The 71,608-nt window shown below is 41.6% G+C and overlaps 5 protein-coding genes and 1 pseudogene across 5 annotated transcripts; 3 read left to right on the top strand and 3 right to left on the bottom strand.

The window, feature by feature from the left end:
• Nucleotides 1-7,693: 7,693 nt before the first annotated feature.
• LOC146618141 (inositol polyphosphate-4-phosphatase type I A-like) lies at nucleotides 7,694-8,093 on the bottom strand. The gene is made up of 2 exons (XM_085373098.1): nucleotides 7,881-8,093; nucleotides 7,694-7,815 (listed from the first exon to the last, which is right to left on the bottom strand). Exons 1-2 carry the CDS (start codon nucleotides 8,091-8,093, stop codon nucleotides 7,762-7,764), a joined length of 267 nt encoding a protein of 88 aa, XP_085229224.1. The 3' UTR covers nucleotides 7,694-7,761.
• Nucleotides 8,094-30,063: 21,970 nt separating this feature from the next.
• Nucleotides 30,064-32,445, top strand: LOC146618140 (uncharacterized). The gene has a single exon (XM_085373564.1). The coding sequence runs from the start codon at nucleotides 30,064-30,066 to the stop codon at nucleotides 32,443-32,445; it is 2,382 nt and encodes a 793-aa protein (XP_085229690.1).
• A 9,367-nt stretch (nucleotides 32,446-41,812) lies between these two features.
• Nucleotides 41,813-44,462, bottom strand: LOC146618139 (uncharacterized). The gene is made up of 5 exons (XM_085373179.1): nucleotides 44,359-44,462; nucleotides 43,410-43,534; nucleotides 43,168-43,229; nucleotides 42,405-42,743; nucleotides 41,813-42,306 (listed from the first exon to the last, which is right to left on the bottom strand). The coding sequence occupies exons 2-5, from the start codon at nucleotides 43,466-43,468 to the stop codon at nucleotides 42,110-42,112; spliced, it is 657 nt and encodes a 218-aa protein (XP_085229305.1). The 5' UTR covers nucleotides 43,469-43,534; nucleotides 44,359-44,462; the 3' UTR covers nucleotides 41,813-42,109.
• A 6,867-nt stretch (nucleotides 44,463-51,329) lies between these two features.
• On the bottom strand, nucleotides 51,330-52,998 carry LOC146618138 (uncharacterized). Its single transcript, XM_085373235.1, has 2 exons — nucleotides 51,960-52,998; nucleotides 51,330-51,367 (listed from the first exon to the last, which is right to left on the bottom strand). The coding sequence occupies exons 1-2, from the start codon at nucleotides 52,996-52,998 to the stop codon at nucleotides 51,330-51,332; spliced, it is 1,077 nt and encodes a 358-aa protein (XP_085229361.1).
• Nucleotides 52,999-62,092: 9,094 nt separating this feature from the next.
• LOC146618137 (uncharacterized) lies at nucleotides 62,093-64,474 on the top strand. Its single transcript, XM_085373563.1, has one exon. The coding sequence runs from the start codon at nucleotides 62,093-62,095 to the stop codon at nucleotides 64,472-64,474; it is 2,382 nt and encodes a 793-aa protein (XP_085229689.1).
• A 1,983-nt stretch (nucleotides 64,475-66,457) lies between these two features.
• On the top strand, nucleotides 66,458-70,809 carry LOC146618136 (uncharacterized; annotated as a pseudogene).
• Nucleotides 70,810-71,608: the final 799 nt, after the last annotated feature.

Here is a 71,608-nt window from a genome sequence, read left to right as displayed (position 1 = left end):
AGGCTATCCGGATTGCTTCACCGCTAAGCGGCTTGTAGGTTTTGTAGAGGAGGTAATGGACCTGTGTGCACAGTCAGTAGCAGTATCACCACTGAGGTCTTCCCAGAACTCCCCTGTACATGAAAACTGTTCTGTCCACACCACTACTGGCAAAACGGTTTTGTCACGTGTGAAATTTTTGGACGATTCTGCTGAGCAGGAGTTTGATACAGCACAGAATATAGATGCTAACAGCCAAGAAACAGCTAACACAGAAGAAAGCTGTCAAAATGCTGACCAACACAGTGCTGCAAAAGCAGAAAACAATCCAATTCCAGATCCCCAGCAGCAGAAATCCTGTGTTGAACATGAAGCCAGCATCCCACCGTTAACAAACGTAAGTCAAACGGAGTCATATAAAAAGATACAGCATCACAGATCTTCTGTAGACTGTGAGCCACCTGAAAAAACCTTAGACTTTGAAAGATGGTTAGAGACATTAATTCAGGCTGTGCTTTCAAAGCTTGGTAAACTTTTAAAGTGCCCTCATTCTCACCAAAAACGTTTGTTGGATCTACTCTTGGACAAATTCAAGGGGATGGATTTGCATTTAGACCGAAAAGTGCAGAATTATTTTGACTGCATTGCTAATGCGATTTTCACTGATATTTGTGACAAATTACATAAATTGTCACTAATATCATTGAAAATGGGGAGGAGTGGGGAGGAGGATTCAATGAATTTAATGGAACAACCAATATTTAATATCATAACTACTTCAGTATTCCAAGAACACCTGTTGGCAGTAACAGTTACTGATAGACTGGAATCATATGAAAAGAAAGAAAGATGCAGATTTTCAGTGGAAATCTTTGTGGAAGGACTGATTTCCCAGGTTTCAAAAAAATCAGGCACAGTCTTCAGCATTGAAAGTGCTGAAGCTATCTCCAACCGGCTTACCATGAAAATCTGGACTGAAATCAGGGCCAGATACGACAAAATCCCACCAGAGAAGTTCAAGAAACTCAGCGAGAGGGTTTTCAAATCCCTCTGTAAAAGATGGAAGCATGCATCTTTGGTGACATTCTGGCAATTAAACTTCCAAGATCTTGATGAAGATATTGTTAAAACTTTCAAAAGAAAGATATTCACAGAACCAAGTTGCATATCTAAGTGCTTCTCATCGGTGCGTGCATTTTTTGGGAGGTGTAAGGGAAGAAACAAAGTTTCCACTTTATAGTGACATCGTGATATCAACAGCAAAATATTTTCTAAAACTCACTGGACACTTTAAATGAGCTAGTTTTACATTTAGATCAGATCAAGTCATTTTTGAAATCCCCAGGAATGGTCGCGGCAGATGGCCACCCCGCCCTGAGCCTGGTTCTGTCGAAGGTTTCTTCCTCTTAAAAGGGAGTTTTTCCTTCCCACTGTCGCCTCGTGCTTGCTCAGAGGGGTTTGTTCTTTTGGGGTTTTCTTTTTAATACTGTAAGTTGTTACCTTACAGTGTGAAGCACCTTGAAAACACCATTGTTTCCTTTGGTGCTATACAGATTGAAGTGACTTGCACTGATAACATAACTAAGCTGGGACTTTAATTTAACATCAATAAAATTATAAAAATATTACATCTTGATTTCTGCTTGTTTTCATTGTCTGTGACTTAATGAATACAAATGTGTAATTTAACAGATTCTTTCTTTATGTTAGTCTGACCGGTGATTCCACGTTGGCCTTAGGTGTTGGCGCGGATACGCTGCAGCCCCTGAGCCATTAATGGCCCAGCACACTACAGTAAAAACAAAACAACAGCCATCTGTCCAACTAGGAAAGGAAAATAATAAACTGCCTCCTTGGAGGCAACCTGACTCAAAACAGTTGCAGTCCAACTCAGACCGACTGCAATCACTCTCAGGCAGATTGATGAAGATCTGCAAATAACTGTTGTCTAATTTATAAACGCAGACAGATTGCCAACACGTCTGTTCACAATAGAGGACTGTACTTACATGGTTGCAAACTGGTTATCTTGCTTATATGAAAACATTACTTTGGAGCAATGAAACTCAAACACATTCATTTTTAAAATGCCTCAAAATGAAATTTTGAAATATTTGGCTTTATGCTTTGAAAGTGCCGTTGTGAGTGGGAGTGTGAAATCCTTACTTGATGTGTTCCCTTTGCCTTTACTGTTTTCAGTTTTATCAGTTTTCAGTTTTATTTGTCATATGCAAGTTAGCACAGGGTCAACATTGCAATGAAATGTGTTTGACGAGCAGCAGTCACTCAGCAGCATGGTACAGTAGAAGAAAATATAATAAAATATAATAAAATAAAATAAAAAATAGAAAAATAGTAAAGAGCAAAATATTAGAGAGACGTGGTAAAAGAGAAAAGATGACTAAAAAAATATATATATATGTATCTATAAATATATGTACACTAGTGATTAAATAAGAAAATCTTGAAAAGAAATATGACGGGAGGTCAGATGGGATATTGCACAGGAATGAGCAGCAGAAAATTACAGTATTACTCAGACTTTTAATAGTCATATTGTCAGTTTTGGCCGACGGTCATGGGTCACTTCCACTAAAATAGCACGAGACTGGAGTAAAATGTACTTTATTAATGAGAACACATGGTGATACAGCAAAGAATCCAACCCTTCTGAAAAGCAAATGGCTTCCTGTTATACTCTACCTGATTCAGGTGAGCATCTGGAATAGACCAAGTCTGGGGGTCAGCAAACCAAAGGGAAACAAAACCCTCCCCATAAGAAAACCACTACAATATAACCAACACGTTCTCACTCCCAAAGCGTAACATTTTACGCTAGGTGACAAATCGTCACCATATTACGTTTTCGGCTACCCACCACGTTCCTGAATGACGACCTCGGAAAAAAGAGGAAATATGAGAACTGTCTGGACTGAATCTACACATGTTTGCTCTTTTTCTTCAAATCGCTTAGAAACACGCTATTTAACATCATTAAAGTCCTGGTTAAGGTCAGGAATAAGGTTATGGTCAGGGCTAGGGATAAGGTTAGGTTTAGGGCTGGAATACAGGGCTGGAACGTCTATTACCGCGGGAGCGTCATTGCACTGGATTCCAGCCATAGCCCGCCGCGTACCATAAGAACGCCGAAGGTCTCCTTTCACGTTCCTCAGGAACGCCGCGGGACGTGACAAAACGTCGACATGTTACGCCTCGGGAGTGAGAACGGGCTGATATAACACATCATAGACATATGAAGATTTGTAACAAGTCCTATAAATAACTCCATAACATATAAACTTCAGTCTCTTCTATATACATTAAAACAGCGGTCCCCAACCTTTTTTGCGCCACGGACCGGTTTATGCCCGACAATATTTTCACGGACCGGCCTTTAAGGTGTCACAGATAAATACAACAAAATAAAACTAGTACCGGTACCGGAAAAAAAGAAGATTTATTCATAACACACGTGAAAGACCCAGGAAAACAGAGTTAACGATAAAAACGATAACAAAATAACGATAAAAAACGATAAAAACTCTGAAAACCATACATTTCACACCCGAGCCTCATCTCTCGACCAAACGACGGTCCGTGGCCCGGCGGTTGGGGACCGCTGCATTAAAACACCTTAACCACAGTTAGGTTTCAGCCCTCGCTGACTCAGAACAAAGTAAGACAATCAGAGTTCGATTGGTTTTTACTTGTGCAGGGGAAGCCTGGTCGGATTCTCAGAGTTGCAAGCTCTACACCCAAACTCAGACAACTCCAACTCCAGCCTCCACTCGCAGCCTTTTATTGAATGAAAACAGTTACACAACCGCCCATTGTAAACCCCATATGTTGTGTGGTAAAAGCTAAGGCACTGTGTGTGTGTGTGTGTGTGTGTGTGTGTGTGTGTGTGTGTGTGTGTGTGTGTGTGTGTGTGTGTGTGAGTGAGAGAGAGTGTATGTGTGTCTGTATACGTGACTTCCTGCTTACAAACGTTTTAACCGCATCTCTAGTCATAAAAGGGTCATCTCCCCTCAACCTCGTATATGGCTTAACCTCTCTAACAGTCCACCATTTACATGGTGAGCCCATAAAGGGCAGGAAGTGAACATTCCTTACCAAATAAGGAAACCAGAATCTTACATAGATTGTGCCTGCAGTTGAAAACTATAGCTAGTAACATCCCCAACATCCTACATGTGGGGGAGGAACAGAAAATATCTGAACATACAGTTCAAGACAAGGTCCAAGCACAATAATGACAACTTTTAACAAAATCACTCCAACACACACTCCCCTAGCCTGGCACATTGGTTTTCTCCAGGAGCTCATTTTCATTTTCATTTCATTTTTATTTATTTCACACTTGGTACTACAAATCAAACAAAACAACCACATCTTCTGTCAACAAAACCCAACAACCATGTGTGAAAAGGAGCAGGAAGAAGAAAATATTCTTATTAAACCCTGCCCCCTATCTACCATCGAACTTATATCACCGGTGGGCACCAAAAATCAGGAACAAACTAATATTGACATTTCTCTCCGGTCGAATCCCAAACCAACATCACATTCATTCGCATTCTTCATACTGAGTTATCGTTTTAAACATATAACACTTTTTAAAACATTGTAAATTTATACAATTCTTTAAATTATAATGAAGTGAATTCCACAGTCTTATACCCCTAACCGTTGTGCTCATTAATCTTTGTGTAGTCCTGGCTAACTGATGTTTAAAATAAAATTTCCTTCTATTCTCTTCTCCCCTTGAACACATCAAAAATACTCTTTGTAACTTAAAAGGCAAAATATTATTTTTAGCCTTAAACATAATTAATAATGTCCTTAATTTCACTAAATCTCCTAATTTTAATAATTTTGATTCTATAAATAATTTATTTGTATGTTCTCTATATTTAACATTATGAATTATTCGTATAACTTTCTTCTGTAATAGGTTTAAAGGTTTTATGGTATTCTCATATGTATTCCCCCAAACTTCAACACAATAGTTGATATATGAAAAAAACAAAGAAAAATATAAAATACGCATTGTTTTATAATTTAATAAATCTCTTATACTACCCAAAATATAAATACTTTTGACCATTTTCTTTCTAATATGTTCAATATGAGATTTCCATGTCAAATTCTCATCCACTATTACACCCAAAAAACGAAATTCAGTAACTCTTTCAATCAATTCTTCCTCTATAAACATAATGACTTTATCCTCCTTTACACGATTGCCAAATATCATATATTTCGTTTTTGTCAGATTCAAAGATAATTTATTTACATCAAACCATTTTTTTATTCTTAACATCTCAGAAGTCATAATTTCAACCAAGTCTTTCAAATTCTCTCCAGAACAATAAAAATTTGTGTCATCTGCAAATAAAATCGAATTTAACCTTTTAGATACGTCACAAATATCATTAATATATAAATTAAAGAGTTTAGGTCCCAAAATAGAACCTTGAGGAACACCACATACAATCTTCAGTCTTTCAGAAGTATTGCCAAAATAATAAACATATTGCAACCTATTCTCTAAATAACTCATTAACCAATTCAATGCTACTCCTCTCACTCCATAGTTATACAATTTAGAAATCAAAATAGAATGTTGTATCGTATCAAAAGCTTTTTTTAAATCAACAAATACTCCCACTGTGTATTTATTATTATGTGTTGCAGATGAAATATCTTCAATAAAAGTCAACAACGCTAATGCCGTTGACCTATTTTTACGAAATCCAAATTGGTTTTCATGTATTAGTTGATATTTTTCAATAAAACTATCAAGTCTTTGTGCAAAGAGTTTTTCTAGCAATTTTGAAAACTGTGATAAAAGAGACACTGGCCTATAATTATTAAAACTATGCTTATCTCCTGATTTATATAATGGTATTACTTTTGCCACTTTCATTCTGTCAGGGAATACTCATAAGCAGGTGATTGAGCTGCTTTTACTCTTTACAAAGTGAGTACTGTTAACACTTCTCTTTTTACATATACAACTAATTTAGGTTACAGACAAATGATTAAATGTGAACAGCTCTAACACAGGTTCTTTTCCTGACACAGGTAGGATGGCCAGTCCCCCTGTCTCTTCACCTTTAACGAGTCACTTAAATAACAACCCAAAAAGCCTAATAAAGAATCACAATCAACCAGTGTGTGTTTTTCTTCATTACGGTTTTTAAATACAAATCAGTCAGTCAATTAATAAAAATACAAGTAAGGGTAATGGAACCCCTGGTCTCCATTACACACATAAATACCATAAAGACACTAAGTCGTAGAGCTCTGAACTCCTTGCTTCTATGATATTTACACTTCTTCTTGGCCTTCTCCTTCACTCTGAGTCACTCCAGGATAAACGCATCAGCTCAGACATACAATAATTAAAATATGTGTAGGTGACCGTTTGGCAGAAGACGATGTCGAGGCGGTACTGCAGTGACACGTCCGTGGCTATCGTCGGGGCGGTGTCCTGCATCAGAAGGAAGTCAATAGACTTCTTGGCTTTGTTGCTCATCATGGCGCTGTAGTCCGTGGGCGTGGCCTGCAAAAAGTGTAAATAAACCATCAGAGACCAAACACAAATATGCCTTCCAACCACTAGTTTAGACAACATCTTGCAAAGAGTGTGTATTTCAGAGTGCAGTTGTTTTTAAATTTGACAGAAACAGAAATAAAGACGGAAGAGAAGGACAACAGGGAAAGCAGAAGCACCGACACACTGAAATCTTTTAGGGTCAAGCTCCAGAACTAGCCACAAATCCTGCTGGAAAGAACCTAAAAATACTTAAAAATACTTGCAGAGATCGAATGGAGCCGTTAACTCAAAAGCCTGGTGTCAGGCATGTTCTTTAATAAATAAGAAACGAGCTGATATGTTACAGACCCCAGTCTTTACGTAAAGAAAAAGCTGACATTTAGAGCGGTCTCGCAGCAGATTTTAAAACAGTGACACTGATTTGTGGGGTTTTTGGGCACAAATTTGAACCTTTTTGTTTTATCCATGTCCTTGAACACAGCTCGTGACTTGGGCGCTTTCATATGTACCGATTCATTTAGGTTTGTGCACTGAGGCCAGATTTAGGTATTAAAAACGAGTCAGTCATAACACTTCTTACATTAGTTAAAAAGCTGAGCTTACACTAAACCAACATTTAAATTTCCCCTTGTGGGACTAATAAAGGTATATCATATCATATCATATCATATCATATCATATCATTACTAAAGTATTGCTGCAACATTGTAAAGACAAAGATGACACACAGACCAGACATAAAACACTGAACACTTTTTAAAGACGAGTCATTTAAGAGTATTTTCTCATAGAATAAAGTCGGCTGATATGGTGAAGGAAAAATCTGCTCACGAATCCTCCAACTTCTTAAAAGTAAGGAGTGACCTGAGCTGGAAATCAACATGAGAGGGATGACTCAAGAAGAAGAAGAAGCAACAAGAAAAGAAAAACAGAGTTCAGAGTGTAGTTAAGATATCAAGCTGTATCCACAATGTGTGCCAAGAAACTAAGCTTGTCTGTTGTCATGCTAAAGAAATAAAAAATCTGGAATCAGAAAACAGCCAATAACTGCTGATCAACTCACCCACTCCTCTTCGTGCCAGTCCACGTGCAGTGACGACTGGCTGTTGTGACCGCTGTACTTTGCTCTCAGCGTATCCTTGTCATTGCGGAGCACTACTTGTTCAGACTCAGCGGAAGGAGAAGCTTTGGTTGCGATGTACTCGTACTGCGTTCAGGGCCTAAATAGCTGAAGCTAGCAGCTTGCAGCCGCACACTGCCACCAGCTGACGGGTCTGAAAGGAAGAGGGTATGAATGAAATATGAAGCGTCCCCACGTAACGTCAAACACTTTTAGTACCTTGTCAACCAGACTGGCGAGCGTCCACTCCAGTCCGCTGGCCGATTGGTCTTTGGCAGCTTGAGACAGCCTCTCTGCGTAATAGCTGACCTGAGTCTTCAGCGTGTTGACGTAGGCGATGATCTCTTTGGCTCGGACAGTGTCCTGGGGTATGTGGATGATGACTGAGCTGGAGAGGGCACTACTGCAGGGAACAAAGACACACCGACACATCTGTATCCGAGCTGGGACTGAGGACACTCACCAGCCACTTTATTAGGTACATGTGTTCAAAAGCTTGTGGCAGCAATTTAGTGCATTTAGTCAAATAAAGACAATAGAGTGGCCTGCAGGTGTATATTTTTGTAATGTTTCTGTCTTATGCCTGAAATATGCTTCAGCAGGAAATATACGCTGTAACTGGAAACAACAGCATGATGGACCGGTTTAGTGTTAAGAGGTGTTACATCTGAAGTTAGAACGTAAATTTCCTGCAGAAATCTAAATCAAGCTTCAGAGGTACTGTTCCAAAAATATAGGGAGGGACGTTACCCACCAGATGTAAAAACAAACACTGTCTGCATGCACATGCCTGCTCTCAATGAGCCTAATCGTGGCTTAGAAAAAACAACGAGGAGCCGACTTCGATAAATGCGATACCACTCGCTTCACAAATTCAGACCATCACCGGGGCACGATCACCGGGGACCCGTTTTTCCAGCACACACGCCCGATACCACGTGACAACAAATACGTCATTTCCTGTTGACTAAAAAAAAAAAAAGCACCCTCTCACGGTCCTAGGGACCAAAAAATTGTCCCGCCCGATCAGCGGGCGAAGCCGCTGCTACACGCCGGAAATGAGGCTTCATTTCCCGCAGGTCTATCTAAGCAGCCCGCTGTTTTCCAGCCCGGGGTCAAATGTGGAGCAAGGGCGCCACCCGGTGGACAAATAAAAAAATTACAACTCTAAGGCCCGTCCTGCAAAATGAAAATGAACGCTAAACATCAACGATCCCTTTGACCGTAATTAATTTGCAGTGAAAAATAGCGTTTATAATGGGTTTCAATGGGGCACAAATCGACCACTAAGCACAATAGTGTAAGTTTGTCTGTAGCTTAGCCACTGAAGCTAATTGAAGGAAGTCAGACTTGAATTTTGAAATAAAATCATATCAAACTTTTTTTTTGGAGAATTTGGCTATAGTCCATTCAACACTGTGCAAATGGCATGTAATCAAAATTTGAAAATAGCCACAAATCGACCCAAGACCCTCCAGGGGTTTTAAGTACACGCAATATTTTCACTCTCACATTTTACTCTGTACTGGAAGACTTGTTCATTTTCAAGATTCATTCATCCATCCACTTTCTTCCACTTTATCCGGAGCCGGGTCGCGGGGGCAGCAGCCCAAGCAGAGAAGCCCAGACCTCTCTCTCTAAATGTCAGCTTTTTCTTTACGTAAAGACTGGGGTCTGTAACATATCAGCTCGTTTCTTATTTATTAAAGAACATGCCTGACACCAGGCTTTTGAGTCAAACGGCTCCATTAGATCTCTGCAAGTATTTTTAAGTATTTTTAGGTTCTTTCCAGCAGGATTTGTGGCTAGTTCTGGAGCTTGACCCTAAAAGATTTCAGTGTGTCGGTGCTTCTGCTTTCCCTGTTGTCCTTCTCTTCCGTCTTTATTTCTGTTTCTGTCAAATTTAAAAACAACTGCACTCTGAAATACACACTCTTTGCAAGATGTTGTCTAAACTAGTGGTTGGAAGGCATATTTGTGTTTGGTCTCTGATGGTTTATTTACACTTTTTGCAGGCCACGCCCACGGACTACAGCGCCATGATGAGCAACAAAGCCAAGAAGTCTATTGACTTCCTTCTGATGCAGGACACCGCCCCGACGATAGCCACGGACGTGTCACTGCAGTACCGCCTCGACATCGTCTTCTGCCAAACGGTCACCTACACATATTTTAATTATTGTATGTCTGAGCTGATGCGTTTATCCTGGAGTGACTCAGAGTGAAGGAGAAGGCCAAGAAGAAGTGTAAATATCATAGAAGCAAGGAGTTCAGAGCTCTACGACTTAGTGTCTTTATGGTATTTATGTGTGTAATGGAGACCAGGGGTTCCATTACCCTTACTTGTATTTTTATTAATTGACTGACTGATTTGTATTTAAAAACCGTAATGAAGAAAAACACACACTGGTTGATTGTGATTCTTTATTAGGCTTTTTGGGTTGTTATTTAAGTGACTCGTTAAAGGTGAAGAGACAGGGGGACTGGCCATCCTACCTGTGTCAGGAAAAGAACCTGTGTTAGAGCTGTTCACATTTAATCATTTGTCTGTAACCTAAATTAGTTGTATATGTAAAAAGAGAAGTGTTAACAGTACTCACTTTGTAAAGAGTAAAAGCAGCTCAATCACCTGCTTATGAGCTCCTGGAGAAAACCAATGTGCCAGGCTAGGGGAGTGTGTGTTGGAGTGATTTTGTTAAAAGTTGTCATTATTGTGCTTGGACCTTGTCTTGAACTGTATGTTCAGATATTTTCTGTTCCTCCCCCACATGTAGGATGTTGGGGATGTTACTAGCTATAGTTTTCAACTGCAGGCACAATCTAAGTAAGATTCTGGTTTCCTTATTTGGTAAGGAGTGTTCACTTCCTGCCCTTTATGGGCTCACCATGTAAATGGTGGACTGTTAGAGAGGTTAAGCCATATACGAGGTTGAGGGGAGATGACCCTTTTATGACTAGAGATGCGGTTAAAACGTTTGTAAGCAGGAAGTCACGTATACAGACACACATACACTCTCTCTCACTCACACACACACACACACACACACACACACACACACACACACACACACACACACACACACACACAGTGCCTTAGCTTTTACCACACAACATATGGGGTTTACAATGGGCGGTTGTGTAACTGTTTTCATTCAATAAAAGGCTGCGAGTGGAGGCTGGAGTTGGAGTTGTCTGAGTTTGGGTGTAGAGCTTGCAACTCTGAGAATCCGACCAGGCTTCCCCTGCACAAGTAAAAACCAATCGAACTCTGATTGTCTTACTTTGTTCTGAGTCAGCGAGGGCTGAAACCTAACTGTGGTTAAGGTGTTTTAATGCAGCGGTCCCCAACCGCCGGGCCACGGACCGTCGTTTGGTCGAGAGATGAGGCTCGGGTGTGAAATGTATGGTTTTCAGAGTTTTTATCGTTTTTTATCGTTATTTTGTTATCGTTTTTATCGTTAACTCTGTTTTCCTGGGTCTTTCACGTGTGTTATGAATAAATCTTCTTTTTTTCCGGTACCGGTACTAGTTTTATTTTGTTGTATTTATCTGTGACACCTTAAAGGCCGGTCCGTGAAAATATTGTCGGGCATAAACCGGTCCGTGGCGCAAAAAAGGTTGGGGACCGCTGTTTTAATGTATATAGAAGAGACTGAAGTTTATATGTTATGGAGTTATTTATAGGACTTGTTACAAATCTTCATATGTCTATGATGTTACGCTTTGGGAGTGAGAACGTGTTGGTTATATTGTAGTGGTTTTCTTATGGGGAGGGTTTTGTTTCCCTTTGGTTTGCTGACCCCCAGACTTGGTCTATTCCAGATGCTCACCTGAATCAGGTAGAGTATAACAGGAAGCCATTTGCTTTTCAGAAGGGTTGGATTCTTTGCTGTATCACCATGTGTTCTCATTAATAAAGTACATTTTACTCCAGTCTCGTGCTATTTTAGTGGAAGTGACCCATGACCGTCGGCCAAAACTGACAATATGACTATTAAAAGTCTGAGTAATACTGTAATTTTCTGCTGCTCATTCCTGTGCAATATCCCATCTGACCTCCCGTCATATTTCTTTTCAAGATTTTCTTATTTAATCACTAGTGTACATATATTTATAGATACATATATATATATATTTAGTCATCTTTTCTCTTTTACCACGTCTTTCAAATATTTTGCTCTTTACTATTTTTCTATTTTTTATTTTATTTTATTATATTTTATTATATTTTCTTCTACTGTACCATGCTGCTGAGTGACTGCTGCTCGTCAAACACATTTCATTGCAATGTTGACCCTGTGCTAACTTGCATATGACAAATAAAACTGAAAACTGATAAAACTGAAAACAGTAAAGGCAAAGGGAACACATCAAGTAAGGATTTCACACTCCCACTCACAACGGCACTTTCAAAGCATAAAGCCAAATGCTTCAAAATTTCATTTTGAGGCATTTTAAAAATGAATGTGTTTGAGTTTCATTGCTCCAAAGTAATGTTTTCATATAAGCAAGATAACAACCAGTTTGCAACCATGTAAGTACAGTCCTCTATTGTGAACAGACGTGTTGGCAATCTGTCTGCGTTTATAAATTAGACAACAGTTATTTGCAGATCTTCATCAATCTGCCTGAGAGTGATTGCAGTCGGTCTGAGTTGGACTGCAACTGTTTTGAGTCAGGTTGCCTCCAAGGAGGCAGTTTATTATTTTCCTTTCCTAGTTGGACAGATGGCTGTTGTTTTGTTTTTACTGTAGTGTGCTGGGCCATTAATGGCTCAGGGGCTGCAGCGTATCCGCGCCAACACCTAAGGCCAACGTGGAATCACCGGTCAGACTAACATAAAGAAAGAATCTGTTAAATTACACATTTGTATTCATTAAGTCACAGACAATGAAAACAAGCAGAAATCAAGATGTAATATTTTTATAATTTTATTGATGTTAAATTAAAGTCCCAGCTTAGTTATGTTATCAGTGCAAGTCACTTCAATCTGTATAGCACCAAAGGAAACAATGGTGTTTTCAAGGTGCTTCACACTGTAAGGTAACAACTTACAGTATTAAAAAGAAAACCCCAAAAGAACAAACCCCTCTGAGCAAGCACGAGGCGACAGTGGGAAGGAAAAACTCCCTTTTAAGAGGAAGAAACCTTCGACAGAACCAGGCTCAGGGCGGGGTGGCCATCTGCCGCGACCATTCCTGGGGATTTCAAAAATGACTTGATCTGATCTAAATGTAAAACTAGCTCATTTAAAGTGTCCAGTGAGTTTTAGAAAATATTTTGCTGTTGATATCACGATGTCACTATAAAGTGGAAACTTTGTTTCTTCCCTTACACCTCCCAAAAAATGCCCGCACCGATGAGAAGCACTTAGATATGCAACTTGGTTCTGTGAATATCTTTCTTTTGAAAGTTTTAACAATATCTTCATCAAGATCTTGGAAGTTTAATTGCCAGAATGTCACCAAAGATGCATGCTTCCATCTTTTACAGAGGGATTTGAAAACCCTCTCGCTGAGTTTCTTGAACTTCTCTGGTGGGATTTTGTCGTATCTGGCCCTGATTTCAGTCCAGATTTTCATGGTAAGCCGGTTGGAGATAGCTTCAGCACTTTCAATGCTGAAGACTGTGCCTGATTTTTTTGAAACCTGGGAAATCAGTCCTTCCACAAAGATTTCCACTGAAAATCTGCATCTTTCTTTCTTTTCATATGATTCCAGTCTATCAGTAACTGTTACTGCCAACAGGTGTTCTTGGAATACTGAAGTAGTTATGATATTAAATATTGGTTGTTCCATTAAATTCATTGAATCCTCCTCCCCACTCCTCCCCATTTTCAATGATATTAGTGACAATTTATGTAATTTGTCACAAATATCAGTGAAAATCGCATTAGCAATGCAGTCAAAATAATTCTGCACTTTTCGGTCTAAATGCAAATCCATCCCCTTGAATTTGTCCAAGAGTAGATCCAACAAACGTTTTTGGTGAGAATGAGGGCACTTTAAAAGTTTACCAAGCTTTGAAAGCACAGCCTGAATTAATGTCTCTAACCATCTTTCAAAGTCTAAGGTTTTTTCAGGTGGCTCACAGTCTACAGAAGATCTGTGATGCTGTATCTTTTTATATGACTCCGTTTGACTTACGTTTGTTAACGGTGGGATGCTGGCTTCATGTTCAACACAGGATTTCTGCTGCTGGGGATCTGGAATTGGATTGTTTTCTGCTTTTGCAGCACTGTGTTGGTCAGCATTTTGACAGCTTTCTTCTGTGTTAGCTGTTTCTTGGCTGTTAACATCTATATTCTGTGCTGTATCAAACTCCTGCTCAGCAGAATCGTCCAAAAATTTCACACGTGACAAAACCGTTTTGCCAGTAGTGGTGTGGACAGAACAGTTTTCATGTACAGGGGAGTTCTGGGAAGACCTCAGTGGTGATACTGCTACTGACTGTGCACACAGGTCCATTACCTCCTCTACAAAACCTACAAGCCGCTTAGCAGTGAAGCAATCCGGATAGCCTGAGATAAGCTCTCCCCACTGCTTGATCGAAAAACTACTGAACAAGTTATTCAAGAGGGATACCAAAGCATGTACTGTAGAATTATCCCCATTGGTCTGAACTGTTTCATCATTTGTCATTGTGTTACAGTTCGAGCTTGCCATTTCACTTTTTTGTTTTTTATGTCTAAAATGTTGTTTTGTGTTAAACTCCGTGTTTGAACGTTTAAAGCGCTGCTGTCCCGCTGTGTGAATGCGTTTCAACTGAACAGCCAGGTCTATATATAAGGTCGGTTTAAGGTTTCTTTGTAACGTCACCTGACGTTTCTTTGTAACGTCACCAGTCAAAGGACTGGCCCGGCTCGTCATAACGAAAGGGGCGGGACAAATCTGTTGCTTAGCAACTGAAAAAAAAGGCACACCGCGCTGAATGCTACATCCGGCCTGCGACGGTACACCGCCTCCGCACCACCGTTTAAACATGAAGTGTGGATGTTAGAAGATCCCAAATATGGTGAGCTACTGGGAAATTACTCACGTTTTTGTTCTTGAGAGTGAGCGATAATAAGCGACATTTTATTGAGAAATTACAGTAGTCTGTCTACAAAAACTACAAAAATGACCTAAATAAGACAGAAGTACACATTCATTTTTATCGTTTTGTCAACAACAGGGCGCATGAGGTTTGTTCAGTATTTGTTGTGTCTACAAGGCTCAGGCGCCCCCATGAAGTGTCTTATTTGTATAGTTGAAAGCATTATAAAGGAACGCAAAACTAAATTACATATAATTATAATTCTTGGCACTTTCTGGTGTGTGTGAGTTAGTGTTTCTCTTTTATGATTTGTGGGTCCAGCATCAAATTTAGAATCCTTCCCATCACACATGAGGTCTTGAATAATCATCTTATTTTAAAGACCTCGTAGTTTGATAGTTTGCTCTCAGACTGTGGGCTTCCTTGTGGTTTTTAGGATATTTAGAAGTAGAAGGGGATCATCCTTCTGTGGAACCAGCTCCCAGTTTGAATGCAGGAGACGGACACTATCTCTACTTTTAAGATTAAGTTTCAAAGTTACCTTTTTGCCAACGCATATAGCTAGGGCTGAATCAGGTGACCATGAATCCTCCCTTAGTTACCCTGGGACTACCCTGCTGGGGGATTCCCACCATGTGTTTATACACCTCTCTGCATTCAATAATTAGTTCTTGTTCATCTCTGGCTCTCGCCCACAGTGTGTCTTTTGTCCCCTTTTTCGTCTCCTCATCCCCAAAGGGTCGCAGCGGGCTGCCCCTCCCTGACCGTGGTTCTGCCAGAGGGTGCTTCCTGTTAAAAGTGAGTTGTTCCTTCCCACTGTATTGAGGTTTTTTCTTTTTAATTGTAGACTTTCTACCTTACAATCTATACCACCTCGAGGAGACTGTTGTTGTGATTCAGCTCTGCATAAATACAATTAAATCGAATTAAGTGGGTTCAGCTGTTTTGTGAAATAAATGTGAGTGACATGGTAAGTAATAGCCTGCATGTAACTCATGGTAAGAAGAGCAATATCGCCCCCTCCTGGTTCAACCTTTTTTTCTTTGCAGTAACCTTTCCAATAATAATACATATGCACTAACCTCATGCTTGCTGTTAACAATAGCCTAAAGACACAAAATCAAGTTTAGTTTTTTCCTTAAGTTTATGTTTTTTTTTATATGGTTGGCATTTATTTTGTTTCTTTTTAATAATTATATTGATTCTATTGATTGTTTGCCAAGCACTGAGGTCTCTGCTTAGACTGTGCTACTGGGATCACTGATTTAAAAATGAGGCAAAAGCACCAAAGTTGTGCTCAAAAATAGTACAGTGAGCTACAACCTGTTGCTGTAGTAATTCTAACACACTTATTGTTTTTAAATACATACATGTTTAGTTCTTTTAAACCTAATTATTTTTTTTTTTTTTGCAAAAGTGTCACCTAAACACCCAAATATACGTAATTCAAAACTTACTTTAATTATTACCCATTTGGCTGGTAACATGGACCCAGTCTGATGGATAGTTACTGAACAGATAGTCTTTTCTTTAAAGGCTGCATTCAGAGCAAATCATTGTAAAAACAAGACAAGTCAATAAAAAACAAGTAATAACTATAATACTAAACTACAATAGAGAGAAAATCCAGTAAATATAATTATATTATGTAAAAAATATACAAATATTTACCTCTAATTTAAAAAGACATTACAAGGGTACTAGTTTCATTTTAATCTAAACATAATCTAAATTGACACTAAATCAGTTTAAATATTACAGCTGAAGGTGATTTTAATAAATGTACTGCTGCTTGACTTTGTTTTACTACTGCAGTATAATTTATCATGTACAAAAGCTCCAAATGTTGTTTCTCTGACTTAATGTTCTGATGACGTTTGTGTTACTTTGCAGGAAATAGTCAGGACCCAGATGAACCTGTGCTGGAATTCAGTGTGGGTGAGTAATATGAGCATTTATGAAGGCTGTCCATGACCTGTAATTAAATTTAGCGTCATTAGTGCCACTCATTGCAAGTGACAGTGCACATGCTTTCAGCATGGAGTCTGCTCTTATGGTAGCAAAATAAATTCAGAAAATCTCCATCAAAAAGCAGCTCAGCAGCAGAAATATATATGGTCAGCTGGTTGTGAGTTAATGAGCATGTGAAATCAGTGTGAACATTTTGAAACAACAACTCTCCAACCTCGTAATTGTAAGACTGCCTGTGCAGCCACAGGAGCCTTCAGAGAGTCTTCCTGCTTGTCTCTTGGGTTGATTTGCTCATGTTTTCTCACCCAGTCAATGACTGTAAAAGGGCTGGACTAATTGGAGGCAGGTGTAATTGATTGCACTGATATGCTAGTCTACTTATAGCCCACATTACAAACACTGCTGTGTTATTTTGTCTCTCAGTGCAGGTATGTAATGTGACAAAACCTCTAATGATCTGATATGTTTGGGATGGATGGGCTGTGAATTATATAGTGAATTGTCTTATTTTGTCGCTCTGTGCAGGCTTTCTACTTACAGGGTGGTGGGTCTCAGAGGACAATTGCTACCCCTGTTGAAGTGAACAACGTGTGGAGTGCAACTGGCTTTGTGGCATAGCTGGCTCTGGCCTTGGACTGTGTGTTTTTACTTTGTACCTAAATGGGACACTGGACTTCTAACTACTATTCATTGTGTTTATAAATAAAATTTTAGAATTTTATTGACTGTCATCTTTTTGCCCACGGTTGGTGAGACCTAGAATCTCTTTGTGTGTGTGTGTGTGTGTGTGTAACATCAACAGGGTTTTGCATAAAAGAGTGTGAGCAGGTCAAAAGGTCAATTCATTTATTGTAGTTTTATGGCAGCACCCTCTAGTGGCCTTGAAGCAAACAGTCTCCTAACTAAGCCATGGCATCTCTGGTCTCTCCTACTTTTGTGTGCTCTGCTGGAGGAGCAGCATTGGATCTAGTGATACTGAGTAAGCTGATTAGGACAGGCCTGGAGAAATGTGGTTTGCATGAAGTATCAGGAAAAAAACAACCTTGTATTGTAAAATAATAATACACGAATAATAAATACTTTTCATGACATTCAGATTTCTGGACTCACGAGTTCATAGAACATTAATGTTACGAAACATTGAGAAGTCTTAAAACTACATTGTATACTTATTATTTACTTTAATCAGATTTGACTGGTATTTTTAAACATTAAGTTTTTGTTCCTTCAACTATTGTATTTAAGCTTATGACTCACTCACAGTATGTTTATATAACTGCCTAAAAAACGGTGAGGATGTGGCCGCAGTGGCTGAGAAGCAAGAACTTTGCTTTTTCTTCTTTTTTTTTTTCTTTTTTTTTTTTTAATTGGGAAGCATAAATGAACATACCAGAAAACCCTGCACGAAGGAGCCATATTTGTTTTTTGTGTGTGCATAAGATGAAGCTTTAGTATTATTACACATATGATAAGGATGTTAGCATGCAACACACAAACTCAAGTGGTGTTGCCAAGATAGTTGCTGACTGGCAAGAAACTTCTAGAAGAAATCTGGTGACAGTCCAAAGCACAAATGAACATGTTTAATACTCGTGCAAGACCCTGTGGGAAGGTGCCAGATTGCTGTATTTTGTGTGAATCAGGAAAAGTGCACGGTGATGACTAAAGCTTATAAAACATCTCTCTCCTTATGTGTGCATATATGAGAAAGAAAATTCTGCCAAAGCAACTTTAGCTTCTTGCAAGCATCAGTACACAAAGGATGCTAACACAAAGCTAGCCAAGAACCAAGAGTGATTTTAAAGTTGAACGTATGCTGACCCCAGCAGCCAAAGGGAGCTCCGGGGAGAGCTTCTTGGGGTCCAGTGATGTGTCCTGAAGAGACGACATGAGCTCTCCCTCCTGTAGGCCCACCCCAGCAGTAGGTGCTGTCTGTCTCATTCCGAGTTAACTGCTACTCCTCTACATCTAAACGAGCCAGTTGAGGAGGTTCAGGCATCTGACAAGGGTGCCTCTTGAACGCCTCCTGGGTGAGATGTTCCAGGCATGTCCCACCAGGACAGACAGGACACACCCAGGACATGTTGGGGAGATCACAGCACTCAGCAGAGAATGCCTCAGTGTCCCCCAAATAATGGAGGAGCTGGCTCGGGAGAGTAAGGTCTGGGTCTTCTCTGCTTATGCTACTGCCACCGAAACTGGACACCAGATAAGCTCAGAAAAATGAACAACCTGTTTAAATAAAGGTTAATTTAAAAAAAATGTTTGTCATTAGCTAGTCTGTGTACATGTACTTCTTCTCCAGTGTTGAAAATGTTAAACTCACAACCTGCACATTTTCTGGTTGCATCATCAAATAAATACCCCCAAAAGTAGTCTGAGTACTTTTACACTGGTTTTATGCTGCGATATTTTCAAAGTCTTTCACTGAACACATTCAGTCACACATTGTTCATCATTTATTGGAAGTTTATTGTTTAATGTCCTGTCTAAATAACTTCAGTCACCATTTGTATTCATTAATGAATAACTGACTTCTAATATTAAAAGAAATAGAAACTGTTGTGCTGTTGTTCACGTAGAAGGGCCTGCTGCTGGATGTCCAGACTTTGTGCGTCAGCAGGAGGGTCAGGGTACAGGGTTCGAACCTCCTCATGAGATGTCGTATCTGCTGGATAAAAGCAAGCTACATCACATCTGGGATTGTCCTAGAGCTGCCCTACAGTAACAATCAACTGACTAATATATGAAATATTTGCAGTAGCACAATAATAAACACAAAGCAAAAAACTGTTTAGTGAAGATAAAAAACCCCATCAAAGTTTTAGTTTGGATAAAGGGAGACAGAGCACCAATCTAAACAAGTCTAAACCATCTGGCACCTCCACACTTGTAAGAACAGCATGACCAAAGTGATTGTAGGAGGAAACAACCTTGACTTCCTTTACATAGCTTAGTACTGAGAATAAAAGAAAAGCATGATTAGAATTATTTGTGCTTCTTCTTCTTTCGGCTGCTCCCTTTAGAGGTCGCTACAGTGGATCATCCGCCTCCATCTCTCTATTTCTAGCATCCTCCTCAGTCACACCAACCCCCTGCATGTCCACCTTCACTACATCCACAAATCCTTTCTGTGGTTGTCTGAAAACATCATCCACGGAGACTCTTGCCTGATCTCATCTGTCAGCCTCTCCATCACCAGTGCAAACAAGGGGCTCAGAGCCTCTCTCTGATGTAATCTCAACCCATCACATACTTCTCTGCCCCTCAGGACTTTCTTATGCAGCACCACAGTTACTCTCTTCGCACCTTATCATAGCCTTCACTCCTACCCTCTCTATGCCTCCCGTCTCCATCCTCTTCAGAGTTGCCTCACTTCCTTCTCTAATTCAATTTTCGTCCAAAGTACTCCTTCTCCCTTCCCAACACACTTTCTTCACATTAGCACATTTCCATCTCTATACTTGGTTACTCTCTTCCAGCACAATTTATGTGCCTTGCCATTCATTAAAAATCATTTTCTCCTTAGTGTCCAGCCTCACATACAACTCACTACTCAGCTGTAACTTTATTAATCCCTCGGGAGGGGTCCTCTGGGGTTTTCACAAAGCTGAATAAACGTCAAACAGAAAACTGATTAAACAAAGTGTGAGACGGTGGAGAATTGACGCCAGCGCCCGGTTATATTTTAGACAGCAAGGAGCAGACGCAGTTTCACTCCACCGAGGGAGCTCGTGACGTACTACGCGGCTTTCTTTAGACCGCGAAGGCGGGTCCTCAGGTGGAAGCAGCCTCTGAATTTGGACACCCCCGCTGTTTCCGGCCAGCCAATAATAACGGTGACATTTAACGTATTTTGTCGAATAAATAAACACTGTAAAATATATTTGCCCCCCCCCCAACAGCCCTTTGAATGTTGGCAAGTATGAACCGTTAAAGCACGTTTGGCTTCACACTGACAAACAGACCCAGCTTCGGCACAAACCTAAACTAATATGACACCGGAGCGGAAAGGCTGATTATGTTTCCAAGATGGTTTGTGTTTTTTAAAAGGAAGGAAACCTTCCTCAAAGCGGGCAGAGCAGTGGAGCCGCCGAGGGAAAAGCACACGATACAAAAACTGTAGAATTAAAAATATAATTTATTATGTTTAAATAGTTAAAAATATAAAATGAATTAAAACTGAAGGAAATTGCCTTCCCGGGTTTCCTCCGTGGCGTGAGCGATAAGCAGAGTTCTGTCCTTTCCTTCTAAGATTCCTAATTATTTAAAGTAACACTCAGGTATGCCATTCAGCTGGGTTAGTTACGACGTCGGGAGCAGCTTGGGAGAACAAGGAAACACAGACTGCTTCAGGTTGTCTTCCCAAATCGACTCAAAGGTTTATTTGATACACAGCAGTTTATATAGAGGAAAAAAAGGTTCGTGTGTCAGCTTTCCCAGTTCAAACCGGTACAGACCAAATAAGGAAACGTCTTCCTGCCTTGTGAGCAAAGAAGTATCCTGTGTGTAGTTTATCAGCTCAGCTACAATTTATGATCATCCCAGCAAAATACACAGAATACAGAGTTCTTTCATTAGTGAATTCTGAAACAAACCACCTGGCCTTTAACGAGCCTTTTTCTAAGAGATAAGGAAAAAGGGAGGATGGGAGTAAGGAAGTGGTCTCATCTCTGTGGTGTTTTCGACCTTCTGGTACCAGCTTGTGAGTCTTACACCTTAATTCTTGGGTCACAGAGAAAGAGAAAAACAACTAGTAGATGGGCCTTATTGAGTAACAGAGTTTTCCTGCATAATGTCACTATAAAACAATATCCAGTAAATGCTACCATGGTACTAAAATACCTAACAGTTCCCCTCTTTTATTATTTTTAAAAATAATAACTCAAATAGAAAGGAAAAATCACAAATGTAATAACATAATATAAAAAGCAAATCATAAAATGTAATAGTTCACAACCTAATGTTCAATATACACATCAGGAACATCATTGGTGACATCTGACACATAATCTGGGTCAATTTGTGCCAATTGCAAATACATTGAAGTAGCTGTACTAACAGCTATACGGGTTATCATTGAACGTACACAGGGTACCACACAACAGACAATAATCATCAAAAACATGCTGCAACGGTTACAAAGGCTACAATTAGTTCCTTCCATCTCCCAAACGTGTCCTGTAGCCACTTATGTAGCCACTGACCGTGACCTGTATTGGCAATTAGTTCTATCTGCAATGCTTCAAGTTTATTCATAGCTTGTGTGAATGAACCGTTAGGAGCGGTATTATTGGGAATGAAAGTACAGCATACATCAACGGTTACTAGACCACAGGTACCGGTCCAATTAACAGGTAAAGCTAATCTAAGAGTATTATTGCACATCCAATAAGCATGTGGGATTGGTCTGGTCAGGCGCGTGACCATGTGTGATTTAACTAACTCCCCCCAGTCAGTATCATTTAAGACACCCTCTGGGGGAACAATGATCGATTCTGCGCTCGAACTTGAACTGTGTGTGTGTTCCTCCAGATATGATACAACTTCAGCCATAGAGACAGCTAGCCATGTCTCATTACAGCGTGCACCTGGGGAGTCAGAGAAGAATGTATAGTTATCCTTTGTATAATCTATGTGTGTGTCTGGGCCAGTTAACTTTAGTCTGCGCAGGCATATCATACTAGTATTAAAATGGAGAGGGATCTGTCCTAAGGGCAGTGAGGGCTTTAACCTATTCTTAGGGCGTTTCATTGGGGCGCAGGTCCCTGCGGTGTCATTAGATAACTTCAATAATTCGCCTAATGGAGTCTCAGGGTTAGTTGGTGTGTGTGTGTGTCTAAGTAGGCAGTCGAGAGGGCTCAGAGTCAACTGTAAAGCGTCTTTAAAGAGAGCATTATCTCCGCCGATTTTCTCTAGTCCCTCAGTGAGGGGGAAACCGGATATGGGGTATCCTACTATTACCTGTTCTGGATTAGCCTTTGAACAGACATAACAGTTACTGTTTCCTAAATCACGAGCGGCTGTTCTGGCATTTTCAAACCAGGCGTTAGCTCCTGTTCTAGAGGGCGCATAAGATGGTTTATTAGTGGCGTCTATGTTGCTATTTACTGATTTTAGGGAACGTGAGGAGTGCATTAAGTAGGTGTCTTGCAAAATGGAGCATGAGGTATAGTCAGCAAAATATGACCTGCAGAAATGTGAACATGGTTGCAGTCTACAATACAAAATAGCAAAGAGAAATCCTAAGGTTACTGCGATAGATGTGATAAATAACCTAAATATATAAGACAATATATAAGAAAAACAGTTCTTCAGTTGTCTCCTGGCCTGGTCCCAGGTTCGAGAGACACAGAATAAGCGTCGTATGATGACAATGGGCATTTCATTTTCTCCATGATCAGGATGGAATGAGTCTGGCTTTATCAGGTTAGACATCATGTGGTACTTTTGGCTTTCTGTTCCTGCTGGATGTTTGAGCACCTTGTTGTTGTTCTTTCAGACGTTGTGTGTTAATCAGTGATTGTGTGTGTGTACTGGATCCGGGCGCTGGCTCGCCTGAGATGTCATCTACCCGTGTGTGTTTATTTGCTCTAGTTCCGGGCGCTGGCTCGCCGGAGATGTCGTCTGCTTGATCCGACGCCTGAGATGGTCCGATTGGGCTGGTCTTAACCCTGCTGGCATGAATCCACTGAGGTTGTCCGTCTGTGAGGATGCTGGTTCTTCGTCACTGCCAGTACAGTCTGGGGGCTGGAACACGCGCGGCCTCCCAGAGAGTCCTTGGTTTTAGTGGCTTCTCCAACATGCATCTCCTTGTCTCCACTGGTGGAACTGTGGAGGGGAAAAGCTGAGAGAGACAAACTTTCTGATAGTTATTATTCAGTTTTTCTATCAGGTTGTGAACATCAGTGGACAATGCAATATACATCACCTTCTACTAGCGGTGCCCCTCTGGAAGCTGACCATGGTCTTGGAAATAGTCTTATTTCAAATGGAGATAATTTGGTTACTGCAGATTGAGTCCTTCTAATCTCACACAGGACTTAAGTAAGTAATTTGACCCAGGTCATTAAAGTTTTAGCACACTTTTGAATTACTTCTGATGTGAATGAAGATCCTCTATCACTGTTAATCTGGTGAGGTATTCCGAATCTGGGTATTATTTCATTGCTCAACTTTTGACAGACTACTTCTGCAGTTTCTTTTGAGGTTGGATAAGCTTCTACTCATTTACTAAATTGATCCACTATTACCAGTAAGTACTTGATGCTTCCTTGTGCTGGCATATGTGTGAAATCAATTTGTAATGTATGAAATGGAAAATCTGGTTGTGGTAAATGCTGATGTTTTGCTTTTGATTTTCCTACATTAGTTCGTGCACATGTTAAACAGGTTGCTAATATGCTTTTTACTGCATGTGATGTTTTCTCAATTACAAATCTTGATTTTATTGCCCCTATTACCCCTCTTTGTCCGACATGACTCACACAGTGAAAATGTCGGGCAAGGACTGGCATCAGGGAATATGGGAGGGCAATCAAACCCTTAAGATTTTTGTATAGGCCATCTCTGTCTTCTAAGGTACAGTCATTATTCTATGCAGAGGCTTGCTCTTGTATGAATTTTAAATCAACATTTGTGTCTAAATAGTCTGGGAGTGTAACAAGTGGCAGCTGTAGGGGCACAGATAATACTTCCTGCGGAGGTGGGAGCTGTGATGCAGCTGCAGCCTTGGCTGTCACGTCTGCTAAGGCATTACCTGTTGCTTCGTCTGTGTCAGCTGTACTGTGTCCTTTCGTTTTTACAACTGCAACGGCCGATGGCAGCTGTATAGCCTGAAAAAGTCTTTGAACAAAATCATAATTTAGCAATTTATTTTCCATCAGCAGATCTAAATCCTCTTTGTCTCCACAATGTGCCAAAGTCATGCACAACGCCAAATGCATAGCGGCTGTCTGCGTAAATTGTCACATGCTTATCCAAATGTAGCTCACAGGCGCGTATTAAAGCCATGAGCTCTGCTTTTTGTGCTGAGTGAAATGGTAATGAGTGAGCCTCTAGTATGATGTCAGGCACTGTTACCACTGAATAGCCACAAAGAAATGAGTTGTCACTCGGCCTTGAACAGGACCCGTCCACATAAACCGTGGCTGAGTCTGGGATAGGTGTTTGCTCTAAATCTGGATGTGGTGCTGTGGATTCCTGTATACGTGTCATGCAGTCATGATCGTCAAGCCTGTCTGAGCCATCCTGTCGGTCAGAAGAACACAGCATAGGATCAATAAATGTGAGATTTGCATATGTTGTTTAGTTATGTTTGCTAGAATGGTCGTGACCTGGTGATTGGTGTATAGAATAGTGTCATGTGAGAGTGTGAGCTTCTCGCAGTCCCTTATCATGATAGAGCAAGCTGCTACTGCCCTCAGGCAGGCCGGCATTCCTGAACAATTCAGGCAGCACCTTTGAGTGGCGGAGGTCAGCACTCCCTTTAATGCATTGAAAGAGACAGTCATTTCTGTGGATCACAGTATTCGAGGAGGCTTGTCTTTTTTGCAGCATTCACGCAGAATGTGGTCATGAAAAGAACAGTCTGGTATCCACTGTCTGCAATAGTTCACCATGCCTAAGAAGGACGACATGTCCTTCTGTGTAGTGGGACGAGGGACGGAGGTCACAGCTTTGACCCTGTCTGCAGTCATGGAACGTTTTCCGTGAGACAGTGTGAATCCCAAATATTGAACAGAAGTCTGACAGTACTGCATTTTCTTTGCAGATGCTTTGTGGCCAGTCTTTTGGAGGTGCTGGAGAAGCATGTGTGTAGCAGTTTGACACAGTTTTTCACTCGGAGCACAGAGGAGGAGGTCATCCACATGTGGATCAGGGTGCAGCCCTGGAGGAGTGAAGCACCATTGAGAAAGCAGCAGAGCTGTCTATCATGCCTTGGGGCAAACGAGTCCAAGTGTACTGCTTATTTCTATGTGTGAATGCAAATAACGGCTGTGTGTCACAGGTACTGAGAAAAAGGAGCGGAGCATAAATCCACCACGGTAAAATGTGTATGCAATGCATGTCAATATGCTGTGAACATCTGAAACGAGAGGTGGCAGAGGAATGTTGACTGCATTAATTTGCCTTAAGTCTTGTATGAAACGCCATACGCCAGGTTTGTTAGGCTTTGGCACAGGATTGACAGGAGTGTGGGCTTTATTACTCCTGTAGTCAATAAATCTCCTATCATGACATCTAGGACTGCGGCTTTTTCCGTGGAAATGGGATGCTGCTTGACATATACTGCTTGTTGTGTTTTAATAGGTGTACGTGATAAAGTGTACAGTCAATAAATCCTATCTCATTCTCACTTCTTGACCACAATGTCATATTCTGGTATTCAGCTGGCAATGTAACTGCAGAAATAGTACAGTCGATAGGGTAGGTTAGATCTATGTGACGACATGGTGTAGTTATATCATAACCTATGTCTGAGTTATGTGACAAAATCACTGTTTGACCTTCACTTGTGTGAGCAGTTATCATGTTGTTGAACAGTGTGAGAGAAACAAAAGTGTGGCTCCCAGATATGGGATTACCTGTTAGTGGCGTCTGTACACGTTTTTTTTTTTTTTTGGCACAGTGTGTGACATAGAGTACCGGACAAAAGGATGTTGAGTTCATTCTCTGCTGAGGGTCCAGCTGACACAGAGGATGTTCCTTCTCCATCATGTCGGTACATAGGGCAGAGAAAACATAAGCTGTTATCAGTGTCAGCAAACATTTCACCCTTTATGTTAAATGAAATACACAAATTCATTTTTGCTTTGGGTGTCTGCGGCTGCTGGAAAACTGAGCTAAATTTGCACCTCTAGCTTGTCCAACAGTGCATAAAGCGTTTTATGAATACTAGGATAGATTCATCAGGCTTCTGTTTACACATAGTTACTGCATTTAAGTCAATTTTGTCTCTGGACATTGTTAGCAGGAATTTCTTTAGATTCTTAAAGAAATCGGCGACTTTGTCATTATTTACCCTCCTTTTGTCCATAGCGGTAACATTTGATGCATCACGTCGCGGCATTCTATCATATATTTTCTACAGGACTTTTTAAGCAGACTACTTTTCTTATCACAAATGATATTCAACATTTCTACTGACCTGTTTTCTGGCGATAATCGTTCGGGATAAGGCTCCGGAAAGAAATTAGAATGCATTGAACTTCTTAAGTTGTAAACAAAGTCAGTCACATAAGCACTCCCGCATGTTCTGGATACGTGATCATGGACGTCTTCACCGATTCGCGGACGTAGGTTACACGTAACCGGAAATGGGAGTTGTACTGAGCCGTTATTTGAGACTTTATTTTGTATTTTATTAATTTTTGGTTTTACAGGTACTTTAGATTTTTATCGGACCTGTCTGTGGTCTTTGAATAATTCTGACTCATGTTCAGTGATTTCCAGAGGGGTTTACACGCTAGGAGGATTTAGGTTAGTATTTTCGCTGCGGCACAGCTGAGGTCACTTTAAATTTATTGCTAGCAATTTTTTGTTTGTGTGAGCAACTCTCACTTAGCGAGCAACTTCTCGCTTAACGAGCAACTTCTCGTAAAACAACAGGCAACTTCCTGTGTCTTTCTGCTTTTAATTTACTGCTTTTAACCCTTGTATGGTAATCGGGTCTGTGAGACCCGTTTTCAGTTTTCTTTCGTTTTTTTTTTTTTTTTTAACAAAATTAAATTTAATTATTTACTAGCTTTCTGTGAGTGAGCAACTTCTCACTTCTTAACGTACGTTTCAAGATAACAGACAACTCCCTGTGTCACTCTTTGGTGAGCAACTTCTCACTTAACGAGAAGTATTTAAGACAACAGGCAACTTTCTGTGTCACTTTTCTAAGTGAGCAACTTCTCACTTTTTAGCGTACGTTTAATTAAACAATTAATTATTATTATTTTTTAAACAAAATTAAAATATTCAAGACAACAGGCAACTTCCTGTGTCCACCAACACCACACAAGGGTTAATTTACTTTATTCGGGGACTGAGGAAGTCAGTCAGTGTATCTCTCTGGATCACTAAGTGAAACTTCGTCAGCATATCCCGTTTCTTTATGGATCAATCACTGAGAGAGGTATAATAGGTCTTTATATAAATATGAAAGACGCATATTTACCTTCTGTCAGGGATCCCACTTCTGACACCAAAATTGAAGGAAATTGCCTTCCCGGGTTTCCTCCGTGGCGTGAGCGATAAGCAGAGTTCTGTCCTTTCCTTCTAAGATTCCTAATTATTTAAAGTAACACTCAGGTATGCCATTCAGCTGGGTTAGTTACGACGTCGGGAGCAGCTTGGGAGAACAAGGAAACACAGACTGCTTCAGGTTGTCTTCCCAAATCGACTCAAAGGTTTATTTGATACACAGCAGTTTATATAGAGGAAAAAAAGGTTCGTGTGTCAGCTTTCCCAGTTCAAACCGGTACAGACCAAATAAGGAAACGTCTTCCTGCCTTGTGAGCAAAGAAGTATCCTGTGTGTAGTTTATCAGCTCAGCTACAATTTATGATCATCCCAGCAAAATACACAGAATACAGAGTTCTTTCATTAGTGAATTCTGAAACAAACCACCTGGCCTTTAACGAGCCTTTTTCTAAGAGATAAGGAAAAAGGGAGGATGGGAGTAAGGAAGTGGTCTCATCTCTGTGGTGTTTTCGACCTTCTGGTACCAGCTTGTGAGTCTTACACCTTAATTCTTGGGTCACAGAGAAAGAGAAAAACAACTAGTAGATGGGCCTTATTGAGTAACAGAGTTTTCCTGCATAATGTCACTATAAAACAATATCCAGTAAATGCTACCATGGTACTAAAATACCTAACAAAAACAACCTTGGCCAAGGGAAGACACAATAAAAATCAATAACACACAACATTAGAAGTCCAGTGGAATCCACCACGGCCTAAAAGTCACAGAAAACTAAGAGGTCCAGCGTAGTATTAAAAGAGGGAAACCCAGCGGAGTCCTCGCCTTCCTCCCCGCATTCCACGTCCTGGTGCACTGAAGAAAGGGAGGGAGCGGCAGTCACTATTCCTTTGGCAGTTTACTTTATAAAAAGGATAAGTCAAAGACTTACCCGGGTGGGCAGAGCTCTCAACTCCGCCCGCCGCTTCCTCAAACTGCAATCGGCACCGCGGTCTCACTGCTTCTGTTCTCCCGCAGTGCACGAGCTGGCTCTTGTCGTTATTGCCACCAGACTGCCGCTACGCGTCCCTAGTCGCTGGTCATCTGCCTTTTTTTCCTCTGATCGTTTCCCCTTTCCAGTCGCTGGTAATCTCTCTTCCCAGTCGCTGGTCGTCTGCTCCATCTGATCATCTCTACTCTCTGATCGTCTCTCGCTCTCCCCTCTGATCGTCTGTGTCTTTCCTCTGTCTGTCTCGCATTCTCCGTGTTACATTTTTGTTGAACACCGGCTCCAAACCTCTTATGTGTCCTTGAGCACTCTGTAAATTACCTTTTCTTTTCTCTCAGGTGTGTCCAATTAGTAAAAACGGGGGAAAAGGCGGAGTCTCTCCAGGACAATTTGCCGGCAACTAAAAACATGCAAACTAAATAAAACACTGCACAAAATACATGCAATATAAAAAATAAATATATACACTTCACATAAAAATACAGCACAGCAAAACAACGTCCGTCTTCCCTGGATGACACTAACTAACCGACCAAAGAGCCGCGTTAAGTGGCGATATCACTAACGTCACGTAACTTAGCCGAAGGTTAGCTAAATTTGACTTTGTAAGACTTTTTCATTACGCTAACATTTGTGATATGACTGCACTATGCTGCTGTTGTTGACTCCACTTAATTCTACAATTCTTTCATTATGCTAACATGTGTCCTGGTGTATATATGAAGTGGGATAAAAACCCAGAACTAACTTTTAAGAGTTTATTTCTTCTCCGCTTCGACCGTCGGCCATTTCCCCAAAACGTCCTCCAACCTATGATTCCAATGAATCCTGGTGGGTCAGGAACTGCTTTTAAGCATCTTGTAATCGTCGTTCCAACACAGCGTGTTTGTTTTGATTCGTAGACCCCGAAAATGGTGCCGGGCTCCCACAATGCATTGCGGCGTGCCGTCAACTCCAAAGCGTCATTCAAATCTGTGAGCGCGCAAGGAACGCCGCCTCTCCGCGTGCGTTTCTTGTGACGTCACTGGCAGATCAAAGGCGTTCGCGCTGGTCTGTCAGTAACGTCACAGACAACCGAGCCTATAAATAACGGCTCTCAGACAGAAAAATCAGAACTCGATGCTCATGTGTTTGCAAAACGTTCAGCAGTCGGCGCTCTGTAATACAAGAAAATTCTCACACGCTCAAACGGAGAAAATCTAATTTGTGACACAACAATGGAAACCATCAACGAAAATTCAATCGTGGTCACACCAGACCAGATTATCCCGCCAATCAACAGGTGCTTTGAAAGGCTCTCTGAAGTTCAGTGGAGCATTATAGAAAATGGAAAATGCGACTCCAGCGTCCATGCCGTGCTCGCTGATATGATTTCTGAAATCATTCAGATCGCCTCTGCCAGCATCCTGAGGATTGCCCTTTCTGTTATTCAGGAACCCATGATAAGGGAAGAGTTTATGGATGAGGGGAAAATAAGGGTGTCCCTCGGAGACTCGATCTCAGCTGCCATCGCCGGCGCTCTTAATGTCTCAAAACAGCAAGATAAGAGCGCTGACAAGCTGACGCTGATGGTTGAGGAAGAGATCTCAGAAAAGGTCAGCTCAACCATTGCACTGATTGAAAAAAGCCCCGATTTCCCAGTAGACCCTGCCGTTTATGTTAGCGGCAAATTTAGTAGTATTAAGAAACTACACCGCATGGTTTGTTGCGCTGCCTCATGCCTGAAAAGGTATGCAGCATGTAAGCTGCGCTGCCAGTGTGGGACAAATGGGTCTCATTCCAGTACAGAACGTACTGGTTCAAAAATATCAGTGAAATCAGCAATCGCAGAGATTTCTGTTATTCTGTCAACAAGGAGCTCAGATGGAGAGATGACAGGAAAAGATAAAGATGAGCTCCCAGAAGAATCACAAAGCCATATAAAACCCACTGCAGAAACACAAAGTATCCAGGCTCCAACCCCAGTAGAAATGGTTGCAGTTGACATCGTAGGTGAGATACTTGCTAACATGGATTCAAGCAGTGAAGAGCTCTGTGAGAAATGTAACTTACCCAAACCTGCCTTTAATGCAGGCTTAATTATCCACAAGGTGAGACACTTCTTCTCCAAATGTGTGCCATCCACCTCACACGCCAGGCTCAAAGCACGCAAACACAACTTTTCCATGTTTGCAAAAAAACAATTTGAAAAAATGAAAACAGAGCTGAAAAAAAGAATAAAGGCAAACAGGAAACATTTTGTTTGTCTACAAAACATTTGCAATCACCCCAAGAAGGAAACTGCGCCCTCCAATGAAAGTATAGTTTTCATTCTCCCAGGGTCAGTACCTGAAACGGCTGCTCCCCAGAGTACAGAGGCTCATCGCTCCCCTTCTCCACATACGGCAAGCCTGGGAACCGCAATTAAACGTTCTTCTTCAGTCGACTTTAACGTCATTAGATCAGACGTTAATCAGTTATTTGACAAATTAACAAAGAAAGAAGAACTCTTCCTCATCGATAAGACCTTGGGGGACTTTAAAAATAGTGGGCATATCAGGAATTTTACGGAGGACTTAGTGGCAAACCTGTTTGATCTACTTACGGTGGATCGAGGCTATCAAATCCCCATACCTCTAATGGGTAGGTCCCTCTCAGACACGGTCATCTCCAGGACTCCGAAATCAGTACAGGGCTCAAAGCGTCGCATTTCTGCTGAAGTCCTCTATGTCCTCATAGATGACACAGTAGAAAGGTTTTTGCAGAAGCTTTTACTCTTCTGCAATGAAGAGAAAGATCAAATGATTCAAATGGACAAGATTTCTGGGGCCCTGGAAGACATCCACAACTTTATTAAAAGAGCACAGACCACAACACAGGAAAAAAGCCCTGATTCAGATGGCAGAGGAAAAGAATCTGGTGCATCACTTCCAACACCAAAACCTGGGAGCATTTCTCCAGATAAATGCTCTGTGGCATCTGACAAGTCACCTCGAACGCCACAACCTGGGAGCATTTCTCCAGATAAATGCTCTGTGGCATCTGACAAGTCACCTCGAACGCCACAACCTCGGAGCATTTCTCCAGATAAATCATCTGGAGCCTTGAGCCTGAAACACTCTCTCAAAGATTCCTCCAAAATATCAGAGATGGATTCTGTGTCAGGTTCATCTTCTGATGTTGAGAAAATTTCCAATGACCTTGCGTTGCTCCTTATCATGAGAGTCATCTATAAATCTAAACCTGAGACCCAAAAGTTTGCTGCTCGGATCGCAACTACTACAAAAGAAATAGACACGGTCATCAACCGTCTGAGCAATCTAATGCAGCCTGAACTCAGCAGCACAGCGTCTGCCACAAGTCTGACAAATGACAAGACAAAGTTCATCAAGAAAATAGCCAAACGCCTCATCAAGGAGTTTGGCTCCCCAGACAATGTCTTAAAGGCTTTGATGGCAAATGATTCATCTTTTGATGAGGCTCTGATTAGACATCTAAAAATCACTCTCGGAGTCATCCCGGGTCCCCCAAAGACGTCCAAAATATCCAGGTTTTTTTCTGCGGTGGGAAAAACATTGCTAAAACCCTTCAGGTGGTTCACTAAAGCCAGAGATCATTAAAATGACCATTTTGGCTTTTCCCACTGCCCTGCTTCTTTTAAAATCTTGAAGCAGACTTTTAGCACCAAATCCTTTTTTTAAAAACATCACCATAAAATTTTGGGATCAGCCCTCAAATCCAAATTTTAGAACTGTAGTTCACGCCATCTCGTCTCCTTTTGATTTCCATCCCCCCAACCGGTCGCAGCGGATGGCCGTCCCTTCTGAGCCCGGTTCCGTTGGAAGTTTCTTCCTGTTAAAGGGAGTTTTTCTTCCCCACAGTCGCCTCGTGCTTGCTCAGAGGGGGATCATTTGATTGTTGGGGTTCTCTGTAGTACAGTAGGGCTTTGACCTTACAGTACAAACAGGGAGGAGACTTTGGCTTGATTTTTAAAATATCTAATTCGGCATGAAATAAAAAAAATCCAAATTAAAAATGCATTCCAAGTTTGTTTGTGTTTTTCTTCTGTTGTCAAATATGTAGAAAGTGTTACACGTGTGATTTTAGTCATTTTGCATCAGTTTGTAGCCGACGTGTCTGTTTGTGATCATCCTGCATCTGTTTTTGTCTGATTCGTGTCTTAGTTTGGTCAATTTACATCACTTTTGTGGCCCAATTTAGTTGTTTTGCATGTATTTGTGGCAAAATGTGTGGACGTTGTTTGACGTTGCTATGTTTTGTCTTAATGCTTCACTTTGGTTGTTTATGTATGTGCTCATTTTGATTCTAGATGTAGACCTGACATCTGAAAATTAGCACCTAGTCCACTTCGAACATTTTTTTTAGTCCAAATAAAAAAATTTGGACTAATAAAAGTCCAAATAAAAAAATGTTAATACATTTTTTTTTATTTCGCCAACCTTGTAGAGCAGTGGTTCCCAAACCTTTTTTGCTAGGCCCCCCTTTGTTTTACAAGAAAAATGTTCGCTAAAAAATATTATTAGCCAAAGCTTTCACTGGAAGTCAGTTACTGGTGTCAGGCCAGCTCCCACTTCTTCTTTTGTGTTACTTCTGCATATAAGTATACACAAAGAGACATTGAGACCTGAATCACAAATAAAAGCCACCTTCAAGATTAACAAACACTGTTTAAAGAGCTCCGTATAAACTTCTGTGTGCAACAAGGCCTCTGTAGCATCCAGACCACACTGATCTAGGTCTTCTTGGTAGAAGAAGGTGTTTCCTTTTTCCAGATGTTTAAATGCCAGCCTCCCCAGATTCAGAAGAAATTTCCTTTCAGCCATCTCACTTGTTTCATGTCCCCCCACATGTTTGTTCCCCTTCTTCATCTGAACCAACAAGAAGTGTGAGTACATGTCAGTCAGGGTCTTGGGCAGCTCTCCTCTCTGCTCTGTAGTCAACATGTGCTCCAGAACTGTAGCAGTGATCCAGCAGAAGACTGGGATTCTACACATGATGTGGAGGCTCCTGGATGTCTTCATGTGGGAGATGATTCTGGACAGCTCTTCATCACTGAATCTCCTCCTGAAGTACTCCTCCTTCTGGGCATCAGTGAAGCCTCGTACTTCTGTTACCCTGTCAACACGTCTAGGAGGGATCTGATTGGCTGCTGCAGGTCGGGGAGTTATCCAGACGAGAGCCGAGGGAAGCAGATTCCCCTGGATGAGGTTTGTCAGCAGCTGGCTGACTGATGACTTCTCTGTGACATCAGACAGCAGCTTCCCGTTGGTGAAATCCAATGATCCAAGTCTGCTTTCATCCAGGCCGTCAAAGATGAACAAAAGTTTACAGACAGCGAGCTTCTCTGCTGTGACCTTCTGTAATGTTGGATGGAAAACATGGAGCAGCTCCAGAAGACTGTACTGCTCGTCTCTGATCAGCGACGCTGTTGGTCAGAACCACTCTGATGGGTCTCTGTTGGTCAGGTAAGGCTTTAAAGGTGTCGTGACACCTGACTGTAATGTCATCAAGAGCCTCCATCTTGGAAGCTGTCTCCAGCTGCATCACCTCATGTTGGTTATGAACGTCTTCATTCTGTCCCTCTGTGATGTAGAGCTCAGTGTAGATCCTGTTCGGGAGGGTTCCACTTCCTGTATTATCAGTTTCTTCAGTCACACTTTCAAACCTCCTCCTCAGACTGATCTTATATTCTTCTAAAACCTCTTCCAGACTCGCATCTGCTGATTGACAACAAGAAACCAAAAAGAATGAAATGTCTTTAGTGTGTGAAACTGCATGAAAAACAGACTTTTATCTTTTGACGGGAGGGATGGGAATGGTGTTAAGCATTGTAAATTGTAAATAAGCTTCAGAAAATAGTAAATCGTGTAACATGACATTTTCGGCATTAAGTTATAACCAGTGTGTGACTTATTTAAAACATTTTGATTCATAATCAGAACCTTTTTTTGTCACAGCAGAGACAAGAAGCAACTGTTAAAAATGTTCCTAATGAGACATTTTAAGAGGAGGGAAAATCCCCCTCATACTGGCTTCACATCATTGGCTCCCTGTTAAATCCAGAGCTGAATTCAAAATGCTTCTCACATAAAAAGGGCCGTAATAAAACAGCCCCATCTTATCTGAGAGGCCTCACAGTATCATATCAGATAGATGGAGCACTTTGCTCTCAGCCTGCAGGTTTTATCCTGCCCTCCTCCCCTCATTCCAACCAGTCGTGGTGGATGGCGGCCCGTCACTGAACCTGGTTCCGTCTCAGTGTTCGACTGTACAAAGAGAGAGTTTTTCTTTCTTAATGTCTCCAAGTCGTTGCTCGTAGGGAGTTGTCTGAGGCTTTATTACTGAGGCTTTACCTAACACTATAAAGTGCCTTAAGGTGGCTGTTGTGACTTGGTGCTATATGAATAAAATTTAAGCGATAGCAGAAAAGCAACAAAAACTGTTAACCCAAGAAAATAATGGAAGGAAATAGTTCTGAATATGCTTAATACGCGAATCCTCATCTTATATAGTTCATGTAATCTGCTACATGTAATTTCATTCAGTGTGATGTTATATGTAATCTGTGTGGGAAAAACGAGTTATTGTCGTCTTAGTGAGCTCTGTGGGTCAGACGTTTCTGGCTCTGTACGAAGAGAGGGCTCGTGAGCGCGCTCCATTTGTTCTCCATGTGATCCTTTACTCTCTCTGTGCTACTGCGTCTCTTTGCCTGCTGTGCTACACTCTGGGATTACTGTTGCTGTTGTTTGGCCATTTACATGATTCTGTTCTTGTTGTACAGTAGCTGCTTAATAAAGTGTGTACATGAACTCTGCTCTTCTTTAGATGATCTTTTGTTGAGTGTTTTTTTTGTTTTTTATTTCATCTAAAAATCTACAAATGACCAGCTAAACTTTTGGCCCAGCAGCACACGCAGCCATACAAACTATTTCATTTTGAGCTGCTGCTATGAAATCAGAGCCAAATGGAAAAGCCTGCTGCAGCATTTTTTACTCTGATTTTCTGTTTGTATTTGGATTCAGCCAGTATCCAGTATTTTGATCATTTATTTCCAACAAACAATTGAATCCTTTCGTTTCTAACACATCACCCAGTTTGCATCAGTATTGATCTCCAGCATGTTTTTCTCCGCGCGAGAGCCATTATGTTTTCAGTGTGTTCCTCTGATTGTTTTGAGTAGTATATATTGAGGATTGCCTGATATTGTGAGCAGGTGGGGAACATGACAGCTGAACTTTAGCAAACCAGGTGAAAAATAATTAAGACAATCACAAAGCAGGAAGTAAAACTAACGTGAGACATGAAAGGAAACAACATTCAAAGTAAAACAGGAAAAAAACCTATACCATAAAAAATCGAATGAAATCTTTTTCATGCACCTACAAAACAAGAAGTCAAGTTTTCAAAAATGTGTTCATCAGCACACGGATACCGACTCTTACTTTGGACAGAGATGCCACAACTGGTAGCGACTGAATCCTCTGAGACATCTTGACCCAAAGCACAGCAGGACAACTGCTCCTCCTCCTCCACACCAACATCACTGTTCTCTCTGAGGACACAAAGGGAAAATTATTATTACCAGTGCAACTGTCAAAGTGACCAAAGTGACTCACACGCAGGTGTTTACAGTGCATTCATCTGTAGTGAATAGTGAAGCACAGTTCAAAAAGACAACAGGACGAGTTGATGCAGGAACTTGCCTTAGTTAAAGGTACAGCTGCACAAACTAAGTTCAAACCTGATCCTTTTCTATGCAGAGCTCTTCTCTAAGGTCAAAAGTGTTCTCCTCAAGGTTTCCCACCCAATGACTGCTTTCAGTTTGTCACGTTAGGTGCAGTGTGGAAGATTATTCCACGATCAATGGTCTTTGATCAATGATTGTTGATCAATGGTCATGACAATTTGCATATTCATGATCAAGGAACTGACGTCACAGCCAGTGGGCTGGTTTCAGTCATTGTACAAATGTACTGTTTATAAGACTGGAAAGCTGCAGTCAGCTGTGTGTGACCACCCAACAATTTATCGTTGATGGAGTTCATCTTGTTCCAGAACAAGGAAGGGAAAATGCAGCTTTTTCCCTTCTGCTGTCTTTCTCGAACTGAGCAAAACTATGACGTGGGAGAAGTGGAACTGCTAGCTGGCGGGAGGGAGCAGAACACCTGCTCATTGTTCATCGTTTGACTGACCACAAGCATCTTGCATATCTCACAGCAGCCACTCAAGACAAACCAGGTGGGCCCTCTCCTTTGCTTGGTTCAACTGTGTTATGATCTATAGACCCGGCAACCCAAAACGAGAAACCCAACACTTTGTCCCGTCAATTCTCAACTTCTGATGCCACGGCAGAGGAGACCATTATTTTCCCGCCCTCCTGCATTGTTTGTTTGCTGTACTAAGAGATTGAGTCATTTTCTGCAATGCATAGCGGGACACATGTCCCAGATGTTGAACTTCACATCATATCATGCTTTGTAGATACTTGCAAATCTCTATAATATTAAAGCTTGGCATTCTACACAAAAAAGCTATGAAACCCTGAAAAAGAACCAGCTGTTTTTCTGTGTTCTTTAAATTAATATATTGACCATTATTAGCTGCAAAGGCCTTCGAAACGGATTTGCACAGGGCAGATGTATTCAGGTGAAAATGTATGACTATATTATGCCAAGCTTTTGAGGATCTTAATGTCTTTTTCCTTTTTGGCAGTTTTGTTCGCTGACTGTGGCAGATCAATACTGAACTACAGGTTAAAAGTCTTCATATAACAGGAAAATTTTTCAGCTGCATTATTCACTTGGAAACTCAATCTCTGATTTTCAGAATCCATTTGTTCCATTCCAATCATATTACCAAATCATACACTTTTGTTGTTGTTATAAATGTTATTTTGGTTTTAGCGACAGCAATTCTTCGCTTCTTTTTGACTTTTTAAAGATGCATCTTGTGGGCTTCAAGTATTTGGAGTTTCCATCCAAACTTCTACATTCTGAAGCCTCTACAGCTCTGAAGATATTCAGAGATGCTGAACCAAACAACCAACCGTGTCTTCTAAGCCTACATTTTATTTCTTTTTAGTTTGATGACAAAAAGTAGCCCCTCACTCAGCCGTACATCTCTGGGCTCAACTCTAAAGTCCAACCTCCTCCTTAGGTTTGTCCTTAAGGCTAAACGTCCAAATTCTTGAGACGTAACAAAATTCAGTTAAAATGAAGTCTTTATTTTAAACTAATCTTACAAACCAATACCAACTAAAAATTGGCAACTAATATTACCAAAGTCACTTTGACTATTCTCATAAACTGATCGGACTGCATTCATTTTATATATAAAGCTCCAGTCACCTCAAAGTGTTACTGGGCACTGCGCTGGTATGGAATGAGTGATAAACGTCTGTACAGGTGTTTTTGAAGTAATAATCATCATAATCTCAAACTTCCAGGAGTAAACTCCACTGACACCAAGTCCACCTGTTTGTCCACATTCTTTTAAAGATTTCAAAGTGAAACTTTTTGCACGGATACTGTGGAATTTTCTCTTCTTCCTGTTAAACCAGTCCTCTCCCACTCAATCTTACTTGTCCTTTTAAACTTGTAATTGTTTCTACATACTGATTTCACCTATGTTCTCTATTTCCTTCGTGTACATTAGAGACAGTATCTTACTTTGTGTCGGTCACAGACAGACGGCTGGATCCTGGAGACTCCAGATCACTCATCTTCAGTCAGTCTGAGAGAGAAACCAGCAGTACTGACTGTGAAAGGAGAACCAGAATCATGGTGAATCTCTTTTCAGGAGTCACATCCAAGACTGACAGAACAAAAAATGAAACACACTCATGGTCTCGTAAAAAGTGACTGTGAGGAGAAGGAGGCAGGCCTTCATCAACACAAATCAAACAATTATTAATTAATTCGATTTTTGATGGAAACGGAAACAAGCAAAATACGCACTTACTTTGACAGTTAATGATAATTATACTACTGTTTAACACCGCGTGTTTCCGTTTGAGTTAATCTAATTATGGTTCTGTGAAATAACACTCAGTGATTTTCAGAGTTCAGTCAGACTGATCTCAGAGTTATGTCCGTGATCACCACTGTATGAAAGCTTTAGTCACATTTAAGGGCAATATCACCAAAATACAGTAAAAGATCTCCTCCTTGAATGTTTCAGATAAAATGGAAAACAGACTCATGCAGTAAATATTCTTTTATTGGAGAGAAAACTGTGCAGTATAATTTACTCGAGATGTTGAAGATATGAGAGCATCAAACAGGCTGATGTTTGGAAGAGGCTCTGACAGGAGAGAGATGATACAGAAACATGGCATCCTTATAAAATACTGACACACTTTATGAACGGACAACTTTTCACAGCTCTTTGAACATTTAAATGAGCTGCATACTTTCCCCACTGAAACCAGCACAATCCCTCTGTGATGGAAACAATATTTGAACTAAATGTACTGTGGATAAATCAAAGCATCATCAAAGTTGTCCGTGGTTCCCTTATTTTTCCTTCTTTCCCTGTCAGATCCTGTCCTGCAGGATAAACATGACTGAGTGGTTCCCTGCATGCAGCTGTTACAGTCTGTGTTGGAGATACTTCTGCAAATACAGGAAGCAAATATCTAAAAACTGTTTTCAATGTTTTTACCAGTCTGTCAACTACAGAGAGCTGTCTGTTGTCCCCCTGTTCTCCTCTATATCTCTCAGCTGATGCTGGCTCCTTTAAATGTAACTTTATTAATCCCTCGGGAGGGGTCCTCTGGGGTTTTCACAAAGCTGAATAAACGTCAAACAGAAAACTGATTAAACAAAGTGTGAGACGGTGGAGAATTGACGCCAGCGCCCGGTTACATTTTAGACAGCAAGGAGCAGACGCAGTTTCACTCCACCGAGGGAGCTCGTGACGTACTACGCGGCTTTCTTTAGACCGCGAAGGCGGGTCCTCAGGTGGAAGCAGCCTCTGAATTTGGACACCCCCGCTGTTTCCGGCCAGCCAATAATAACGGTGACATTTAACGTATTTTGTCGAATAAATAAACACTGTAAAATATATTTGCCAAACTGATCCATTTTATCATTAGGCTAGTATATACGTGTATCGTCACACCTATCTTCCATTTGACAGTCCTCATATTCTCAATTAAAAACTAAAACAGACATTGAAAATAACAAAAGCTAAACATTTAAAGAGGAAACAAAAATGTAAACTAATAAAAAAAAATAAAACGCAAATTCTGCTCTACATTATCTTTATGTGAACCATAAAGACTCAACAAGAGCAGCACACTCAAGTGAAAGAATAAATAGATCTTTATTGGTCTCAGGGTCATGATTGTACAGAGCATGTGCAGAACATACAAAAGAAACGATGGCACTTGGAATGTTCCATTGTAAAAATGTTTTTTAAAAAAGCACAGTTCATAGCAATATACAGACTCACAAAGTAAGAACAAATATTCAAAGTTTGTTTCAAGGCTTTAGTGTCATCATGTCATCATCACAGTAAAAAGTATGGATGCTTTGCCCTTTGTAAAATACTAAACCCAAACTTTTTTGGACCAAGGAAATAAAAACAAACACAATGTTAAATAGTGTAACATAGGAAAGCACATTGAAAGACATGAAACTGTCGCTATAAATATAATGATAGGGCCACTTATCATTACCCTTTTGTTAGAGATACCAAGGAAATTTCATTAACCAGGTAAAAATGTGATCATGTACCTGAAAACATCCATTTCAACAGTTAAAGAGCAGTTATTATTGCTACAAAAATGTATACTCTGTATGTGCCTAATGCATTTCTTGGGGAGTCAAAAAACATACAGTATGGTCCCACAAATTCACTGTAATCAGGCCATGAAGCAGAAAACGACAGAAGATAAAAACGTAAGGCATGAATCACCTTTCTTTCCTTTAGTGATAAGCAGCTGGTAGCCAATGTCCCACAGCCCTCTGACTATGATCCTTCACATTCAACTTTCAACATTTGATAAAGTATCTAATAAAGTGCCCTAATGCTTAATGGGCACATTGTCTACCATACAGTATCACATAATACATAACCACATCTGGAATGCTACTCAAAGTTAAAGACTTCTATTATTCAGTATAATGCAGTGCTTTAGTGAAAATACAATAATGCTTAAATACTTGAACAGCTTGGGGTCGACTGGCGATTTACTTTGTGAACTCTGTAAACATCTCCCAGATGAGTTCATGCTGTCAGCCACCTTTTTCTAGTCTTATGAGATAAACATGATGCTCACTTTCTAAACCATGATCCCCATGAGAGTCATAAGGGAGATGAAGCAGGGTAATACCTTAAGCGTGTGGGTACCCTGTAAGTAAACTCAGTTTTTCAGAGAGATCCATCCCTCATTGTCATGTCCAGTTCGAAAACATCAAGACGGTGTCAGTAAAAATCCCTCATAATTTAAATCTTACTAAACAATTTACGGGACTTTTCCCTCTTAGCACCACAACACTGTTGTTTTTGGCAGCTAGAACAACCTAAAGACAAAACGGATCTGCAAACATGAAAACATTTTACTGGCAGAAAGTAACTTCAATAAAAACATGTTTCTCTTTTCAGGAAATTTGTGCTTGGATGTAAAACACACAAAATTCTGTCGGGAAAACGTAGGACCTTTTTTCATTTAGGAGTTTTAAAAGCACCTTTATACTAAAAACCAAATAAATAAATAAGAAAAAGTTTCAGTGCATTATAATAAATACTTTTGCATAAGGTTTACACATTTAGTGTATGACTTGTTAAGGTTCATGTTGTGAAGTAAAGCTTTGAAAGAAACTTAATTTGGACTCGTTCCAAATTTGGTGCATGAACTTGTTGTGCGCCATAATGTTTGCTCTGTTGACTTCGTTATGAAATATAAATTCTTTCGGTAATTTTTTTTTAACCAAAGTTAAAATTTCATTCTCAATGGGCTCCAGAGCGCTCTTAGTGGTAAACAGTGCAAAGAAATCTCTAAAAAATCCCAGCCAATCTATCACGTGACATATATACGGCCAGCATTAGAAAACATATGACAAAGGCACAAATCAAAGTGGTTCCGAGCCGAACCACAATCTGAATTTGCTTAATGTAGGTTAAACGATAAATGGATCCGAGCTTCTATTATTCTACTCTAATTAACTTCTCTGTGCTTTTCACTACAAGCCACACCTCAGCTTTTAACTGTCATTTTAAGTTTTAGATGTTTGGAATAAATTTGAGGGTCTTTCTAATTTAGACATGCTGAGATGTTGATGTCATTTCATAGTGGGGGGAAGCTGAGGATCCAATGTTAGTTTGGCACCTAATATAGATTAAGAGAATACCAGCCACCAGAATGATCCCTGCAATAACTGACAGTGACACAATGAGACCAAGATGGTTTCTTCCTGTAGCTGCGCCACTGCTGACTCCATTCCTGCTTCCTTCATCTGTCGAGAAAAAAAAAATGCATTGGTGTGAATTGTCAGGAGTCAGGGAGGTGAAAACTCTTTTAAAGTGTCATCATTTGACATGAGCACAAACTCACCTGACTGACTGACATTCAGGTTTACGATGCTGAGGATTTCAGAGTCCATCCCTGGTCTTCTCTGGAAGGCTATACACTCGTATGTTCCAATGTCAGCAGTCGTCATGTTCATCAGTATCATTGAGAAATCCCCATTCTGCATGTGGGTATTGGTCAGGTTTACCCGGCCCGTATAAGACGGATCCTGGTCGTCTGGATCAAGTTGGTCATCACGATAGTGCAGCACGTATTCTGTCAGGTCACGTCTGGACCACTGCATGGCGAGGACTACCATATTTCCAGGAGCATTACATGGCAGAATGACCTGCTGGCCAAGTGAACATATGATGTTTTTGCAGTCTGAAGGACAAAAGAAACAAGACAGAGGTTTAAGAATAAAAATATACATCAGAAATGCATGTACTAAACAAGAAGCACTCCAAGAGCGCAAACCTCCACCAAGGGAGCTCACTGTCTAGCCAGTATTTACTTTTAAGGGAATACTATCATATTTCTTTCATATATTTAAGTTGTTTTCTGAGTGCAGTTGTTTGCAGTGCAGTAAAAGTTGATTTTCTAAATCGATACATATAATATCCCACAGCCATAGCAGGGAATGAGCAAGAGAAGAAGAGAGGTGTGAGGAATACGAGGGTGAAGGAAGAAATGACTTTATAACCTATTAATACAGTCAGTTATAACTAGTCTTGTTCTCAGTTATAGCAATCTAATGTAACCGAGGATTTAACAGTAGTTTACAAACTTTTTAGCAAAACCTACTTACCCACAGCGTCAACTATTGAAGTAAGCGCCAAAGAAAGCCATATGCAGATTTGAAGACACATCCTGAAGAAACAATAAAGACAGAGGGATACATCCTTTAAATCACAAAGTGTTTCCTGGGTAAAGTTATTTGCTAGAAAAGCTGGTTTATTCTGCCTCAAAAGAACTTTCAAACTAACAGTTTTGAAAACTTTCAGACATATGACAACTCTAATACTAAGTCTATCACAATAAATAACTTACTTCGAGAGGTTTTTGCACGATCTTTGTGGTGACAGGATTGAACGGGCTGTGAAAATCATCTTCTTCCTCTTGAGTGGTTATTGGCAGCTGAGGTGTGGAAATGGAGCATGGGCACAAGTGTCAGACTGCAGGAAATAAGAGAAAAAACGGTTTCATGTAAAATAATACAAATATCTGCGGTTTTCAGGAGACAAAACAATGAAAAATCAGAGTGTCTTCCAAATGACTAAAACAGCTGATTTGTCCGTTTCCTATTTTTTTTTGGCAGTAGTACAATGTTAAACTCTTTCTTCTTGGCTACCTGCCTGGTTTTTAATTTGAGACTCAGATGTTATATCCGTTAACACTATAGGGAGGGAAGCAGGAAGTTTAAATGATGGACCTTACATTACTCTGTGCTTTATGCCAGCTCATCCCAAACTCATTAAATTTGATAGATCTGGCAAGTACAGTCTGCTGTGATGCCGAGTGAATATCCATAATGCCAAAATCAGCGAGCAACACATCACAAAAGGACCATCAAGAAAACGCTCAGCATCTGTGCAACAGTTCCTAATATAATGACACCGATGAGTCACATCAAGTGATTTAGCAGTGATTACTCCCAGTACAGTCTTGTATACGATACGAGCTCTGTGCAGCAAACTCTCCGGTGCTCTTCAACACAAACACTGCGTCACACAGCGAGCCACCACTGCCACCACAGATATGCGGCGTGTACTTAGCATTTACACAGCACATAATGAGCGCACGTTTTCTTTGTACAATTACGGAAATCGACACCGTTGAATATAAGTTGGCATCTTGGCTGGCTTCAGACGGTCAGGTCAGACGAGCTAACGTGTCACTGTACTACTGTACGGTCATTTGCTGTTACCGGTTACACAAATACTACCCAAATGTAGGAAGCTAAAGCTAGCAGACTCAGCAACTGGTTCATAGAACTTACTCAGAAGTGCATATCCGAGAAGAAAGTCCTTCAATAAATACAGGAAGAAACCCGCCACACAGACCACTTCCAATCCGAATGATGACACCCTGGACTCAGGTTGCTTCACCCCCTTCGGACAGAAAACCATAGGGGCGTGCTGATTGGTCGGTTGAGTACGAGCCCTGTTTTTGCTCGTACCCTCATTGGCTCGTACTCAACTCACGCGGTGTTTCACGAAGTTTCTGTGTTTTTATCCTTAAATTCCAATATCTTTCCTTATGTTGGCAGAAATCACCGGTTTTCCGAGTATATTTATGACTCAGCATTATTGTACGGACCTTGTATTCTACTTATAATCAGTCAAGTCATTTTTAGAAACTGTCATGTTATATTTGTTGCAATTTAAGTCATTTTTAGAAACTGTCATGTTATATTTGTTGCAATTTCTGACTCTTTCTCTGTTAGTGACAGTTTTTACTGGATAAATGCCAAAACCTGTTGCAGCTTGTACCTTTTTAAGGTAATGTACTTTCTGTCTGTTATGAACCAAATAGGGCCAGGCAATGACATGAGTGAGGCACTCGCCGTCACTTACATGAACAAACTCAGGTGCAGTACACACACTGTCTAGTTGGGTGCTTACCTATCAGCTGCAGCACCTGTGTGTCCTACCCCGAGACAAATGATTTCTTCTACTCCACTCCTACCCACTCCTCCCACAACCAACATGTTTTTCAATGTTGTATAGATGCTTTCCTGTATCACTGATGTCTCAGTACTCCTGCCATGATCTGTAGGTTTAAGTTCAGCTTTGCCTAATGGTATCTGTAAATTAAATGACTGTAATTTCACCTAATGTTTTGGTAATATGTACAAATCCTCATTTCCTTCTACACTTACATATGCAGGAACCCCAAAATCCAACATTTACACCCCCATTTCACAATCTTTGCGAACTTTGATATATTTCCTATATAATATCTAATCTATGTGATTTACCAAATCTAAGACCCATCAGTGCTTATAAACTACCAGATGACTTCTGCTGCTTCTTCTATGTGTCCAGAGAATGCATGGCAAACACCCAAGGAGGGACTGTCGGACAACACTGTAAGCCTAGATGTTCACTCTTTATATATGAAACCAGCAATGAATGGAATTTGCATGCATTCACATTCATTTACTCTGTTGGAGCTCCAGCCACTAGAAAGCAGATCAGCGTGTAGGTTAATTATTAGCAATAATATCACTCAATAAAAAGAGAAGTTCACTTTGATCTGTTGACAAACTGCAGCGATTTCCTTTGTTTACTTTATGAAGCTACAGGACAGAATCAGTGGAGGGGTGGCGATTCGGGCACCTTGCAGTCACTGAGATGACCATGAACATCTCTGCACACCAAAGTATTCTACAGTCAAATCTGAGGCCATGTGCATGACAGCTAGAGTTTGACCAAAATGGGTCAGGAAACAGGACAATGATCCGAAGCACAGCAGCAAATCTCCATAAGAAGAGCTTAAAGAGAATCAAAGTGCTGCAGCGATCCAGTCAAAGTCCAGAACTCAACCCGACTGAAAAGTGGGTCCACCATGTGCCATGCTACAGGTTTCTTCAATGTGTTACGTTCTTAGTCTAGGCGTGTATTGAACGCAACAACAAATTGGCCCCACTCACGCACCACCCAAGAAAGAACACAAACAGTAGTATCTTTTAAAGCGCTAAGAAGCCATTTATTTGCTTCAGCAGTGAGCAGTGCCAAAAATAACAAACAAAACTCCCTAATGGTCCCTACACTTTCCTACACAAAATGAAAACCAACCAAAAGACAATTCACTTACCTAACTTTCTAAACGAAAAACAGGAGAAAACTTAATCAACAAAAATGGTTTGTCACGCCTACTAGGCTGCTGCAGTGAACAATATATACAAGGTGAACAAAATACACAATTGCTATTTTACAAATCTCCTGATTGGTTTTGCCTGCTCTGCCGCCGTTGCCGTGTGCACGGTCGGCCTCCGGAACTGTCTTGGTCCTTGTGTTGTCGACCCCCGTGTCGACCCCCTGAACTTTTCTCGGACTCTTGTTGAGCTCTGGTTTTGTTTTTGATCTGTTGTCCTGTGTTCTTGGACTGTTTTCTTGTGTTTTTGGTTTACTCTGGACTCTTGTGCTCCTTGTTTTTTGTTTCGGACGCTCCTTCCTGGATCCCCTCCGCCCACCCTGGTCTGGTGCTCGGTTTTGTTCTGGGTTTTTGTTTAGAGCTGTCGGGAGCCAGCCCTTGGAGGGGGGGTACTGTCACGGTTCTGGGTCAGTTTCGAACCAGTATTTTGAGTTTTGATTGTTAGTTTATTTTTGAATGATTGTTGTGGTTTTGGGTGCTATGATGATTATTATTAGAGTTCCATGTTTCTATTTATTTGTGTTCTCATGTTTTGTGTGGGTTTAGTTCCATGTGTCATTTTCTGTCTGTCTCTCAGTGTCGAGTCTGCGTCTTTGTGTAGTGTTCTTGTTTCCTGTTTTATTGTGAAGGTCTGCGTCTCGTGTGTGTGTGTTCAGTTTTACCTCTGTCTCGTCTTGTTGATTACTCCCAGCTGTGTTCCCTACCTCTGTGTTTTCCTTCATTTCTGCCTTTATGTGTGGACGGGATTATTTTTTTAAACGAAAACGGAAAATCTCCGTTTTCAAAAATACCCGTGTACGTGTGGACGTAGCCTCAGTCTCTGACTGGAAGCGCTAATTCGTCATTCGGCTTTTGTCAGACTAAAGTAACTGTTAAAACTGTTTGAAAAGCTCAGCTATACAACAAGGAGAGATTGAGAATTTCCTTTTAGTTTTCAGTTTATTTGATATTGACAAAAGTTAGTCAGTTTTGTCTGTTCTTCTGTAAAACAAACTAAGATTTATTTTTAGAATAAGTGGAATTGACAATTTAGTCTGTTTCGTTTGTTCTATTTTGAAACTTAAACGCTTTAGCGGCTGCCTTTTGTGTAGTTTGCAATATTTGCCTTTATTTATCTGAAAAAGTCTCATGTTCCTTAAGTACATCTACCCTGTTGAACTTATTATGGGAAATAAATATTTAAATAAAAACAAGCTGCTGATTATTTCACATTTTACTTGTGAGCAACGGCACATTTAAATCTTACAAATATAGTTATTTGGCTTATATCGTGATAGATATCGTTATCGCCTGAAATGAAAAAAAAAAACATATCGTGATATGAAAAAATCTCATATCGCCCAGCTCTAGGTCATGGTACTGCCTATTGGACCTTAACTTCCTCTTGAGGTGTTGCAAACGAGCTTCAGCCAGTCGCTTGTTGTTTGGCAGCATGGGTGGAGAGCTGCCCTTGAAAGGAAGTGGCATCTCATAGTGTCCATCCTTCCTTTTTGTGATTGTGCTGCCGAGGAGTTTTACAAAATGAACATCATCTTGAGAAACATATTTATCTTGATAGTTTCTTTCGCTGAAATCCATTTCTAGGACCTTTAACACATCATTGACCGGAGGCAATGGCATTTCCTTTACTGCCACTCTGTGTACAAAGCTTTGATGTTCCTTTCTATCAAGATATGGATTTGCTGATCCTATGATGCTCCAGCCAAGCACGGTTCTTTGAGCAAATGGATGGTTTTCTGACCCTACAATGACTTCTAGAGGGGCCAGTGCTGATGGGCAATCATAGCCAATCAGCAATCCCACTTCACAGTCTTGAAGTGGCTGCAGCTTGTTTGCCAGTTGCCTCAGATGTGGCCACTGAAGTGCGGTGTCCTTTGTAGGAATGTTACGGGAGGTCTGTTAAGAGAGCCTCCGTGCAAAAAGAATAGGAATTCTAGTAGGGACCAGCAACAAACCACCACGCACACACTGCAATGGGTTACACAAAATTTATTTGTTCTTCCTCTAGGCAAACTACCGGCTGAAGACAACCCCGGCCAGGGATCCAAAGCCCAAAGACCACCGCGGTCCGAGTTCTTCGCCTAGTTACAAACAGGGGAGAGAGGGTCACTGCACGAACACGCAACCAACACGTATCAATCCTGCAGCTCCCTAAAACAGGTTTGCCACCCACCTTTTCAGGCTTTAACTTTGTTCGAGGCTGGGTCTCCACATTACCTCCCGGCAGTTAAACTTCCCCGAGCTGGTCCAGTTCTTCTTATCGGGGCGCAGGAGGTCTCCAGTCTAGTGCTCGTTTTCCTCTTTTCCAACACGTCCCTTTTTTTCCAGCACGTCCTCTCTTTTCCAGCACGTCCTCTCTTTTCCAGCACGTCCTCTCACAGCTCCATAGGAATACGTCCTCCTTTCCACGTCCTCCGTTTCGTTAAAAGCAAAAACCAGGCCAGGCTAAAAAAAGATCCTTTCTATTAAAAATGCGCACACTTTGTCCTGGATCTCCGGGGCTCTCCTGCTTCACCGAGGTCCTACTAAAAACAACAACAACACTTCCTGCTTCCTCTCCCCTTTATAAAGAGGAACTCCAATCAGCCACTCCCTGTATTCAACTCCGCCTCACTGGCAGCTGGGCTAGAGTAAAATCTCCCCTCCCACACAGGTGCAACAACCGTAAATAAACACAAAAACATGCAATTAATCCAAAACAAACTCAAAAACAAAACCAACAAAACTTATGGGGGGGGGGGGGGGGGGGGGGGGTTTCTCTCCGTCCTTTCCCACCATGCTATACTCCGTAACACCCACCCCAACTTTTTCCTAGCCCGTCCTCGGGCACTCTACTAAGTATATCGAGGTGGGGGCTTCCCGAGATTTTCACGGGCAGATCTCCTTAAACCCTCCTGAGTTGCAGGGGCGGACTTGTTGGAGGACGGATAGTGACTTGGCCCTGGCATCTGCTGTGCCATACTCCATAGAAGTAACCACTGGTCTGAGGCTGTCGCTATATCATGCGCAGCTGCCGTTCCTGGTTCTAAGGCGCCACCTCCTGTTTTATCATTGACGGAAGGCAAGAAAGTACATATGCGCAGGCGATTACGATGGACCACTCTAACAGGCCCATCTTTACCTTCTGGCCGAACTCTGTAGACTGGGTTCATAGGGTTTGGCTGGCCAACTACAATTTGGATCTCTTCCTCCCAGTGTGCTGCCAGTTTACCCTGTCCGTCCCTTCTTGTCGTATGGACTAGAACCCTTTCCCCCGGGAGCAATGGTGCTGCCCTAGCCCCAACATCATACCTGTCCTTCATCCGGCCTGCAGCCTTCTGGCTGCTCTTTTCCACCATCTGGTATGCCAGCCTCAAGCGCTCATGATGTCTCCTCACCCACTCCTGCGTCGTGGTTGACTCCATGGGTCTCTTCGTCCCCATAAACAGCTCGCCTGGCAGACGAGCATTCCATCCAAACATCAGGTAATGGGGGGTGTAACCTGTAGACGCATGGACAGAGTTATTATAAGCCTGGAGCAGTTCGGGCAAACATTGTACCCACCGAGTCCGCCTCTCTTCCTCTAGGGTGGACAGCATATTTATTAATGTCTGATTGAAACGTTCACAGGCCCCATTTCCCTGAGGATGATAGGCAGTAGTTCGACTTTTCCGACAATTATAATACTGACAGAGCTCCTTTATGAGGGCGGACTCGAAATTAGCACCTTGATCCGAGTGCAGTTGTTCTGGGCATCCAATTGGCTGAATAATATGTCTCAACAACATCTTCGCTGTAGTTGCAGCGGTCTGGTCCCTGGTAGGTATTGCCCAAGCATACTTTGTAAACAAATCAGTGGCGACCAAAATTTACTGGTATGAGTCTGCCGGTCTACCTAATGTCAGGAAATCAACTGCCACGGTTTGGAGAGGTGCGTGTGTAAGAACAGGGCTAAGTGGGGCCCGACCGTCACCACGACCTTTATGACGTACACACCGTTCACAGGATGTTGTCCAGTCCCGCACTCTCTTCTCCATTTGAAGCCAATAAAAACTACGGCGCAGCATCGAAAGTGTCTTTGCCACCCCCAAATGACCATTCCTTTCATGGAAAGCCTTCCATGTTGGTTGCTGTTCCTCCAAAGGAACAAGGATTTGGTAGTACGCCTCACAGGTGTTGGAATCCACCCCCCTGCGGACCAGAACACCCTCCAACAACTCCAGCCGTGACCATTGTTTCATGTAGTTTAAGACTGCAGTAGGCTCCTGGCGTCTTTCCTCCCCAGATGGCATCTTTCCTCGGGCCATGTAGTATCTCACTCTATGCAGCGTGGGGTCCTGCTCTTGTAAGCCTTGCCAGCATCCTGGATCCCAATCGATGTTCACAGCCTGAACCCATGCTTTTTCGTCCACACTCTGTGGAGGCACCAAATCCTGGGGTTGCACCTGCAATGGCATTCTAGACAGAACATCAGCATTCACATTTTCCTGGCCAGGCCGATACTTAATATCAAATTGATAATTTGCGAGCTGGGCTACCCACCGTTGTTCCACTGCGCCCACTTTTGCAGTCGATAAATGGACCAATGGATTATTATCAGTATAAACTGTGAACAGAGACCCCCATAGATAATCTTTAAATTTCTCAGTCACCGCCCACTTCAAAGCGAGCAGCTCCAGTTTAAAGGAGCTATAGTTTGCATCATCCCTTTCGGCGGGTGCTAAGCTTCTGCTAGCATAGGCTATCACACATTCCTTCCCATCTTGTACTTGAGACAGTACTGCACCAAGGCCCACTTTACTGGCATCCGTATAAAGCCGGAAGGGTAATCTGAAATCAGCAAAAGCTAAAATAGGAGCCTCGAGCAATTTCTGCTTCAGAAGATCAAAGGACTGCTGACAATCCTCATCCCAATTTATGGGGATATTCTGTTTTTTATTCTTCGGTACTCCCACTAGCAGCGAGTTAAGAGGCCTAGCAACACCCGCAAACCCTGCAATGAACCGCCGATAATAACCGGCAAAGCCCAAGAAGGAACGCACCTGATGAATAGTCTGCGGGGCCGGCCACTTCTGTACAGCGGCAATCTTATCAGGGTCCGGAGCCACACCCTCACTGTTCACCAGGTGACCCAGGAACTTCACCTGTTGCTGGAAAAGAACACATTTATCAGGTCGCAACTTCAGCCCATAGCTCTTCAATCTTGCAAACACTGCCTGCAGATGTTCTAGGTGGCTGTCAAAATCCGGTGAATATACTATCACATCATCCAGATAGACAAAAGCGGACTCTGTGATTTGACTTCCCAAACAACTCTGCATCAACCTTTGAAATGTTGCTGGAGCATTACACAATCCAAAAGGCATTCTTTCAAACTCATACAGCCAAAAGGAGTACAAAATGCAGTTTTTTCCCTGTCAGCTTCAGAAACTTTCACTTGCCAATACCCACTTGCTAGATCAAGGGTGGAGTAGTATTTTGATTTAGTCAGCATCGTCAAGGTCTCTTCAATTCTAGGTAATGGATGGGCGTCTTTATGTGTCACTGCATTCAACTTGCGGTAATCCACACAAAATCTCAATTCCCCATTCTTTTTCCTTACCAGGACAATGGGTGCTGCCCAGGGACTTGTACTCTCTCGCACCACCCCTGATCGAATCATATTATTCAGCAATTCTCGCACTTCCTGATACATTTTAGGGGGGATTGGCCTATACCGCTCTCTAATAGGAGGTGCCATACCTGTCGGAATAGAGTGCGTAATTACATCTGTGTGGCCATAATCCTCTTCGTCGGCAGCAAACACATCGCCCCACTTCTTCAAGAGACCATTTAACTTTTCCTGCTCCTCCATAGATAGATTCGACCGCCCTTGTGTCATAACTTCAATGTGAGGAGCTTTACCAGATGGTTCCGAGCTCACCTGGGATACGCCCACTTCAACGATGCCTGGCCTGGTTTGCTCAAACGTGACTTCAAAAGGTTCCTGAATGTCGACATTTTCCGTGGAGAATGTAGCCAGGGCCTCATAACGTCGTAACGTAATAGGAAAAGGATTGAGATTCCTTACTTTGATGGGGACCCGGCCTCTATAGACAGTTCCTAGCGATCGAGCAACGGCAACTGTACTAGGCCCTTCCAATGGCTCCACCAAGATACATTGTCCTTTCCTCAGTGTCTGTGGGGCCCTAGCCCAAATCACCTGCTCACTGTGCTCAGGGATCTTCACCGGGTGGCGGTAAGCGGGTCGCAGGGTCCCTACTTGTGGTACGGGGACAGCTGCCTGAATTCTTTGACAGTCCTGAAAAGCAGATGCCCACGCTTGTTGAGCGTCTACAGTCGAGCCAACAGGCCAGGTCTGGGTCTGCGTCTGAGGTTTCAAAAAAAACACATCCCAACATGGAACGATGATGTTCATACCTAATATAGGTAATGCATTAGAATTATTGGGGTCGTCCTTTGAAATCACAATTCCCATATCTTTCAGGGTAATGTCTCCCACCTGTACTTCAGCTAACACATAGCCCACGTAAGGAATAGCCAATCCATTCGCGGCCTTCAGCTTTAGCCAATTAAGATCACTCTCTTTCCCCGGCTCCTGTTCACCAAACAATCTCCTAAAACAGGCTTGTGGCATTAATGTTACATTAGACCCAGTATCCAGCAAAAATGTCACTTCTTTACCATCAATGAATACTTCTACTTGACGGCATGCCCCTAAAAATTGAGGGTGGTTTAACTGAGTTGGACCACTATCATCCTTTCCAATCACCTGGCCCATAGCGACTGGATTTACTCGTTTAAAGCCATCTGAGATGAAGTGCCCCGACACTCTCTTGCCATGTGTCCACTAACTCCACACCTACTACAAATAGGCTGCCCATGCTCATCCCACTTGTGCCGCGGTCGCTCCACTAACCGTGGGGTTTGCTTTGTCACCGGGGGTGGCTCGGACACTTCAACACCTCCCCTATATTGAGGGGAACTAAGGTTCCACCTTTCTCGCTCACCTCTAGGAGCTGAAAACGTCCGTGGCATTGGTGCTGGTCGGACAAATTCCCTCAGCTCCTCCTGAAGAGTATTTTTGAGATCCATAATTTGCTCCTTCATTTCTGCAAGGATCTCCACTTTAAACTTATCTCTCCAATTCAGAGTATCCTGCCACTTTAAATCCCCTCTTACTACAGCACAAGCGGAGTCCTCATGTACGCCATACAGCGCATCCGCTTCCAATTGCAGAGCCTCTTTACGCACCTGTTCAAATGAGAGGTCAGGATCGTGCCTTAATAAACGCCGCAGATCACGCTGTATCTCACCCTCCCTAAGACCCAAGACAAACTGATCACGCAGGTGCAGGTCAGCCCGCCGAAACCCTTGTGGCTCTTTTGTCTGCAGGCGATGGCCCAACTCCCTTAAGCGTAACGTGAACTTTCTAATAGGCTCTTCTGTCCTTTGTCTACATTCATAAAACATGGCACGCAGGGTACCCACGGCTGTTTTGTCCCCATACAGTTCTTTAAGCTGAAGAAAGATTTTATCTGGCGTATCCCGCTCCGCTTGTTCCAGAATAAGAATTTCACGTCGTGATTCTCCTCCTAATGCACTCAATACAAAATCACATTGCTGTTCTATCGACCACTTTTGAGCACGGAGCATTGCGCTAATTTGACTCTCCCAATCTTCATAATTCGTATTAAGCCCACAAAATTTTGGTACCCAGGGCGCACCGATAAAAAATGGTGACGCCATATTCCTGGTTTCAGATAACTCATCCGCCATATTAATCAGTCTAAGGCAGGTAGGTTTGTATACTGGTCACAAATCCTGTCGACAAACGCCAAATGTTACGGGAGGTCTGTTAAGAGAGCCTCCGTGCAAAAAGAATAGGAATTCTAGTAGGGACCAGCAACAAACCACCACGCACACACTGCAATGGGTTACACAAAATTTATTTGTTCTTCCTCTAGGCAAACTACCGGCTGAAGACAACCCCGGCCAGGGATCCAAAGCCCAAAGACCACCGCGGTCCGAGTTCTTCGCCTAGTTACAAACAGGGGAGAGAGGGTCACTGCACGAACACGCAACCAACACGTATCAATCCTGCAGCTCCCTAAAACAGGTTTGCCACCCACCTTTTCAGGCTTTAACTTTGTTCGAGGCTGGGTCTCCACATTACCTCCCGGCAGTTAAACTTCCCCGAGCTGGTCCAGTTCTTCTTATCGGGGCGCAGGAGGTCTCCAGTCTAGTGCTCGTTTTCCTCTTTTCCAACACGTCCCTTTTTTTCCAGCACGTCCTCTCTTTTCCAGCACGTCCTCTCTTTTCCAGCACGTCCTCTCTTTTCCAGCACGTCCTCTCACAGCTCCATAGGAATACGTCCTCCTTTCCACGTCCTCCGTTTCGTTAAACGCAAAAACCAGGCCAGGCTAAAAAAAGATCCTTTCTATTAAAAATGCGCACACTTTGTCCTGGATCTCCGGGGCTCTCCTGCTTCACCGAGGTCCTACTAAAAACAACAACAACACTTCCTGCTTCCTCTCCCCTTTATAAAGAGGAACTCCAATCAGCCACTCCCTGTATTCAACTCCGCCTCACTGGCAGCTGGGCTAGAGTAAAATCTCCCCTCCCACACAGGTGCAACAACCGTAAATAAACACAAAAACATGCAATTAATCCAAAACAAACTCAAAAACAAAACCAACAAAACTTAGGGGGGGGGGTTTCTCTCCGTCCTTTCCCACCATGCTATACTCCGTAACAGGAATGTGAGACTTATCGACTGGGATGAAATCCCTTGTGTATGCCTGGCGTAGCTGAACATGCGACTCACTATGGAGCCCACGAACTTGCAATCCACAAGCCACTTTGCTAGCTATGACTGTGTCTACTGCTGTCATTGTACTGAGCCTTAATTGCACTGGCTGAGTCTTCACATTTAGTGCAGAGACCAGATCTCCCAAGATGAAAGTTGAATCGCTCTGTGTGTCGAGCAGAGCATATGTGAGAATCTCACTGTGGGGGTCTTCTGCCAATGACACAAAAACTGGAACAATGCTAGACGTAGCTGAGGAGTATCTTGTCAATGTGTGTGACATGACATTACGGACTTCCTTTGTCTCATTTCCTGCAGATGGTGAATCACTGTTTAACATTTCACTGGCTCCCTCAATTCTCTCTATGTGCAAGCAAGTTGGATGATTTCGACCACATATAGTGCATGTGTGCCTTCTTTTGCATTCTTTACTAGTGTGGCCCTTTCTTAAACAGCCGAAGCAAAGACGGTTTTCACGAATGAAAGCTCTCTTTTCATCAGGAAGCCTTGTGGCAAAGGTTGGGCACTTGGCGACACCGTGTGTTTCATCGTTGCAGACGAAGCATGGTGGTCTTGGCTTTGAAATTAAGGTCCCTGGTTTACCTGCAGAGTGCTTAGCTTGAGCATTGGTGCTGAGTGCCTTGGTTCTCTTAGGAAGCCTTTCATCTGTTACTTTAGTGGTTAATAAGAAGGGAGAAGCAATGGGGTTGCAGGCTATTCTAGCTTCCCTTTGTAGAAATCTGGTGAAATGAGCAAATGGTGGATACTCTTGACATCTGTCTAGTTCATCCACAACAACGCGACCCCATCTGCGTACCAGCCATTCGGGTAGTTTTTTGAGAAGTTTATGATTTTCTTCACAATCATTTAGAATTGCCAGCCCTTTAACATGAGGGATGGCCTCGGCACAACTTTGAAGGAAATCTGAAAACTCTCTGAGGGCTACTGGGTCATTGGGAGCTATTTTTGGCCATTTCATCAGTTTATCCCTGAAAGCCTTTTGGACGACAAATTAACTTCCATACCTCTCCTGAAGAATCTCCCAGGCACCCTGATATGCATCTTCTGAGTTTCGATAGAAGAATCCTTCGACCGCCTTCCGTGCCTCACCTGCAAGATAACTTTTCAAGTACAACATTTTTTCTCCTGCGGGGAGGGCTTTGTGGCCAATCAATGCCATAAAGGATATCTTCCAGTGTATAAACTTTAAAGGGTTACCAGTGAACACTGTGGGTTCAGGTGCAGGCAGACGGTTGGAGACGAACAAGCTTGCAAGCTCCTGTGTTAAGCTGACCTCCTGTTGCTTTTGCAAAATCTCAGGTGGTGCACACTGAGGTCGAAATGATTCAGCCTGTGGATTCAATGGATTCTGAGATTCAATGATTTGGCTATCAAGTTGTGATTTGTCATCTGCTTCATACTTAAGGCTTTCCAATCCATCGTAGTTGTTGTAAGCTCTCACTCTGGCTGCTGCTACTTTTACCTCATTTTCTGCCTGTAGCTGTTGCAGTTTAGTTCTCTCTTCCTCTAGCTTTGCTGTCATTTCTGCAATCATTTGTGCTTCCTTGATTTTCCACTCATGCTCTAAGCTACTCAACTTGGCTTGCTGTTCATGTATTCGTTGCATTGCCTTCGCCTGTTCTAGTTTAGCTGCAAGGTCAGCTTCGGCATCCACACGTTTGCTAGAAGTCGTAGAGGTGGCTCCAGAGTATGAATCTGAGCCCTTTGAATGCTCTGAAATAACTGTTTCTGTTTTCCCAAAAACAGATCCATACTCCTCCTTACTTAATATCATCCTTACACGCTCCTTCTCGAGCCTGTCATTAAAAGTCTTATCTATATCTTCTAGTCGTTTACTAATGAGATCACAAATTTCTGTTGTTAGGGCAACACACGCATTTTCTTGACAACATCTGGAGTAGAAGTATGATTACGTCGGATAGGCTCATACAGTTCATGCATTAATACTTCTTTAGCCTTAATGTCCGTTTGTGTTCTAACAAGGTCTTCGTTTGAGCAGAAACCTTTCAGCTTTGTTCTAACTCCTCTTGCTAACTCCTTCCAGGACTCATATGCCTTGCTAAATGACCTTTCATTTTTCTTGGCTTCCTGTTCATGCATCTCCTGCCCCTTTTCTGTTAGTCTTCGCTCTATGGAGCTGGACCTGGCCTCTTGTGCCTCTGTAGATTTGTCTATTTCTTCAACAGGGGACAACATTATTATTAATTTTATTTTTGGCTTGTTGCACCTGCCCTTTTAAGTGTATATATCTGAACTCAAATGGGTTGAGTGGTGGTTTCAAACTTATTAATGTCACACAGTGGAAAATTGTGTTTTTATATTTTGTTTTGGATCAGACTGTGTTGGTACAGGGTGTCGATTTTATTTGCATGATTTTATTGTAATAGTGATATTGCATGTTTGTTTATTGATATTCCTATTGCATGATTTTATCTCCATATTTATAGTGTGTGTTTAGTGTTGATTGAACAATATGTTTTTTATTATTCCACTGTGGATTAAGCGGACAATTGTAGGCACCTGTGAGGTGGGGGCGTTCCCCGTGGTGGCCTATCAGCCACCAAACTGACTTAAGGGAGATAGTGAGCGCAAAGACTAAAAAGAGAGAGACACACGAAAAGTGGAGAGCTGGAAAACAAAACGTGTGCAAGCCAGCATATGAGAAGAAGGACCTCTGGCCTGACTGTGGGGCGCCACGAGACATTCGGCGATCGGCCAGCACAACCCGGCGATCCAGTCCCGACGGACAGAATAGCGACCGTGGGAGGCGACGCGTGAAATCCACAGTAGGGCAGGGGTACGCCTCTGCCTGCATCTGGCGGAGCTACGAGGGAGGCCGTGCGCGGAGGTGGAGAGTAGCTGGACTGCACGATTGCGCACAGTCAGGTGGAGATAGGAGCCTCCTCCCTGGTCTTCTGCTGGCGAGAGTCCACATCCCGGAAGAGGAGTTCCTCTCCTGTCTCTCTCAGCTCAGGAGAATTTGCCCGTGTGTTGCGGGACTGGGAGAATTAGGACCCTGGGGGGGAGTTTTTAGTATAGGGAAAAACATTCATTTAGCTTTGTGTTTTTAGCGTTTAATCATTCCTGCCGGCAGGGTTTTTAGCGGGTTGTAAACACTATTTTTATTGTATACGGGGATTTTAGCTTGTATTTGGGGTTCTGACTGTGTTTTATCCTGAAAATAAATGGTGTGTTTGAAGCCAGCTAAATTTCTGTCCTCTGAGCTCTGACCCACTCACTCCCCTTTCTGCTTGTATAGGCGTGGTGGTGAAGATTTAGTTCCACCAGTTTAGCGGCTACATAATTTTGGCGTTTGTCGACAGGATACAAGTTTGGGGAGCAGTGTTCCGCACCTGGAGTGCAGATATAGAGATGATGATGCCGGTGTATCCGGGTGCCCCTTGGGTACCAAAATATAAGGGTCCTGAAGCAGATGTTTCATATGGAGATTGGAAAGAACAAATACAAGGTTTATTGAATGCTCAAGAAATAGCTGAGGCCCGGAAAGTAGAAATTTTAATTGGGGCTTTAAGCGGTGAGGCAAAGCGTCAAGTAAGCGTGTTAGAAGAAAAAGATAGAGACCAGATTAGGAAAATATTCGCATATCTAGATTCTCTATATGGTGACAATAACTCCCTAGCGGTTTTGAGGTCGCAGTTTTTTAGCTGTATCCACAGGTTTCTGTAAGAGCGTACGTAGGCTGCCATAACAGACCACTACTTCCGTTGTCCGGTTTTATACTTCCGGTTACTCAAAGCGAGACCCAGCGTTCAGTCGTTGCTAACAACAAAATCAGTTACTTTGTGCGGTAATAAGTGGCTTTACCTGTTCGAAGATGAGCTCGGGTTCAACGTGTGTCAGTCAGTCTGAGAGAGAAACCAGCAGTACTGACTGTGAAAGGAGAACCAGAATCATGGTGAATCTCTTTTCAGGAGTCACATCCAAGACTGACAGAACAAAAAATGAAACACACTCATGGTCTCGTAAAAAGTGACTGTGAGGAGAAGGAGGCAGGCCTTCATCAACACAAATCAAACAATTATTAATTAATTCGATTTTTGATGGAAACGGAAACAAGCAAAATACGCACTTACTTTGACAGTTAATGATAATTATACTACTGTTTAACACCGCGTGTTTCCGTTTGAGTTAATCTAATTATGGTTCTGTGAAATAACACTCAGTGATTTTCAGAGTTCAGTCAGACTGATCTCAGAGTTATGTCCGTGATCACCACTGTATGAAAGCTTTAGTCACATTTAAGGGCAATATCACCAAAATACAGTAAAAGATCTCCTCCTTGAATGTTTCAGATAAAATGGAAAACAGACTCATGCAGTAAATATTCTTTTATTGGAGAGAAAACTGTGCAGTATAATTTACTCGAGATGTTGAAGATATGAGAGCATTAAACAGGCTGATGTTTGGAAGAGGCTCTGACAGGAGAGAGATGATACAGAAACATGGCATCCTTATAAAATACTGACACACTTTATGAACGGACAACTTTTCACAGCTCTTTGAACATTTAAATGAGCTGCATACTTTCCCCACTGAAACCAGCACAATCCCTCTGTGATGGAAACAATATTTGAACTAAATGTACTGTGGATAAATCAAAGCATTATCAAAGTTGTCCGTGGTTCCCTTATTTTTCCTTCTTTCCCTGTCAGATCCTGTCCTGCAGGATAAACATGACTGAGTGGTTCCCTGCATGCAGCTGTTACAGTTTGTGTTGGAGATACTTCTGCAAATACAGGAAGCAAATATCTAAAAACTGTTTTCAATGTTTTTACCAGTCTGTCAACTACAGAGAGCTGTCTGTTGTCCCCCTGTTCTCCTCTATATCTCTCAGCTGATGCTGGCTCCTTTAAATGTAACTTTATTAATCCCTCGGGAGGGGTCCTCTGGGGTTTTCACAAAGCTGAATAAACGTCAAACAGAAAACTGATTAAACAAAGTGTGAGACGGTGGAGAATTGACGCCAGCGCCCGGTTACATTTTAGACAGCAAGGAGCAGACGCAGTTTCACTCCACCGAGGGAGCTCGTGACGTACTACGCGGCTTTCTTTAGACCGCGAAGGCGGGTCCTCAGGTGGAAGCAGCCTCTGAATTTGGACACCCCCGCTGTTTCCGGCCAGCCAATAATAACGGTGACATTTAACGTATTTTGTCGAATAAATAAACACTGTAAAATATATTTGCCCCCCCCCCCCCAACAGCCCTTTGAATGTTGGCAAGTATGAACCGTCTGCTCGGTGTTTCCTAAAACGTTAAAGCACGTTTGGCTTCACACTGACAAACAGACCCAGCTTCGGCACAAACCTAAACTAATATGACACCGGAGCGGAAAGGCTGATTATGTTTCCAAGATGGTTTGTGTTTTTTAAAAGGAAGGAAACCTTCCTCAAAGCGGGCAGAGCAGTGGAGCCGCCGAGGGAAAAGCACACGATACAAAAACTGTAGAATTAAAAATATAATTTATTATGTTTAAATAGTTAAAAATATAAAATGAATTAAAACAACCTTGGCCAAGGGAAGACACAATAAAAATCAATAACACACAACATTAGAAGTCCAGTGGAATCCACCACGGCCTAAAAGTCACAGAAAACTAAGAGGTCCAGCGTAGTATTAAAAGAGGGAAACCCAGCGGAGTCCTCGCCTTCCTCCCCGCATTCCACGTCCTGGTGCACTGAAGAAAGGGAGGGAGCGGCAGTCACTATTCCTTTGGCAGTTTACTTTATAAAAAGGATAAGTCAAAGACTTACCCGGGTGGGCAGAGCTCTCAACTCCGCCCGCCGCTTCCTCAAACTGCAATCGGCACCGCGGTCTCACTGCTTCTGTTCTCCCGCAGTGCACGAGCTGGCTCTTGTCGTTATTGCCACCAGACTGCCGCTACGCGTCCCTAGTCGCTGGTCATCTGCCTTTTTTTCCTCTGATCGTTTCCCCTTTCCAGTCGCTGGTAATCTCTCTTCCCAGTCGCTGGTCGTCTGCTCCATCTGATCATCTCTACTCTCTGATCGTCTCTCGCTCTCCCCTCTGATCGTCTGTGTCTTTCCTCTGTCTGTCTCGCATTCTCCGTGTTACATTTTTGTTGAACACCGGCTCCAAACCTCTTATGTGTCCTTGAGCACTCTGTAAATTACCTTTTCTTTTCTCTCAGGTGTGTCCAATTAGTAAAAACGGGGGAAAAGGCGGAGTCTCTCCAGGACAATTTGCCGGCAACTAAAAACATGCAAACTAAATAAAACACTGCACAAAATACATGCAATATAAAAAATAAATATATACACTTCACATAAAAATACAGCACAGCAAAACAACGTCCGTCTTCCCTGGATGACACTAACTAACCGACCAAAGAGCCGCGTTAAGTGGCGATATCACTAACGTCACGTAACTTAGCCGAAGGTTAGCTAAATTTGACTTTGTAAGACTTTTTCATTACGCTAACATTTGTGATATGACTGCACTATGCTGCTGTTGTTGACTCCACTTAATTCTACAATTCTTTCATTATGCTAACATGTGTCCTGGTGTATATATGAAGTGGGATAAAAACCCAGAACTAACTTTTAAGAGTTTATTTCTTCTCCGCTTCGACCGTCGGCCATTTCCCCAAAACGTCCTCCAACCTATGATTCCAATGAATCCTGGTGGGTCAGGAACTGCTTTTAAGCATCTTGTAATCGTCGTTCCAACACAGCGTGTTTGTTTTGATTCGTAGACCCCGAAAATGGTGCCGGGCTCCCACAATGCATTGCGGCGTGCCGTCAACTCCAAAGCGTCATTCAAATCTGTGAGCGCGCAAGGAACGCCGCCTCTCCGCGTGCGTTTCTTGTGACGTCACTGGCAGATCAAAGGCGTTCGCGCTGGTCTGTCAGTAACGTCACAGACAACCGAGCCTATAAATAACGGCTCTCAGACAGAAAAATCAGAACTCGATGCTCATGTGTTTGCAAAACGTTCAGCAGTCGGCGCTCTGTAATACAAGAAAATTCTCACACGCTCAAACGGAGAAAATCTAATTTGTGACACAACAATGGAAACCATCAACGAAAATTCAATCGTGGTCACACCAGACCAGATTATCCCGCCAATCAACAGGTGCTTTGAAAGGCTCTCTGAAGTTCAGTGGAGCATTATAGAAAATGGAAAATGCGACTCCAGCGTCCATGCCGTGCTCGCTGATATGATTTCTGAAATCATTCAGATCGCCTCTGCCAGCATCCTGAGGATTGCCCTTTCTGTTATTCAGGAACCCATGATAAGGGAAGAGTTTATGGATGAGGGGAAAATAAGGGTGTCCCTCGGAGACTCGATCTCAGCTGCCATCGCCGGCGCTCTTAATGTCTCAAAACAGCAAGATAAGAGCGCTGACAAGCTGACGCTGATGGTTGAGGAAGAGATCTCAGAAAAGGTCAGCTCAACCATTGCACTGATTGAAAAAAGCCCCGATTTCCCAGTAGACCCTGCCGTTTATGTTAGCGGCAAATTTAGTAGTATTAAGAAACTACACCGCATGGTTTGTTGCGCTGCCTCATGCCTGAAAAGGTATGCAGCATGTAAGCTGCGCTGCCAGTGTGGGACAAATGGGTCTCATTCCAGTACAGAACGTACTGGTTCAAAAATATCAGTGAAATCAGCAATCGCAGAGATTTCTGTTATTCTGTCAACAAGGAGCTCAGATGGAGAGATGACAGGAAAAGATAAAGATGAGCTCCCAGAAGAATCACAAAGCCATATAAAACCCACTGCAGAAACACAAAGTATCCAGGCTCCAACCCCAGTAGAAATGGTTGCAGTTGACATCGTAGGTGAGATACTTGCTAACATGGATTCAAGCAGTGAAGAGCTCTGTGAGAAATGTAACTTACCCAAACCTGCCTTTAATGCAGGCTTAATTATCCACAAGGTGAGACACTTCTTCTCCAAATGTGTGCCATCCACCTCACACGCCAGGCTCAAAGCACGCAAACACAACTTTTCCATGTTTGCAAAAAAACAATTTGAAAAAATGAAAACAGAGCTGAAAAAAAGAATAAAGGCAAACAGGAAACATTTTGTTTGTCTACAAAACATTTGCAATCACCCCAAGAAGGAAACTGCGCCCTCCAATGAAAGTATAGTTTTCATTCTCCCAGGGTCAGTACCTGAAACGGCTGCTCCCCAGAGTACAGAGGCTCATCGCTCCCCTTCTCCACATACGGCAAGCCTGGGAACCGCAATTAAACGTTCTTCTTCAGTCGACTTTAACGTCATTAGATCAGACGTTAATCAGTTATTTGACAAATTAACAAAGAAAGAAGAACTCTTCCTCATCGATAAGACCTTGGGGGACTTTAAAAATAGTGGGCATATCAGGAATTTTACGGAGGACTTAGTGGCAAACCTGTTTGATCTACTTACGGTGGATCGAGGCTATCAAATCCCCATACCTCTAATGGGTAGGTCCCTCTCAGACACGGTCATCTCCAGGACTCCGAAATCAGTACAGGGCTCAAAGCGTCGCATTTCTGCTGAAGTCCTCTATGTCCTCATAGATGACACAGTAGAAAGGTTTTTGCAGAAGCTTTTACTCTTCTGCAATGAAGAGAAAGATCAAATGATTCAAATGGACAAGATTTCTGGGGCCCTGGAAGACATCCACAACTTTATTAAAAGAGCACAGACCACAACACAGGAAAAAAGCCCTGATTCAGATGGCAGAGGAAAAGAATCTGGTGCATCACTTCCAACACCAAAACCTGGGAGCATTTCTCCAGATAAATGCTCTGTGGCATCTGACAAGTCACCTCGAACGCCACAACCTGGGAGCATTTCTCCAGATAAATGCTCTGTGGCATCTGACAAGTCACCTCGAACGCCACAACCTCGGAGCATTTCTCCAGATAAATCATCTGGAGCCTTGAGCCTGAAACACTCTCTCAAAGATTCCTCCAAAATATCAGAGATGGATTCTGTGTCAGGTTCATCTTCTGATGTTGAGAAAATTTCCAATGACCTTGCGTTGCTCCTTATCATGAGAGTCATCTATAAATCTAAACCTGAGACCCAAAAGTTTGCTGCTCGGATCGCAACTACTACAAAAGAAATAGACACGGTCATCAACCGTCTGAGCAATCTAATGCAGCCTGAACTCAGCAGCACAGCGTCTGCCACAAGTCTGACAAATGACAAGACAAAGTTCATCAAGAAAATAGCCAAACGCCTCATCAAGGAGTTTGGCTCCCCAGACAATGTCTTAAAGGCTTTGATGGCAAATGATTCATCTTTTGATGAGGCTCTGATTAGACATCTAAAAATCACTCTCGGAGTCATCCCGGGTCCCCCAAAGACGTCCAAAATATCCAGGTTTTTTTCTGCGGTGGGAAAAACATTGCTAAAACCCTTCAGGTGGTTCACTAAAGCCAGAGATCATTAAAATGACCATTTTGGCTTTTCCCACTGCCCTGCTTCTTTTAAAATCTTGAAGCAGACTTTTAGCACCAAATCCTTTTTTTAAAAACATCACCATAAAATTTTGGGATCAGCCCTCAAATCCAAATTTTAGAACTGTAGTTCACGCCATCTCGTCTCCTTTTGATTTCCATCCCCCCAACCGGTCGCAGCGGATGGCCGTCCCTTCTGAGCCCGGTTCCGTTGGAAGTTTCTTCCTGTTAAAGGGAGTTTTTCTTCCCCACAGTCGCCTCGTGCTTGCTCAGAGGGGGATCATTTGATTGTTGGGGTTCTCTGTAGTACAGTAGGGCTTTGACCTTACAGTACAAACAGGGAGGAGACTTTGGCTTGATTTTTAAAATATCTAATTCGGCATGAAATAAAAAAAATCCAAATTAAAAATGCATTCCAAGTTTGTTTGTGTTTTTCTTCTGTTGTCAAATATGTAGAAAGTGTTACACGTGTGATTTTAGTCATTTTGCATCAGTTTGTAGCCGACGTGTCTGTTTGTGATCATCCTGCATCTGTTTTTGTCTGATTCGTGTCTTAGTTTGGTCAATTTACATCACTTTTGTGGCCCAATTTAGTTGTTTTGCATGTATTTGTGGCAAAATGTGTGGACGCTGTTTGACGTTGCTATGTTTTGTCTTAATGCTTCACTTTGGTTGTTTATGTATGTGCTCATTTTGATTCTAGATGTAGACCTGACATCTGAAAATTAGCACCTAGTCCACTTCGAACATTTTTTTTAGTCCAAATAAAAAAATTTGGACTAATAAAAGTCCAAATTAAAAAATGTTAATACATTTTTTTTTATTTCGCCAACCTTGTAGAGCAGTGGTTCCCAAACCTTTTTTGCTAGGCCCCCCTTTGTTTTACAAGAAAAATGTTCGCTAAAAAATATTATTAGCCAAAGCTTTCACTGGAAGTCAGTTACTGGTGTCAGGCCAGCTCCCACTTCTTCTTTTGTGTTACTTCTGCATATAAGTATACACAAAGAGACATTGAGACCTGAATCACAAATAAAAGCCACCTTCAAGATTAACAAACACTGTTTAAAGAGCTCCGTATAAACTTCTGTGTGCAACAAGGCCTCTGTAGCATCCAGACCACACTGATCTAGGTCTTCTTGGTAGAAGAAGGTGTTTCCTTTTTCCAGATGTTTAAATGCCAGCCTCCCCAGATTCAGAAGAAATTTCCTTTCAGCCATCTCACTTGTTTCATGTCCCCCCACATGTTTGTTCCCCTTCTTCATCTGAACCAACAAGAAGTGTGAGTACATGTCAGTCAGGGTCTTGGGCAGCTCTCCTCTCTGCTCTGTAGTCAACATGTGCTCCAGAACTGTAGCAGTGATCCAGCAGAAGACTGCACTCTTAGAAAGGATGTGTTAAAAAATGACACAAAAAATGTGTTGTTACACTATTAACACATTTTGTGTAAATTTTAACATAACATGTGTAAGAAAATGTGTAAACATTGAAAAACTGTGTAAAACGCTTAACACACTTGATGTGTTGCACAGTTTAACACATTTTGTGTGTTATTTTCAGAATCTAACAACAGGACCTAAAATTAGCAGCTCAGTAATTTGATGCTAGCCCTGTGTTTAGTGAAATAAATTGTAGATTAACAATGTATTATAACTATATTAACTGAATAAATAAAATGTTTAGTTATTGTTTGTTTTCCTTAATCCTTTCCTCATTACTTTCAACAAATAAAACATTTTATAATGTAATGTGGACCAAGGTGTGTATGGTGTACTAAAATTCTGAAAGAGGATTAATTTTTTATTTCTCAATATGTATGGCATACCAATTAATGGCCATGGCTATACTATAAGCATAAGTATCCACAAAGAACAGGCTTAATTTTGACCATAACATGTGAATATAATTGAAGCAAAAGTAGAAAATGAAATGAGTAAGAACACACATGCTTAAAATTGAAACAAATTCTGCCCAGCAACATGACATACCGGCGGCGGGAAGGGGGCGCTATCTTTCGCGCCACTGAGACAAAGGAGACAAAGATGGAGGTTACGTCGCCTAGTATGTTGTCAGACCTTACAGTAAGTATCATTTACCAGTTTATCTTAATGTACTGAAAATATGCCGGGTTTCTGGAAGAATGTGAATTTATATAAAATATAGGAGTTATGTAGGAGTTTAGAGTTTAAGTTAATTACTGCTTAACTATACCTAACTAACCTTAATGTAACAGTCTTGCTAACATATCCTACTCTTAATTTTATTATTAGTTCTTGGATTTCGTGCCATACTCCATTAGAGTTAATGTGTTTTGGTAGTATTTTTATGTATTACTTTATTCATGTATTTATCTATTTACTTTATTTATGTATTAGAGTATTCAGAAATTGCTCTTAGAACCAGTGTGGTAGTTGGCTAGCGGCTCCGACAGGCATTATGTTGTCTATGAGCAACGCCAGAGTCAGCACCTAACCGTAGCAGTGTTGAGTAAAATGACAATATTGTCGTTAGCTCTGAATATAGCAAATGTAGTTATCACCGCGACCATTCGTTTACTAGCAGAGAATAGGAATAAAGACTGAGTAACTTTAACATGAAATATACCTCATATTGACAGAGATAATTATTTTTTCAAGCAGTTAAAGCAGTTTTTGCATCTAGTATGATTAACTAAAGTATGTGCACATTCTTTTTTAAGGCTTATTGCTGGAAACATGCTCTGATATAGTTTCTTTTTTATGCAGAACTTCTGAGGAAGTAATAGTCAGTGTTATTTAAAAAACCAAACAACAGCAACTTGACCATGCAAATTATCTTACTTATTTAGCCATGTGTTTCATTTTTTCAGCACACATATGACAACTTAGAAACTGTCAAAGTCCTTGTAACCACTTTTATAGATGAGAAAGAAATTTGTAAAAAAAAAAAATTCTTATTGTCAGCAGTGCCACAGACATCAGACATCACTATTAGTCAGGATCAGATTTATTCACCAAGTAGCAACTAGAAGATAAAATCAATTTATTTATTATTCAGAATTTCTTTTAGTCATTGCGTTATAATCACGTAGTTAAGAAACCGCCTTCTTCTGCTGCAGCTTTTTGAGTAAACTCGTGCTTTTATGCTCTGTGGAAATTTGCTGTCATGACTTTGAAGATTATTGCAGAGAGGTAAAGTGTCTGGTGTTGCCTTTACACAGTCTACCATTACCACAGAAGAACAAAGTCAACCCCTGAAGTCACTCAGGAAAGCCCCACAGATTCTTAAGGAGTATGAAACCTGTCGGTGCCATCGAGGAGGCTCCTTGTGAAGACTTGCATTGGGGATTTGGTGGAGAGGTGTGGTTAGTAAGTATAGCACTTTACTGTACTTTGTTAAAATTTTGCAATGAATGTTTTCCCTTAAAAATGTTGAAGTGCACAGAAGTAAAAAAGTTTGTTTTCCAGTTACCCTCTTAGTGCAGAGAAGCTAACTGTAGCAAAAAGCATCCTCACCACTTTTCCACCCTTAAGTGGCAGGACAGGGGGAAGGATTTGTAAGTAAATTTAGCATTTTAATAATGTAAATTCCACTACATACTGTAAATTGCACTTGTTCCCACTTATTGTGTATCGTTTAACCTTTATCTAATTATTTATTAGAGCTTTTTTTCTCAGTTAAAATTGCTCAGCTGTTACCCATATACCTCTGTCCTTTCTTCCTCAGGAGCATTATTATGATCCAGTCTCTCATTGTGGATTCCTAGAGACTAAACTGCGCAACCTTAGACGGAATCTCGACCAGGGGCAGAGACGTTATAAGAAGCGAAAAGTGACAGATGACTGTGGTGAAGACAAGAAGCTCAGGCGAGAGGATGGGAATACCAGCAGCACAGATGAGTGGGTCACCCAAGTTATTGCGGCCCTCAGCTGAGAACCTTCCAATTATCATGTCAGGCATGGAGGAAACATACACCAGTCTCAGAGCCTGGAATATTCGGAGAGTACCCACGGTTTTTGGACATGCCAAGTCTGGTAAGTTGCTTGGTTCTCTGGTAATGGTTTATGTACTCCTTCTCCACTCAGTTGTGTTTTGCATACAAAGTATGTAACAGGAGTCGATACATTTGGAGGTATGTTTATGAGCTCCTAGTGAATATTTTGAAAGTTTTATAACTTCAGAGTTTGATCATTACTCCCTGCGCACTGATTACAATGAGCATCACTTTTCACATGGTCCAAAATCTTAGTCGTACCACCAAATGACTATCTAATAGTAGGGACATCAAATGACAATGCAGAAAGTGCTGCTCGTGGAAGTGAAAACCCTACAAAAAATCACCTAAATCTGTATGAAACTGCTTTCAGCAGCACTATTTTCAACAAAAAAGCTCTACAGGACAAACCGCAGACAGACAACATAAGAAATTGTCTGCTAGAAAGTTGAACATCAGCTAAAAAGTCCTAATTTTTTCTCAGGGTCTGATGGGACCCAAATCATAGCTAAAATTAAGGAATAATGGACTTGTATTCAAATACCACTCCAAGTAAATTGTTGTTTCACTGTGTAGGTAAGCTTGATGTGGAATGGGTAATAGAAATGTGATACTATAAAGTTTGATTTTAGCCTTTCAGCTACCAAATGGACAGAATGTACTTTTGATTTAATGTATTTAATGCTTCATTTTAAACGTAAACACTTCTTTTATTTCCGTAGGCTGGACTTGGAGTTTGGCAATCTTACAGGAGGAAAGGTGGACCTCTTTTTGCGAAAATGGGAAGCCAGTAGGGCTGCCACAAACGATTATTTTGATAGTCGACTAGTCACCGATTATTTATGCGATTAGTCGACTAATCAGATCATCATCCACTGGACGTAAAACTACAGCTTATTGCACCAGCAGCATCTGCTCTTATATAACTATCATTAGCTTACAGCTTTAAGCTTTTAAGGTGCTAACTAAAAATAAAGACAAGATGATAGTTTATTAAATTTTAATGAAATTTGCAGATTGTTTCGGTAAAGTTTAATAAACTCCTTGCTATCTAAAATATAACAGGACACCGGAGTATATTCTCCAGCATCTCACACTTCTGATGATCAGCTGTCTGCTTGACGTTTATTCAGCTGTGTAAAAACTATAACTTTAATCTCAGCCAAACCGATTTACTCAGGAACAAATAAAATACTAAAAAAAAAAAAGCCAAACAACAACATTTTTAATTTATCTAAGTGACTCATATATATTTAACCTGAGTCGCGAAAGACGGCGGTGGGTTTGAAAACAATTTGCCGGGAGTCCGGTGTTCTCACGGCGCTAGTGACCTAGCCCCCGGCTAACTATCGAGCTAGTGGGTAACAGACGTCTCCGAAAACGTCGGAGCGCTTTTGAAAATATGTGGTGTCCTGATAAACTGAGCAGATATTTGAGGTTTACACAGCTACATTCTCGCCTGAAAATATGTTAAACGTTTATTTTGTGACCCAGAAAGAATAATAAGAGTAATATTAAAACTAACTAGCTACCGCCATTGTTGGAAACTAAGCTGGGCCACGCTATGAATTCTGGGACACAGCTGCTTCTTCTTCTTCTTCGGGGTTTAACAGCAGCTGGCATCCTTGTACATGCTGTGCTGCCATCTTCTGTTTCAGTCCGTTATTACACTCTTAAATCCTGCTATTATTCCTGCGTCTTTTGCGATCTTACAAAGCTTCAAACGACACGTCGACTATTAAATCAGTCGTCGACGATTTTGATAGTCGACGTAATCGTGACTAGTCGACAAATCGTGGCAGCCCTAGAAGCCAGTATCATTCCGAAGCTCAAATCAGTAGCTGCCCTGGAAACAAGAACCCCCCCGCCATGTGTTAACACACCTACTCCCACCAGTTGGTGCCAGTCGTTGCAGCCTTTTTTGCACTGGTATGTATTCAGTAAAGTTCTCACGGTATTTACCTGAGGAAAGCATTTGTCTACACCTCACTGAATACTATCTTTATCTTCCCCATCTCCAAGCCTGGAACAAGTATTGCATCGCTTTGCAGTGATCCTGAAGCATCATCCACAACACACCAACCCCAGCTGATATGCATCGGTGATCTAAAGAGGGCAACCAGGCAGTACATCATTGTTGCTAAGAATGACAGAGTAACCATTTCTCTGAATGATGGCCTGACGTGTGCTGTGGATAAGCTTTTCAAACTGTACTGGGTATGTAACTTGTCCTATCCAGCACCACTTGGCTCCGTCTTCACCTTCTTTGAGTTTGTCTATGACCTGCCGCTGTCCACCCAAAGGAAAACCAAAGTACTGGAGCTGATTGCACAGATTAAAGGATGCAAGTAAAATGTTCACCTGTCCAAAATGTAGAGAGTCTCTGTTCACAGAGGTGAGAAACCTCATTTGGCATCTTTGTCAAATACACTGCTTATCAGGACTGACCATTTTTATGCCTATGCAGTGGAAAGGTCAGACAATATGAACTGATTGGCTGAAATTTTTGATTTTCGTATTTAAACCCAAGGTACAAAATTGTATAACCTGGATGCTATATTCGCCAAAATGTATGTTTTTCTGTTTGCATGCAACTGCACATTTGTTAAATGTTGACAATTTGTTGAAGATGACAATTGTTACCTTTAAAATTTTTAATTCATGTATTGTCTGGATTATATCAGAACATTATATATATATTGAAAAAATTGAAAAAAGGGCAATCATATATATTGCCCTCAAATTTTTTTGACATTTTAATGATCTAGAGAGATAGAAAGCTAGTCAGATATGAATTTTGTTTGATTTTGTAAAGTAAAAATTGTGATATAGCTTTGGCTAAAATTGAATTTAAAACATTTTAATTGAAAAGATTCTGACAGCTGTTGTTCATTCAGTTTGTAATGATTTATAATATGCCAAATAAAAAATGGAATTCAATAAATGTATAATATATACCCATCTTTTTTCTCCTTTTTTAAAAAAAATTGAAATGTACACATTTTAACACATCTTTGTGTCAAAATAACACATCTTTGTGTTTACATTTTTTAACACAGAAGATGTGTTAAAGGAGCAGACACATTAATTGTGTTAAAACTGACACATCATGTGTTGTCCCTAATCTGATGCAGCACATGTGTTAAAATTTAACACA

Source organism: Diplotaxodon limnothrissa, linkage group LG15 (genome assembly GCF_057381915.1).
Source record: "Diplotaxodon limnothrissa isolate DT_005_m linkage group LG15, D_limnothrissa_male_GT1.1, whole genome shotgun sequence".
Lineage (NCBI taxonomy): Eukaryota > Metazoa > Chordata > Actinopteri > Cichliformes > Cichlidae > Diplotaxodon > Diplotaxodon limnothrissa.
Note: the sequence above shows the minus strand (reverse complement) of the source record. Positions and strands in the feature narration are given on the sequence as shown.

Coding starts and splice junctions, on each gene's coding strand:
- LOC146618141 (XM_085373098.1), bottom strand. CDS start 8,093: ATGTGTCGGTGTGTCTTTGTTCCCTGCAGTAGTGCCCTCTCCAGCTCA. Junction 7,816..7,880: donor TCGCCAGTCTGGTTGACAAG/GTACTAAAAGTG, acceptor TCTTCCTTTCAG/ACCCGTCAGCTGGTGGCAGT.
- LOC146618138 (XM_085373235.1), bottom strand. CDS start 52,998: ATGGGCCAGGTGATTGGAAAGGATGATAGTGGTCCAACTCAGTTAAAC. Junction 51,368..51,959: donor TACGCACTCTATTCCGACAG/GTATGGCACCTC, acceptor GTTCTTTTCCAG/CAACAGGTGAAGTTCCTGGG.
- LOC146618140 (XM_085373564.1), top strand. CDS start 30,064: ATGGAAACCATCAACGAAAATTCAATCGTGGTCACACCAGACCAGATT.
- LOC146618137 (XM_085373563.1), top strand. CDS start 62,093: ATGGAAACCATCAACGAAAATTCAATCGTGGTCACACCAGACCAGATT.
- LOC146618139 (XM_085373179.1), bottom strand. CDS start 43,468: ATGATTTTCACAGCCCGTTCAATCCTGTCACCACAAAGATCGTGCAAA. Junction 43,230..43,409: donor TCGTGCAAAAACCTCTCGAA/GTAAGTTATTTA, acceptor TTGTTTCTTCAG/GATGTGTCTTCAAATCTGCA. Junction 42,307..42,404: donor CCTGAATGTCAGTCAGTCAG/GTGAGTTTGTGC, acceptor TTTTCTCGACAG/ATGAAGGAAGCAGGAATGGA.